The sequence below is a fragment of the Theropithecus gelada genome, chromosome 7b (assembly GCF_003255815.1).
Source record: "Theropithecus gelada isolate Dixy chromosome 7b, Tgel_1.0, whole genome shotgun sequence".
NCBI classification, from domain to species: domain Eukaryota; kingdom Metazoa; phylum Chordata; class Mammalia; order Primates; family Cercopithecidae; genus Theropithecus; species Theropithecus gelada.
In genome coordinates this window covers 55,787,284-55,859,372 of record NC_037675.1, presented here as the reverse complement: position 1 = coordinate 55,859,372, position 72,089 = coordinate 55,787,284, and the positions used below count along the sequence as shown (strand labels likewise).

At 41.0% G+C, this 72,089-nt stretch overlaps 1 protein-coding gene across 1 annotated transcript; it reads right to left on the bottom strand.

Annotated features, from left to right (window-relative positions):
- Positions 1-14,451: 14,451 nt before the first annotated feature.
- CGRRF1 (cell growth regulator with ring finger domain 1) lies at positions 14,452-43,639 on the bottom strand. Its single transcript, XM_025393056.1, has 6 exons — positions 43,406-43,639; positions 29,768-29,907; positions 23,165-23,342; positions 22,878-23,025; positions 15,920-16,027; positions 14,452-15,693 (listed from the first exon to the last, which is right to left on the bottom strand). Exons 1-6 carry the CDS (start codon positions 43,507-43,509, stop codon positions 15,373-15,375), a joined length of 999 nt encoding a protein of 332 aa, XP_025248841.1. The 5' UTR covers positions 43,510-43,639; the 3' UTR covers positions 14,452-15,372.
- Between the last annotated feature and the right edge of the window lie 28,450 nt (positions 43,640-72,089).

Genomic DNA, 72,089 nt, shown 5'->3' with positions numbered 1-72,089 from the left:
CTGACAACCACCATTCTACTTTCCGTCTCTATTAATTTGAATACTCTAGGTACCTCATGTAAATGAAAGATAATATTTGTTCTTTTGTGACTGGCTTCTTATTTCACTTCTCATAAAGTCTTCAAGGTTCATCTACGTTGTAACATGTATCAGTACCTCATTTCTTTTTCTTGTTTTTTTGAGGCAAGGTCTTGCTGTCACCCAGACTGGAGTGCAGTGGTACAATCATGGTTCACTGCAGCCTCGACCTCCCTGGCTCAAGCGATCCTCCCACCTCAGCCTCCCAAGTATCTGGGACTACAGGTGCATACTACTACACTCAGCTAATTATTTTTATTTTTATTTTTTGTAGAGACAGGGTCTCACTATGTTGCTCAGTCTGTCTCAAACTCCTGGCCTCAAGAAATCCTCCTACCTTAGCCTCCCAAAGTTCTGGGATGACAGGCGTGAGCCACTGTGCCTGGCCATCTTTTTTTCCCCCCCTTTTTTAAAGAGATGGATTCTCACTGTGTTGCCCAGACTGGACTCAACTCCTGGACTCAAGTTATTCTCCCACCTCAGCCTCCTAAGTAACTGGGATTACAGGTGTGAGCCACCACACCTGGTTCCTTTTGTTGTTGTTGTCTGTAGCACTTGGCCCAGTGAGTGGCACATAGAAGATACTCAATAAACTCAATTAAGTAAATGAAGATGTGCTCACCCCCCATGCAGTAATAAGCAGTGTCTGGCTGCAGGGAGTACTTCAGTCCTTTTTAAGGCAGAGTAATATTCCATGAAGAAAACTTTCGAGGCAGCTTTCTCTGGAATGGCCCCAGATGACAGGGGCTAACTAACTTTTTGGACTTGCTTTAGTCAGGGACACTGTATTTTTGACTGATTTTTAAATCAAAATTTAAATAATCAAAATAACTCAAACCAATTAACTGACACAGTTATTCAAATACAATGTAAATATAAAATGAACCATAATTTCAAACAGAAATGCAGATGGGTTCTCACTTTTTAAAAATAAGCAAATGTGTGAAGTATTAATTATAGGGTTTTTGTTTTTACAGTAGAATGTCTCATAAAGTATCATAGATAAATTTTCAAGTAAATACATTCAGAAAGTTAAATATAAGCATTGCAAAATCACTCCTATTTAGAGGATTTATACAGGTCAGGATTACAAAAGTGGGACTTCAGATCTTGTGCAGAGATAACCTGCTCCCAGGCTGACATGAGAGAAATGAAATAAAAGTTGCTTAGACTGGAAGTCATCAAATACCTATTCTTACCTTGGTTATTGATCCAAGAATTGCTTATATCTTTTTCAACTGAAGGTGAAATGGAAATGTATCCACAGGTTGAAATAATTTAAATGCAAACAAGTACCAATCCAACATCATGTTTTTGTAACCTAAACAAAGACCAGAATCCCCTTCCCCGAGATTTTTTTAAAAGCAACTTCTGTATGATGAGAGCATCCCACAATAGCTGGCACCATCAGGTTTCTCCTAACCAGGCACTACTATTGGACGGGACACATGAGATTTGATATTGTTTAACTCCCATTTCCACATCCTTGGGATGTTCCCAGTCAGGACATTTATAAGAAACTGAGAGCAAATTTAAATTTTATTCCAAGATTTCTCGGAGGCTTTCTTATGCTAATGTTCATTGTGACTCTTCCGAAGAGTACACCGTGTGATCATTCTTAAGCTGACTTGAGTCCAGAATCTACATTTCACAGGTCTTCTTGTAGCTATTGTCACTTGGGATATATTTTGGGAAATGCTGAGTCTGATAATAGGTTATAGAAAAGCAATAAAAATGATGAAAGAATTTGGAAATTATACCTACAGTTTGATGTTTAAAAACCATGTATTTTTCAGGCAATGTAGGAAGGTGACTAGTTTTTAGAGCACAAGCTTCAGGCAAAACAAAACTGGATTCAAATCCCAACTCTGCCACCTTGTAGCTTTGTAATATGAGCTAATTATTTAACCTAATTTGGTTTCAATTTTCTGTCTACTTTAGGAAATTGTGCCAGAATTATAGGAGATAATATCTAATTATATCAATTGAAATCCAGCCAGGAGACAAAAAACACACCAATTATTTTATCAGAGATTAACACAAAGAGTTGTTAACTGAAAAATCAAAAGGAAAACACTAAGGTATAACACTAGTAGCAATTGCAGGAAGCGGCTACCATCCACAGAGCTGGGGAAACAAAGTGAAGTTGGAATTACAAAAACGTAGAAGTTTGGAGGAGCCCAACAGATCTGAAACACTGAAACCTCTGAAGTGGGGGTGCTGCTGGGCCTGGGGCTGGGTCCTGGGAGGGGGTGAGGAGGCAGGATTGGCAAATGTTGGAAAAACTGCAACCTGGATTCAGCTGCTGCTCCTGGAATCAACCACAACTGCCAAGGTACAGAAGTGAGGCTGGGGGGTGATGCTCACAGGAATGAGAAGCAAACAGGAAGCTCGTGGGAAACAAACAGGAAAGAGCAAATCCCTCCTTCCTCCTATCTATCTTCCAATCTCCCTCCATTGCTCTGATTTGTAAAGCTTCATAGGAGCAGCTGGGAAAGCATAAATGTGGTTTGCAGAGTCCTTCTATACTAAGCAAAGTATAGAAGGGTAGGTTTGGGGCTGACAGGTGGGTTTGGAGCTGCACCACTGGCACAAACACAAAGTGCTTAGAGCAGAGAAAACATGATGGCTGTTCCCCCTCCTCCTCCTAATCTGACTCATTAACTCAGTCTTACGCCTGGTACGTATCTGCAGAATTGTAGAGGACCTAGCTATGATAAAGACAGAAGAAATTAAATGCCTGGAGGTTCAACTAGTTAAATAAACGAGGTAGGCTCAACATTGCATCTCACATTTAACATGTCTGAAACTGAACACTTGATTCCTCCAAATACATTTCTTTCTCAGTCTTTTAAAAGTGGAATTCAGAAAAGGTCACTTCCCAGCTTCAACTCTCCGATGTCTTCCCACTGTATAGAAGACAATGTCGACTCCTACCCACAGCCAGTAAGACCTGTCCTCTCTCCAACTCCATCCATATTGATCCTCCTTGTTTATTCAGTTCCAGTCACACAGGCCTCTTTTCTGTTCCTCTAACACCTCAAGCTCTTTTCCACTTTGCACCACTGTACTTTATGTTCCCTCCACCCAAAATGCTACAGACAGGCTCTTGACAAAGCTAGGTTTCTGTTAATCCTGAGGGCTGAGCTCAACTGAAGGCTTTTCAGAGATACCTTCCCTGACACTCTCCTATCTACAACTACTCCCCGACTTGTCTGTTTCCTTCATGGTGTCTTCATGATATTTTTTGCTTACTGTTTATTGCTAGTCTCCCCTCACCCTTACCCATCCATGTGAGTTGCTCGAGGTCTGGGACCTCTGGTATCTTGTTCATCCTCTCTCTAGCACCAAGGACAGCAGCTCATTCAAAGTAGACCTTCAAAGTATTTTCTGAATGAACGAATGAGTGCTTGAATGAATGAATGAAGGGTGTTCTCAGGAGAGAGGCACAAATATGACTAAGACAGTCTTGCCTCCAGAGAGCAACACTCTAATGGAAAAAGTGTACATGTGCTCCAAGGTTCACTGACTGTTATCATTCACCTTACCCAAGTCAGAAGCATAAGAATTATCCTAAGTCACTCCTCTCCATTATCAAAAATCAAGTCTTCTGGCCCTACTGTTCCTCAACTGTATTACTGTAGTGGCATCTTGATCCTAATTTTCCTACCTCTAGTGTCCCCGAATTCAAATACTAAACAATCCTCCAAATTTGTACGTTTATTGATAAATGATTGACATGTCCTAAAGCTAATTGAATATTAGTAAAATTTAATTTTCTATGTAGCTAAAAATAAATATGAGTTCCAATACTTTTCCTACACATCACTTTGTAGACTGTTACACTTCAAACCACTTCCCATACTGATATTTTAAAAATACAAATCTGATTATATTGCTGTATTTAAAATTACCGCAGTGATTCCTCAATACTTTTAAGATTCATTTATTCATTTCACAAATATTTGTTAAATGGTAAACTCTGTACAAAGCAATGGGAATACATGGAGAAACAAGTCAACTCCTAACCTAAGTAGTTTCTAGTCTACTGAGAGACAGAGAGAATTAAACAAGCAAATAACACACAATGTGATAAGTGCTAAGATGGGTTTAAGCATGTTATATTGGCCAGGCACAGTAGCTCATGCCTATAATCCCAGCACTTAGGGAGGCCAAGGCAGGAGGATCACTTGAGGCCAGGAGTCTAAGACCATCCTGAGCAACACAGTGAGATTCTGTCTCTACTAAAAAAAAAAAAAAAAAAAAAAAAAATTAAAATAGCCAGGTGACCAGGCATGGTAGCTCACACCTGTAATCCCAGCACTTTGGGAGGCCAAGGCAGGTGGATCACCTGAGGTCAGGAGTTCAAGACCAGCTTGGCCAACATGGTGAAACCCTGTCTCTACTACAAATACAAAAATTAGCCGGGCATGGTAGCACGTGCCTGTAATTCCAGCTACTCAGGAGGCTGAGGCAGGAGAATCGCTTGAACCTGGGAGGCGGAGCTTGCAGTGAACCAAGATTGCGCCATTGCACTCCAGCCTAGGCAACAAAGTGAGACTCTGTCTCAAAAAAAAAAAAAAAAAAAAAAAGCCAGGCATGGTAGCACATGCCTGTAGTCCTAGCCACTCGGGAGGCTGAGGCAGAATGATCACCTGAGCCCAGGAATTCGAGGCTGCAGTGAGCCATGACTATGACACTGCACTCCAGCCTGGGTGATAGAGCAAGACCCTGTCTCTAAAAAAAAGAAAAAAACAAATAAAAACCATGGTATGTTATGGCACATGGAAATGGTACAGACTAGCTGGAGTGTGGAGTGTGAAAGGGGAAAACAAAGGTACAGAGGCTGCAAATATAGACTGAGGCAAAATCAGAAAAGGGCTTGATAAGATTTAAACTTTTATCCTGACAGTAAATGGGAGTCACTGAAGGGTTTTAATCAGAAGTAACTTGATTAGTTTTTTTATAAAGAGCTACCTGGTTGGATGTGGAGAATGAATGGGTATGATGGGAAGACTCAAACAGGAGGCCAAGAGACTGCTAGGAGATGGCTACAAAGTCATCTAATGGTGGTAGTGAGAAGCCTAGCATGGAGGTGGGGAGAGAGGCAGGGGTGAAGATAAGACTTGAAAGATATTTAGAAGAGGGTATGAAAGAGGAGTGATAAGAAATGATGGCCATGCTTCTGGTTTGGCCAACAGGGTTGGGGATGGTATCATTCATCAAGATGAAGAACTCAGGAAGCAAAACAGAGTTATGGGGAACGTGCTGAGTTGAGCTTTGGACATGTTGAGGGTTGAGGAACCTGTAAGACAGAGTGGAGATACATGGGTCTAGGGTTCAAAAGAAAGTTCTAGCCTGAAGATAGAGAGTTTAGGAATTGCCAACATGAGAATGGATGGAATCAGCCAAAGGATGGCTGGTAAAAAGATATTGCTGAGGCCTGAGCATTGAGGTACACCTACCTTTAAAGAACCAGGCTGAGGAAGGTATGATGGAGTCTAGGAGCATGGGGTAAGTCAGGTTTAGCAGGCAGGGAAAGGGGACAGACAAAGAAACTAATAATACAGGAGTGGAATCAAGATTTGCTGACTGATCGAATATTGGGGGAGAGACGAGAGGCCAGAAGAAGGGGAATGTGGAATTTTGGGAAGATAGCAGTATCACTAACTCAGGAGGGGAAAGTGAGAGATACACAGGTTTTGTAGGAAGATGTGTTCTACTTTGGACATGGTGGAGGGGCCTGTGGGAAACATGAGTGGAAACATCCACTAGCCACTTAGCAATGAAAGTTTCAAACTCAGCAGAAAGACCAAAAATAGATAAATTGATTTGAGAAGAATCAGTCTAGAAGTAAGGGCTGATTGCAATAAATAAGAGACAGCACAGACAGTGCACTCTTTGAGAATAGCAGGTTTTTGCTTGACTCCTCAGTGTCTATTCCATGCACTGCCACTCTGTGGAAATGGTCCTTAACAAGGCATTGGTCCCATGAATGATGCATGAGGGGAGGCCTGTAGAGACCTAGGGAAAGATTCAATTCATGGCAGTGATATCTGTGGACCACCTGCTTCAGGTGGTGGCTCACACTTGTAATCCCAGCACTTTGGGAGGCCAAGGCAGGTAGATCACCTGAGGTTGGGAGTTCGAGACCAGCCTGACCAACATGGAGAAACCCTGTCTCTACTAAAAATACAAAATTAGCTGGCATGGTAGTGCACGCCTGTAATCCCAGCTACTCTACTCAGGAGGCTGAGGCAGAAGAATCGCTTGAACCTGGGAGGTGGTGGTTGCAGTGAGCCAAGATCGCGCCGTTGCACTCCAGCCTGGGCAACAAGAGTGAAACTCCATGTACAAAAAAAAAAAAAAAAAAAAAAAAAAAAATCATCTGAAGGCTTGTTAGAGGGGTGATTCCTGGGCGAGATCCTAGACCTACTAAATCAGAATTTTAAGACAGATAGATCTGGGGATCTGCACTTTTACCTCTCCCCTAAAAGCAGCTCTTAAGTACCATTGAAATGCAGTGGAACATGGTGACTCAGAAGCCAGGAAAAGTAACTTTCTAGGAGGAGAAAAATAGTTATGTGTAGAATCTTTCAAAGAGGGGCCATGAAGAATGAGGAGCAAGGAAAGGTCATGGCATGGGGTAAACAGGAGCTTACTGGGCACCCTTGGGAATCACTTTAAGTCAAATAATCAGAATATAAAAGAGGGGGCATAATTGTGAATAAGAAACAAGAAAACAAAAATGACCATAGTGTAGGATTCAGAGGGTCCCAGACTCAGTAGTATTAGAATTACCTGGGGAACTTCTGACTCAATATGTCTAAGATCTGAGTTGTGATTCTGCTAATTACCAGCACTGGGGAATCATTGTTGCAGAATTTCTCAAGATGTCTGGAACTAAGAGAAACAGTAATAGGATGGAAGCTAAATAGGAGTTATAGGGTGGAATAAGAAACAGGGTTGGGGTGGGGGAGTTCTTTAGTACTGGTAATATCTAGCATAATTTGAGGCAGAAGGAAATAAGTTAGACTGAAGATACAAGAGAAAGGAGATATGCTAGTTTCTTTTGTTCTCTCAAAGACATCACTCCTGCAATTGCTCCTAGTATCCCAGCATTATCATTTTTTCCCTCTCCACTGATTTGTTCTCATGGGCATTCAAACATGCTGCTATTTTCTCTCATCTTAAAACTAAACACTGGTAAACCCATATTGACAGTTACCACACTATTTCCGTGTTTCTCCTTATAACAAAATTCTCAAAAGAGTTGATTCTGTCTTCTGCTTCCCATTCCTCTCTGCCCACTCACTTGACTTCATTCCAAATGGGTTTTCACCACAGATATAACCAAAACTGGGCTTATCCAGGCTACACGTGACCTTTGCATTGCTGAATCCAATGGCTAATTCTCATATTTCACATAATCTAATGGTATCATTTGACATAGATCACTCTCTCCTCTCTGAAATACATTATTCACTTGGTGTCTAAGAAACTAAATAGTGCTGGTTTTAAAATATGGGTGGAGATTCATTTGTACTTCTTTGATCAAGAGGTGGAGTCTGTATCTGCTTTCCTTGAATCTGCATGGGCTTGTGACTGTTTGACTAACAGCGTGCAATAGAAATGATACTGTGTGACTTCCAAAGGTGGGTCATTAAAGGGCCATGCCCCCTTAAGATCAGGCACAAGACAAGGATGTCTACTCTGCCTATGTCTATTCAACATTGACATGTGTAAATGACATATAAGGATAATGGAGGCTAGGAGGAAAGAGTTAGACAGGAAGTTCTAGCCAGGCAAATTAGGCAAGAAAAACAAATAAAAGGTATTCATACTGGAAAGGAAAAAGTAAAATTTACTTCTGCTTGCGTATGACATGATCTTGTATATAAGCTAAGGAATCCACTAAAAAAGTATTAAAACTAATAAACAAGTTCTAAAATTTGAAGAGTACAATATCAATATCCAAAAATCAATAATCAAAAATCAAATTATTTTTATATGCCAGTAACGAATAATTCAAAAATGAAATTAAAATAATTCTATTTACAATAGCATCAAAAAGAACAAAATGCTTTGAAATAAATTTAATAAAATGAGTACAACTTATACTCTGAAAACTTTAAAACATTATTTTAAAAAATTAAAGAAGAGCTAAATAAACAAAAGATATCCCATATTCATAGATTGGAAGACTTAATATTGTTAATATGGCAATATTCCCCAAATTGATCTTAAGGTTCAATGTAATTGCTATCAAAATCCCAGTTGGCTTTTTTTTTTTTTTTTTTGCAGACATTGACAAGCTGATCCTAAAATTCATACTAAAATTCAAAGGACCCAGCATAGCCAAAACAATCTTAAAAAAGAACGAAGTTGGAGGATTTTTGTTTACCCATTTTGAAACCACAAAGCTTCTATAAGTGAGAAACTACAGTACAAGCGTAAACATAGCCATATAGATCAATAGAATAGAATTGAGAGTCCAGAAATAAACCTTCAAATTTACAGTCAATTCAACAAGGGTACCAAGACAATTCAATGAAGAAAGAGTAGTCTTTTCAACAAACAGTACTGGGATAATTAGATATCCACATGTTAAAGAATGAAGTGGAATTCACTTTCTTCCACCAAATTTAAAAATTAACTCAAAACCGATCAAAATGTAAAAGCTAAGACTATAAACCCTTATAAAAAATATAGATGTAAATTTTGTGACCTTGAGTTAGGCAAAGCCTTCTTAGATATGACACCCAAAACACAAGTAACAAAAGAAATAATAGATAAGTTGGATTTCATCAAAATTGAAAACTTTTGTGCTTCAAAGGACACTATTAAGAAAGTGAAAAGAGGCCGGGCGCGGTGCCTCAAGCCTGTAATCCCAGCACTTTGGGAGGCCGAGACTGGCGGATCACGAGGTCAGGAAATCGAGACCATCCTGGCTAACACAGTGAAACCCCGTCTCTACTAAAAAATACAAAAAACTAGCTGGGCGAGGTGGCGGGCGCCTGTAGTCCCCGCTACTCGGGAGGCTGAGGCAGGAGAATGGCGGGAACCCGGGAGGCGGAGCTTGCAGTGAGCCGAGATCCGGCCACTGCACTCCAGCCTGGGCGATAGAGCAAGACTCCGTCTCAAAAAAAAAAAAAAAAAAAAAAAAAAAAAAAAAAAAAAAAAAAAAAAAGAAAAGAAAGTGAAAAGATAGCTCACAGAATGGGAGAAAAATATTTGTAGATCATGTTCCAAAAAGGACTTGTGTCTAGAATATATAAAGAACTCTTACAGTTCAATAATAGAGAACTGTTACAACCTAATTTAAAAATGGGTTGGCTGGGCGCCGTGGCTCACGCCTGTAATCCCAGAACTTTGGGAGGCCGAGGCGGGCGGATCACAAGGTCAGGAGATCGAGACCATCCTGGCTAACACGGCGAAACCTGTCTCTACTAAAAATACAAAAAATTAGCCGGGCGTGGTGGCGGGCACCTGTAGTCCCAGCTACTCAGGAGGCTGAGGCAGGAGAATGGCGTAAACCTGGGAGGCGGAGCTTGCAGTGAGTCCAGATCACACCACCGCACTCCAGCCTGGGTGAAAGAGTGAGACTCCGTCTGAAAAACAAAAGGGTTAAAGAACTAAGTAGATCTACAAACGGTTAATAAAAACATGAAAAGATGTTCAATATCATTAACCATTAGGGAAACGCAAGTCAAACTCAATTATACCATAAAATGGTGGTTGTCAGGGGCTGGGGGAGAAATGGGGAGTTGTTTAATAGATACAGATTTTAGTTTGGCAAGATGAAAAAGTTTTGAAGATCTATTGCACGAGAATGTGAATACATACTGAACTGTATACTTAAAAGTGAGATGGTAACTTCTGTTATGTGTTTTTTCTAACCACAATTTTAAAAATACACCACAATTATACCACTTCAAGGGTATTCAAGTGTGAAGTGAGGTGGTATAGGTATCCTATCCCACTAGGATAGGATAGCTATAATTAAAAGATAATAACAAGTGTTGGGGAGGATGTGGAGAAACTGGAACCCTCATGCACTGCTAGTAAGAATGTGAAATAGTACAGCTGCTTTGGAAAACAATTGGGAATTTCCTCAAAAGCTTCGACATAGAGTTTCCATATGAGCCAGTAATTCCACTTGTAGGTATTGAATAGGTCTGGAATAAACCGCTGTGACATAAAAATTATTTTAAGCAGAAGGTATTTGAGTTCCTGAAGTCTCTTTTCTGCCTAACAGTCTTCCAAAAGAAGTCAAAATAACCGAAACGTCATAAATCCCCATCTCAGGAACAACCAGGGAAGATTAACTATTATCACTAGAGATAAGATGTCTCCATATCACACCTAAATAGACACTTGTCATGAAAACTATCATATCTTCCATGTAATCTCCCAAGGGCCCATTTATCTTTCCTGAAAGTCACTGTTTTCCCACAAGTGCCCTTCTCCCTTTTGCCTTCCCCTATTATGACTGTATATAAGCCCCAAATAATCACCCCTTTGAGTCCCATTCCATTGTGAACTCCTGTCTGTATGTGATTAAAATGTCTTTTCTTTTGCTAATCTTTCATTTGTCAATTAATTTGCAGGCCTCCAATGACTAAATCTAAAAAATAGATTAAAAATTTTTTCTTCCCCACAATATATACCCAGAGAAATGAAAACATATGTCTCTACCAAAACTTGTACCTAAATCTTCATAGCATTATTCATAATGGCCCAAAAGTGGAAAACCCCAAGACCCCATCAAATGCTGACTGGATAAACACAACATGGTACAGCTACACAATGAAGTCTCATCCAGCAATAAAAAGGAATAAAATACTGATTCACACTACAACATGGATGAACCTTGAAAACATGTTAAGTGAAAGAAATCAGTCACAAAAATCTTATATTGTGTGATTTAATTTATGATTCTACATCTGATTCCATTCCATGAACTGTCCAGAATAGACAAATCTATAAAGACAAAGTAGATTAGTGCTTGCCTAGGGCTGGGAGGATGGAGGGATTGGAGATGATTGCTAATAGGCACAGGGTTGCTTTTGGGGGTAATAAAAATGTTCAAAATTGACTGCGGTGATGATTATAAAATTCTGTGAGCACATTAAAACTACTGAATGGTACACTTTGAGTGGGGGAATTGTATGGTATGTAAATTAGATCTCCACAAAGCTGTTTTTAAAAAAGACACACAAAAATGGCCATGCAGCTTTTGTTTTGTTCACTGCAAACACTTGATCTTAGAGCCCCGAGCCTCCATTAAAGAAACCTGACTACCCTAAAGCCACCAGACTGTCACAAAACCCAAGCCACATGTAAAGGCCATGTGTTGTCCTAGCTCAGCCCAGCTTTTTCATCGTCACAGCCCAGGCACCAAATACCTGAGTAAAGAAGCCTTCAGATAATTCTAGCCTTCAGGCCTTTGGGTTACCGCACTAGCCATTCAAGTCTTCCCAAATAAGGTTCCAGACAAGCCGATCTGCACCAAAGCCTGTCCCAATACCTGACCACAGAATATCGCAGCACGATAAAATGGTGGTTGTTTTACCCATTCAATTCTGTTAAGAGGAAATACATCACTGTAAAGACCACTCTTCTAGTTTTTCTCCTATCTCACTGTCTACTCCTCAGTCTATTGGTTCTTCCCTAATCTCCCTGAATGTTGGAGTATCCCGTGTCAATCCATGGGCCACTTCTATTCCTATGCTCACTCCCTTGGCGCTCTCACGTGGTCTTTTGCCTTTAAGTACCATGCTAATGACCCTCAAATTTATATCTTCAGCCTGGACCCCTTTTCTGAACTCTATAGATTAGTATATTCACCTGCTTATTAGACATTTCTACTGGATTTCTAACTGGCATCTAAAACTTAACAAAAACACAGTTGTTCTTTTCCTCCAAACTTGCTTTTTCCAATCATCCCCATCTCAGTCAACTCCAACTCCCAGCCTTGCAGTCATTATAAGACCTCTTCACTGCAAACTGGCTTACTCCCTGGCCCCCTTCAGGTCTCCACCAAAATTCCTAAAGAGACCTTCAAATACAGAGTAACCCAGTCTGTGTCCCTCACATTCCCTACCTACCCATCCCAGCTTTGATCTCCTCCAAAGCACTCACTTCCACCTGATCCTCTTTTACTAATTGGTCTCTTTCTCTCTCACTAGAGTGTAAGCTCCATGAAGGCAAGTTTTGCCTATTTTATTCATTCCTTTATCCCCAATGACCAAAGATGTGTAGTATCTTTGGCACTCAATAATTATTTGTTTAGTCATTGACTGAGTAATCAGATGAGTTCAGGGGCAAGCAGGGATGAAATCAAGACCATAAGTAAAGTGTTAGCCTCAAAAGGAGATAAAATATATCTCTTCTCTTGGGGAAGAGAAAAAAAAATGTCTACTGATTTTGAACATCTAAGCAAAGAAATGAGAGTAGAACCAATCTTACATGGGGCTTACTATGGAGGTCACAAGTGTAAACACTTTATACATATTCATGGGTGTAATCCTCTCAACTGCCTGTAGGCAGGTTCTTTTATCATCATTTTATAGATAAGGAAACTGAGGCAGAGTGAGGTTAAGTAATTTCTCCAAGGTGACTAGCCATTAAGTGACAGAGCTGGAATAAAAATCAAGTTATCTGACTTCAGGGTCCATCATAACCTCCACACCATACTACATCTTGAAGGTCCTTTACTGAGGGTGGTGTAATAGTGGTGGGATACAGAACTTGAAAAAAGTAGAAGAGGTCTGAAATAACTATTTGGGAGTTCAGTAGGGAGTCCATTAAACTAAAGAATTGTTGAGAAGCATTGAAGACCTGGTGCAATTAAACTATATGGTTTTGCAATGGACTCCATTAAGTTGGGAAGAAAGGGCCACAGAAAGAGGAGGTGGCTACTCACCTGTCAAGTCTGCTTAGATGTTGCCCTGGTTCCAAAAGCTGCTACTTTTGAAAAATAGCATCTATATAAAGCAAATATTTTATCTAATAATCCATTGAAATAAATTTATAGTTGTTCTCACAAAATGTCACTACTCACATCGGACAAATTCTGACACAAGCCCCTAGGAATCAGTGTACTTGTTTTTACTTGACGACCTACCAAATCCTTTGTATTTACAATTACTTCAGCTGCAACAAGAACTAAAGGCAAGTTATCGTTAAGTTATGAAAACGATGGATAAATCGATAAACAAAATGTGGCATTCACATCCAGTGGAATATTATTCAGCCTTAAAAGGAATGAAATTCTGATGTAAGCTCTGACGTGGATGAATGTTTAAGAAATGCTAAGTTTAGACAGACACAAAAGGATATTGTATGATTCCACTTACATGAAGTACCTAGAATAGTCAAATTCATAGGGACAGAAAATAGAATGGTGGTTGCCAGAGGCTGGTGCGGAGGGAGAATGGGTAGTTATTGTTTAATGGGCATGGGTTTCAGTTTGGGATGATGAAAAGTTTCTGGAGATGGATACTGGTGAATGTTGTGAAACAATGTGAATGTAATTAATGTCAACTAATTTTACACTTAAAAATAGTTGAAAAGGAAAGTTTTATATACGTATATTTTACTACAAAAGTAGTTATGAAACATGCAATAAGAATACAGGCTTGGTGGAATCTACTTCTGATGAGAAACCAACTATGTGTCTAGGACAGTTAAGGTACAAAGAGATCTATAGCGAGGCAGCAGAGCTAGGATGCAGTCTGAATATTCCCCCAATTTACGTGACAAAGAGAGTTTTCAAGATTGTTATACTACTAGTTAAGAGCAGCAGGGACTGCAGCTTTGGATTACCCTGCTTCCAGTGGCAGGGTTGGAACAGTCTTAGGAACTTCTGGCTTGGGGGTGGGGGAGGCCGCAAGGCGGGGTGGAGGGGGGGTTCTAATTAGCCATCAATGCTCCTTTTATGCTCAAATACTTGACATCAGGAGTCTTGACTGATTCTTTGTAGCCCAGACTTTCAACAAGTATCTGGCTCTTACAAGGTATTTATTACATAGCTAGTGAATGTAGATGAAAGTTTGATTTGGTTTATAAAATGGAGAATAGATAACGTCATCTTCAGAGTGCTATACCTGGTTGGAATAGAACTATATAAAAATACAGATATAAAGGCAAGGCATTATTCTTAATACAAACAGGACAAAAAGAGGCTTGAAAAATCTCCCTGAAGGTCACAGTTTATTTGCCATGATCTGCTTTCTTGGTGAGTTAGGATAATTCTTACTGAAAACATGGAAGGCTCTGATTTACCTTTTTCTTTGAGTCATCTTGGAAAGAGAAGAGGGTGGGGTCTTTCTGCCTACCAAGTTTTTCAATTCTTACAAAGACAGAACAATGGATGAACAAAGTAATTTACTATTCAGAAGGATACAGGGTTTACTTGGAATAAAAATACACTGGAAAAATAGTTATTTGTTTGTTTTAGTGATTTTTCTAGCTAACCTTCCCCCTCCCACCTCAGTTCTGGATGGATTTGCTGTGCAAGCAGAAACCTAAGGCAAGGCATGAACGGTCTCGCAGGTCTTCCCTGGTAGATCACATTCTGCTAATCTAATCACACTTGACTATCAACTTAATAAATTTAATTATCCAAAAAATCTTACTATCCAAATTTTATATACCTGCCTCCTATAGATGAGTACCATTTTATAATTCACTGAGAACAGTCAAGAATTATATCTTGTATTTATGATTTAAGAACGAGTATTTAAAAACTATGACCTGTATTTATGTAACTATAAGGGACATTAGAAACCAAACAGATGGATATTTATAAAAACTGGTATTTCAGGAAAAGATTTAAAGAAGCTCATTCCAACTCCTTTGTATAAACTAGAGAACACACAATTACTTTAAGCAGAATTAAGTTTTTTCTTAATTGTTCTCCAGATTACATCAAAGGTAAAACATTTAGTGATCTTAAGACTTTAACCTCTTCAAATTTTCAATGGATTGCCTTTCAGAATGATTTTTCTAATTAACGTGAGAGGAAATCTAGCTAATAAAAGGCCAAACTCATAGATTCTTTTCAAGAGTTGAATGAATTTTTATGTATCAACACAGATGAATTTCAGTATTCATTCACTAAGCAGAAAGGAATAACCAATTTTTATCATCCATGTACCATACAAATATGAAGTTAAAATAGAATTTTCATTGATGGCCCATACTGTAGATTCCATGTTATAATGAATTCCAAGATCATCAATTTCTGCATCTTTAGTAGAAAGTGTACTTTTCAGTGTTACAATGTCTTCAAAGAGTCTTCGGTTTGTCTTTATCTTGCTCTTTTTGACTGCAAAGTGCAAAAGATTCCTGAACAAACTGCCTGCACATTGGGCACTGCTGAAAATACTTCACGCAGCCATCACACAGGCAGGTGTGTCTGCATGGTAAGAGCACCCAGTTCACAGTCCCATTCTGGCAAACAACACAGTCCTTGCTGTTCTCCTCCGATGGCTCAACTTCACTTTCAGAGAGTCCCACCTTTTCCAACAAACTTCTGTCTGTGTTTTTTTCTTCTGAAGAGGAATTGTTGGAGGGAGTGAAATTATTATTTGCAGACATGAAAAGTTGCTGAAAATCAAAGACATAAGTTTAAAGATTATTATAAATAACAATTACTCTTTAAAACTGGGGGTCATAAGATGCTGAAAATTTATGAGCTAGCAAATCCAACTGTAAAGAATAGTTATCTTCTATAATTATTAACTGAAAAATACAATCATCTTTTCATAAATGGCCATTCTTTGAAACTCTGTAAACAAAAGAGACAGAGATAAGACTACAGAGTACGACTTACCTTAAGATCATGAAATTGACCTTGAGCCAAGAGTAAATATTGATACAATATTCTGCAGGATAGTTTATAAGTCCTATCAGGAATATGAATCACTGACACCATGGAAATCTAAAATAAAAATTGAACACTGGTCAGTACTTAAAATCTTTACATTATTTCACAAATATGTGAAAAATAATTTTCAACTGCTTCTAGACACTTTGTCTTCTGCCAAAAAAAAAAAAATGCTTCTCAAAAATAAAAGGCTGATAAATTAGAAAACTTGCATCGATCTGATTAAATCATAATCACTACAGAGGAATCAGTTACTGACATATTTTTGGCAGTTATTTTAATTGTACTCAAATTTACAAATTTAATGTGATCACAATGGACAAAGGAATCTTTGAGAGGACTAAAAAAGGAAATGAAGGAGAGGAATTAAAGTCAGTATTAAACAGTCTTTTAAGAAGCTTGGACGTACGGGGACCAGAGAAAACACTTTTGTTTAGAGAGCTACATGCATTGACTCTAAAATTCTCATACAGAAAAATGAACACAAAAGAAGAGCTAGAAAAATACTGAAAAGAGAGAGAGCCATGAGGGCGACTAGCCCCGTCAGATAATAAAACAGACTACGAAGTCTTTAAAATTAAAACAGTATGGTACTGGCACATGAATAGACAGATGGATGAAACAGGATAAACAGTCCAGAAACAGACCTAGTTATGTGTAAAAATATAATAAAGGTGTCATGTCAAATCACCAGAGTTTTTTTTAATAAACAGTATTGGGACAACCGGATAGCTATGGGAAAAATATATAATTAGATGCATTCCTCATACCATACGTAAGAATAAACTCCAGACACATAAGAGATCTAAATGTAAAAAATAAAACTGTACAAGTACTAGAAGAAAATGAATAAATTCCATTTTAGTCTCAGTGTAAGGAAAGACATTAACTATGACTCAAAACCCAGAGTAAATACACTTGACTATATAAGAATTAAAAACATACATGATAAAAAGCACCATAAACAAAGTCAAAACACATGATGAACTAGAATATTCACAAGGTGTGTCACAGATTAAAGGTTAATATTCCTAATTTATGAAGAACTTTTAAAAACTGAAGAAAAATGGCCAAAATCCTATAGAAAAATGGGCAAAACACATGGACAATTCATAAAAAGATATAAACATGAACTATGACCATATTAAAAGATGTTTAAATAAAATTAATACTGCACCACTGTTCACTCATCAGAGTGACAAAAATTCAAAAGCTTGTCAATGAACTCTGTGTAAATACACTCTCATATATTGTTGGTGGAAATGTTTTTTTACAAAAAGGTACAATTCCAATGGCAACATCTAACAAAACAACATGCATTTACACTTCAACCATACAATTCCAACAATATTAAGATATGTATATACGGATTATTCAGCATAAGATTATTTGTTACTGCAGAATATTAGAAAGTACCTGAATGTCCAAGCACAGGAGACTGGCAGAATAACTATGGAATATGCACAGCATACACACAGTGAGGTGCTATGCAGCTATCAAAAAAAAAAAAAGTGAAGATAATCTCTGCAAACTGGTGTGCAGTGATTTCCAGATTTTCTGAAGTGAAAAAAAGCAAAGTACAAAACAGCATACATAGCATAGAGAATGTGCTATCTTTTGTGTAAGAAAAAAGAGAAAATAAAAAACGGCGGATAAATCGGAAAACAACAATTATCTCTAAGGACTGGGGTGTGTGGGAATGGAGAGGAAGGGATATGGAAGAAAACAACATGAATATATTTCTTTGTAAGGTTTTCTGACTTTTGAGAGAATCCAAGTAATCTATGGACACAGTTTGACTACAAACCCTCAGTTTTGGCAGGAAGCACAGGGAAATGGCAGTTTGAACACCAAAATAATTAAATTCAGTCATGAGTTATAAAACACTGGGGGAAAAATTCATGAGGCCATAGAGACAACAGATAAGCAAACAAACAAATGGGAGAGACAGGAAGTCTCTTGCTTGTTGTAGAATGCCAAGAACTGACTGGAGGGAGGGCTAGAGTTGGAAAATAATTATTTTGCAACCATCACAGTAAAGATGAAATCTGGCAAGAATCATCAATGGATGTTAAATCTAGGACAAACATTTTTTTTTAAATAAAAAGCAGGATATTTACATGATCTTACAGTGCCTCCTCACAGACCAAGGGGGAGAAAAAAACAGAAGAGTGGAGAAATCAGATAACACCTTAACTAAGAGATCAAAATTAACATGACCAATTAGAGAAAAGAACATTGCATGCTTCTAGAGGTGGCACTCTGAAAACAACACATTACCCGGGCAGCTCACTGGCTGCAGCTGCATAACTTTGATCTGATCGTAAGAAAAATCAGACAAACAAAATGAGAATCTTTTAATTTACAAAAAGGGTGTGTGTGTGTGTGTGTGACTATATCCTTAAAACATGCTCATGTCATAAAAGACAGAGTATGGAAATGTTCCAGGCTAAAGGAAGCTAAAGATCCATGACAAATACAAAGTCTGGCTCTAGACTAGAACCTGAACTGGAGAAGAAAATTGGTTGTGAATTGGATAAAATACTGTACAATGTTAAATTTATAAAGAAGATGACTATACTGTGGTTATATAAGAAAGCATCCTTATTTTTAGGAAATACGCACTGAAGTATTTAGGGGTAAAGAAGCATCATGTATGCAACTTATTCTCAAATCATTGATTTAGAATATATATACAATCATATATATGTGTATGTATAAACATATGAGCAGGCTGGGTGTGGTGGCTCACGCCTGTCATCTCAGCCCTTTGGGAGATCACGGTGGGAGGACTACTTGAGCTCAGGAGTTTGAGACCAGCCGGGGCAACACAGTAAGACCTTGTTTTTACAAAAAAAAAATTTTTTTTTTAATTTAGCCTGGCACAGTGGTGCATTCCTGTAAACCCAGTTGCTTAGAAGGCTGAGGCAGGATGATCACTTGAGCTCAAGAGGTTGAGGCTGCAGTGAGCCATGACTGTGCCACTACATTCCAGCCTGGTGATAGAGCAAGACCCTCTCTCTCTCAATCAATCAACACATACATACATACATACATACATAAATGAGTGAACAATAATGCAAAGGACAGAAATGTTAACAATAGGAGATCCAGGTACAGGGTATATGGGTGTTCTTTTATTTTTTTATTTTTGCAACTTTTTGAAATTATGTACAAATAAAAAGTTTTAAAACCCTACATTAGTTGCAAAAACACAATATTCTTTACAAGCTTATAAAGATTTATTAATTTAGTAATAGCATCAGAGGCTTTTAATATTAAATCAAAATGACAGGGTTAGTAGAAAATAGTAGTTACCACTTCATACTAACAATTTTGTTGGCTAGGAGCAGTGGCTCACACTTGTAATCCCAGCACTTTGGGAGGCCGAGTTGGGTGGATCACAAGGTCAGGGGTTCAAGACTAACCTGGCCAACATGGTGAAACCCCACCTCTACTAAATATACACAAATTAGCCGGGCATGGTGGTGTGTGCCTGTAATCCCAGCTACTTGGGGGGCTGAGGCAGGAGAATTGCTTGAACCCAGGAGGCAGAGGTTGCAGTGAGCTGAGATCGCGCCACTGCACACCAGCCTGGGCGAAAGAGCGAGATTCTGTCTCAAAACAAAAAAAAAACCAAAAAACAAACAAAAAACAAACCAATTTTGTCATTTGATTTAATATTAAAAGCCTCTGAAGCTATTATCATACTAGTTATATATGTAGCTGTGGGTAAATATTTGATATGAAAAAAATGTTCGAATATACTATTAAGTGAAAGCAGGTCACAACATAGTATAAAATGTATCATTTTAGCCTGTTTTCTTAAAATTACATATATAAAGATTTGGAAAGATACAAATATTCACAGTTATTATTTTTGGATGATAGAATACAGATTATTATACTTCTCTCCTTTTGGCTTATCTACACTTTCTAATTTTTTTTCCTGACACAAATGTATTATCTGAATAATACAGAATAAAAGCCAATGTAATTAAGTAAAAATGAAAAAATGTTAAAGTCAAAATTTTGTAGTAACAATTCCTGCTTTCCTTTTTTTAACCTAAAACAACAAACTGGTTCCTAATTGTACTACCTAAATATAATCCTTTGCTGTTAAAATAAAAATGATATTTTAGTAATAAGTTTTTAAAAAAATATATAGTCCCTGACCCACAGATAAAATACTCAAAAAACACATATGCGAAAGAAATAGGAAATGGTCCATTTGCTTTTAAAATTATAAACAGAGAACATTAATACAAAATACACTAATAAATGTATTTGAGTGCCAATATTACCCCCAATCTGAGAAATAAGAGACAAGAGAAGCAAGGATTAACAGAAAAAAAGGAGGGAGCCCACAGACGACAATAAAAGACATTCAAAAGGACCCAGACACAGAGTCATACACAAAGTACAAGAGAAGACGGCTGTTAACCCTTGGGAGACACTCAGGCTCCCCTATGGGAATAAGCCTCCCATAATTACAGCTGGGCCACACAGCCTTCATCCAGTGTGATTAGTGACCTGATAACAAACCCTTCTCTGGCCTACAAGGCCACTGAACTGAAAACACACACACACACAAATGGTTAAAATGGCAAACTTTATGTTATATATATTTTACCACACAGACACACAATCACTCCCTGTTTGGACAGGGGGAAAAAGTTAGAAAAAAAAAAGACCCTGAGCACCTAGAGTAGACAGCACTATCAGTGAAGGGACAAGGAATGCAAGGGGGAAGCTGGGAGGGAAAATGACTGCGATATGATCCTTTTGTGTTGAACCAAAGGAAAAACGAGAACAGAACCCAAGAAACTTAGAAGAGAGGGCACACACAGTGGGGGCAGAAGGGCTTCCTTACCCAAGCACACAGGGTCAAGAACAAAGAAGCTGGAAATAGGAGACACCAACTTAACATGTTTTATTTATCTCTAACTGAAACGGAGAGAAAGGAGGGAGGAAGCCAGAAGGCCTGTCATGCACACTAAGGTGCATGCAAGGTACAGCTAAGGTATTTTGCTGTCAGGCTCTGTGAGGTTCATTAACACTGCCTAGTATGACTTTTTTTTTTTTTCTTTTACTTATCAAATATTTATTGAACCCCTATTGTGTCCTAGGCACTGTACTAAGTTCTGGAAATACACTACTGCTGGTATGACTTTTGTATTTTTATTGTATATATTTAAGGTGTACAACAGGATGTTATGATATATATATACCTAGTGAAATGGTTACTATAATAATGCAAATTAATATATGCATCATCTTACATAGTTACTTCCATTTTTTTGCATGTGGCAAGAGCACCAAAAATCCCAAAAGCAATACCATATTAACTATAGTCCTTATGCTGTACATTAGATCTCTAGACCAGTTCATTTTATATATCTGCAACTTTGTCTCTAGTGACCTACATATCCCCATTTCCTTCCCCTCTGCTCCCCATGACTTGGAAAAAAATGGAAGTTCAGTTTGAAAATATTAAAAACCAAAAACCTAGATGCTTAACTGCAAACGAGTAAGGAGGGTCCAGATTTCCCAAAGAGTCTGCACCTTCCAAAGCTCAATGTACACTTGTTGCAGGAAGATATTCCTGCTAAAAAAAAAATACACTCAAAAAACAAAAACAAACAAACAAACAAAAAATGCTCAGAGTCAAGCCCTTGTTCCATATCTTACTGCCTGAATGACTGGGATTTTTCTTGACTCTGTTTCAGTCTGTAAAAGGAGAATATTTGCCTTGTCCTAAGAAACCAGGTTGTTGGAAGAAAAAAATAAGTTAATGTTTGTGAACGTACTTTGCATATTACGAAGTATCACAAAACAATGTTACCATATGTTTATTAATGAATAATCTATATTAAACACTTTAAAAAAGTAGTCAATTGTGTGTAAGGATATTTTTACCATGATACAATTTCATTAAAAGTTTATTTCATGCCGGCCGGCCGCGGTGGCTCAAGCCTGTAATCCCAGCACTTTGGGAGCCGAGATGGGCGGATCACGAGGTCAGGAGATCGAGACCATCTTGGCTAACACAGTGAAACCCCATCTTTACTAAAAAAAAAAAAACAAAAAACAAAAAACTAGCCGGGCGAGGTGGCGGGCGCCTGTAGTCCCAGCTACTCGGGAGGCTGAGGCAGGAGAATGGCGTAAACCCGGGAGGCGGAGCTTGCAGTGAGCTGAGATCCGGCCACAGCACTCCAGCCTGGGCGACAGAGCGAGACTCCGTCTCAAAAAAAAAAAAAAAAAAAAAAGCTTATTTCATGTCTAAGTTTCTATTATACTCGGATGATTGTCGAAGTTTCAGTCCTCTTAGATCTCTAAGATACTTTTAACTTCCTAATAGGAATCAACTACCAGACTGAAAAAATACTTAGCACATAATGAGAAAAGAAGATTACTATAATTACTGAAAATACAGGCACCAGATATATAAGATATACGTGCAGCAGGGACTTTGATGGAAACAAGGTGACTGCAAGCAGGCAAAAAAAAAAAAAAGAGTAGATACTATCTTAAAATTGAGCACTTTAGATCATTATTATGCTTATTTATTCAGTGCTAAACATGTTCAGAATAAACATGCTTCCCAACAGACTGCTTCTACACAGCAAATATGACAGAATACAGAATGATGAAATTAACTTAATTCAACCATTATATATCTTTTATTTTCCAAATAAAGTCATATTACTGTGATCCATAAGGCAAAAAAAAAGTCATACTCTGAAGGTACTGTTACACATATAAAAACTAAATAGGTATATAGTTTCTAAGCCAAATGCACATCCTCAGAAATTAAAACAAAACTTTTTCTATTTATCAAATAATGAAGAACCACCATTCAAATCACTTAAAGGTAATGCTTCCAAATTTTTCAGTTACTTACAATATCATAAATTTCCCGGTCATCTTCATCAGCTAAGGTCAATAGCGCTACCAATGGATAGCGAGATCTGGGCACTGTGCCAAAGTCTTCAATTTTAGTATCTCTTGGTAACTGGCAATATAGTTCTTCTTTGCTATCCTTTTTAATACTTTTTGAAAATGTAAAGGCAAATTGCCACTATAACCATAAGAACAAAAATAGACCAAAAATGATCCGTAAGTTAGCAACACTTTATCCATAAGAAGTCTAAGTTTCAGTGTTGATGGGTATATCAGATAAAAGGATACAAATACTGTTCCTGATAGAGATATTCACTATACAGAGCATCTTCTAATGCTTGGGGGGTGCTTATTCTGAAGCAATAAACATGCTTCTGCAGAGCTTCATATAATTTTTGAACACTGCACCCCCAGTAGCATGTAAGGAGACTATCTTCAAGGCAATCTGTTGTCAAGGTTACGCCAGCTGTAAAATACAAAGGAGAAAGAATGAAAGTGATTTAATGTAACTTCTAATACAATCATACAGGGTGAGTAACAAAAGCTTCCTTTTCGATGCTGGCCAGGATGATGGCAGTTAAAAGAACCTGTTAAAGGGTATGCCTCCTATAAATGTCTGAGAGTCTCAGTAGCATTGATACATGACCATTTCTAATCATACTTAAGCAAAAATTTTAATTGGTAGGAACTTTGCATAGGTAATTGGAGCAGGTTGTAATTTCAAATTATAGTAGAGTACTATATTTTATTCATTTAATCCTCATTGATGAACATTTGGGTTTATTCCAGTATTTTGCTATGACAACTAATAGTGCTACAATGAATAGCCTTATACAAACATCTTTTCACATTTTTGCTGGTAATACAATAATAAATAATCATTTTGTGTTTCTTGTTTTTTTCTTTTTCAACGTTTTAAAATATGCATTTTCTGTTTTTTCCTTTCGTGTCTACCTCCAGCTTTTTTAGTACTCTACAATAAAGTACTAAGGAGCTATTAAAAGTGAATAGGGAGGCAGAGGTTGCAGTGAGCCGAGATCGTGCCACTGCACTACAACCTGTGCGACAGGGTGAGACTCTGTCTCTTTAAAAAAAAAAAAAAAAGACCTGAGGCATATCAGAATATCTGCACATACTATTATGAAATGATCTTCAGAATATATTAGTAAATGAAAAAAAAGCAAGGTAGAGAAAATTAAATATATATGCTACTGTTTATCTCACAAGAATGGATACCCATATATGTGTTTGTTTACATTAAAAAAGAACAGGCTGGGTGTGGTGTTTCATGCCAGTAATTCCAGCACTTTGGGAGGCCAAGATGGGTGGATCGCTTGAGCCAGGAGTTTGAGACCAGCCTGGGCCAACATGGCAAAACCATGTCTCTACAAAACACACAAAAATTAGCTGGGCATGGTGGCATGCACCTGTGGTCCTAGCTTCTTGGGAGGCTGAGGTAGGAGGATCATGCCACTACACTCCCACCTGGATGACGGAGTGAGACCCTGCTTCAAAAAAAAAAAACAAAAAAAAACAATGGAAGGATAAGCCTTTTAAAACTCAACTTACAGCTTACAGAACATATAAAACTACCCTGTTTACTTGCTTTGTAAAAAGAAAAAAAAGCCAGAGTTACTTAAAAGACTTGTTTATAGACTTTGTATACTTAATTAAAGTGGGAAGAGTGTCAGAGACCTTTGACAATTGGAGACTAATCAGATTTTAAAATACCTCTGAAATTAATTTTTAAAAACTACAGAATCTATAAAATTATACTCTCCATAATCTTTTACAAACTTGTCCATTACACAAACTGAGGGGAGAATGTAATGATTTCCACTATCAGAAGATAGTGTCAGTATCCCATCAAAACTATTTTCCCTTTACTTTTTCCACTTTTTTTTTTTTGCAAAGAGTTTCCATTTTTATGTATTTTTTTGCCTTCTAAAACTCAGTACACACACAACATAATTTGAGATCAATAGATGAATAGCCTTAACAAAATTGGGACACAGCTGTAAACCAGAAAATTCAGAATCAAAATAAGTGAAGCACATGGGTGTGGCATCTCTCAAACTGTCCTCACCCAGACTATCTATAACAAGCAAATAAAGCGGGGTTTCAGAGACAGCCTTGCAAAAAAGTGAAAAAATAAGGACAGTAGAAAATGTGCTACGCCACTAAAAAGGGAGAAGCGATGGGGCGGAAAAGCCACAAACCTTCTTGAGGAAGGATCCCTGTGAGAGAAGAAGTAATAAAAACAAGGAGACCATTCATGAGGATAACAAAGCCAGAGTATTGGGAGATGAAAGTGTTAGGTTGGTGGCCGGGCGCGGTGGCTCAAGCCAGTAATCCCAGCACTTTGGGAGGCCGAGACGGGCAGATCACGAGGTCAGGAGATCGAGACCATCCTGGCTAACACGGTGAAATCCCGTCTCTACTAAAAAATACAAAAAAAATAAACTAGCCAGGCGAGGTGGTGGACGCCTGTAGTCCCAGCTACTCGGGAGGCTGAGGCAGGAGAATGGCGTGAACCCGGGAGGCGGAGCTTGCAGTGAGCCGAGATCGTGCCACTGCACTCCAGCCTGGGCGACAGCGCGAGACTCCGTCTCAAAAAAAAAAAAAAAAAGTGTTAGGTTGTAGGGAATGGAGGTTCACAAACGCCTCCAAACATGCCATGTACATTGTGTTTTTTTCCTAACCCTTTTGCTTTAATGTTAGCTCTTACCAGGGTGAATAAGCTAAAATATAAGGAAGCTATTTACAAAAAGATAGCAGAATTTCTGAATCAAATTAATTCAACTCAACTAATAAATATTGAGTACCTAATTTACGATTTCATTAAAGACTCTATATGGCAGACATGGAAACACAAATCCAAATATATCATTACATAACAACAACAACAAAATCCCAACAACCCACCCCTAGGTAAACAGAACTAAATGACTAAGATTAAAATGGATTCTCTGGTTTTCTTTTTTTTTAAATTATAAATTTTAAAGTATAGCTAGGGCACAGTGGCTCATGCCTGTAATCGCAGCACTTTGGGAGGCCGAGGCGGGTGGATCATGAGGTCAAGAGATTGAGACCATCCTGGGTAACACAGTGAAATGCTATCTCTACTAAAAATACAAAAAATTAGCCGGGCATGGTGGCATGCACCTGTAGTCCCAGCTACTCAGGAGGCTGAAGCAGGAGAATTGCTTGAACCTGGGAGGCAGACGTTGCAGTGAGCCAAGATTGCACCACTGCACTCCAGCCTGGGCAACAGAGCGAGACTCCGTCTCAAAAACAAATAAATAAATACAAACAAAAATCTTAAATATAAATAAAAAGCACATGTGGTTTTTTTTGTTTTTTGAGACAAGGTCTCACTCTGTTGCCCAGGCTGGAGTATAGTGGCGTTAGCTCACTGCAGCCTCAACCTCCCAGACTTAAGCAATCCCCCAGCCTAAGCCTCCTGAGTAGCTGGCACTAACAGCATGTGCCACCATGCCCAGCTAACTTTTGTATTTTTAGTAGAGATGAGGTTTTGTCATGTTGGCCAGGCTGGTCTTGAACTCCTGGACTCGAGGATCCACCTGTCTCAGCCTCCCAGAGTACTAGGATTACAAGCATGAGCCACCACGTGCCGCCTCTGGTTTATTTTCAAGTTAAATCAGGTCTCTAGATTATTCAGTCTTCTCTGCTATATGTCAGGCAGTTTGGGTACAGTGGTGAAAAAAAGATTTTTAAACTATCTATACACCAAATGAAATAACTTTTTTAAATGTCACAAATATTGTTACAATATTATTTTAATGTTCTGTGTGGACATCTTTAATGATACCCACTTTTCCACAGTTTAAACAAATGAATTTTACTCTGCTAAGTATAATTCCTATCAAAATCCTTCTCTTTATTTCCCCATACGAGAAAGATAATAAATGATATGCATTGGTATTTTAAAAATTAAAATATTTCAGTATTCATGCTGTACGTCCGCATATTTAAAGAATTTTTCATGACTTCAGTAATACTACTGTTGGTTAGCACCTAGTGTGCAGGCATAGCTAAGAAGGCTACTTACTGGCTAACTTTTTATTTGCCTCAAACATTTGCAGGGCTGGCTCTATTTGTGACTATTTCTGCCTGAAAAGCAGATTGATGGATTTCCTCACACTTTCTGCCTCACAAGTGCCCTGTGTTTTGCTCATAATGTATCAGCTCTTCTTAGTTTTTCAGTGTAGTTTCAGACCTGTGGAACTGTACTGCAGGAAGGAAGGCCTTGCAGCGGGTAGGTGTTTCATTGTGGGTCCTGCTCAAGAGCCAGATGTGACACTGTAGCAGTTTCTAGCCTATGGCCACAGAGGTGGGAGGTTATCCAACCGCCACTATTCTGTACACTTTATTTTTTATTTTATTTTTTGAGACAGAGTCTCACTCTGTCACCCAGGCTGAAGTGAAGTGGTGTGATCACGGCTTACTGCAACCTCGACCTTGTGGATTCAAGCGATCCTCCCACCTCATCCTCTTGAGTAGCTGGTAGCTGGGTGTACACTTTAATCAGTAATCAGGCATGCACAACCAACTATCTTTTAAATAAATTAGTTTTCTCTGTGTCATATCTTAAAATTTGGTTTTCCCACGTGAAAAATGTCAGAATGAACTGTTATCTATTACAGGGATGGAGTGGGGAGAGGAGTGGCCAAGATCCTAGTTTCCATCAATTCACAGGGTAATAGTATTTACAGCTAAAGAGGATGAATAAGAAATTCTGTAATTTTTGAGGCCAAGAACGGTGGGTCACGCCTGTAATCCCAGCACTTTGTGAGCCTGGGGCAGAAGGACTGCTTGAGGCCAGGAGTTTGAGACCAGCCTGGGTAACACAGCAAGACCCCATTCCCCCTCAAAAAAAAATTTTTTTTTTTAATTTAGCCAGGTATGGTCATGCACACCTGTAGTCCCAGCTACTCGGGAGGCTAAGGCAGGAGGACCACTTGAGCCCAGGGTGTTGGGGCTGCAGTGAACTATGATCAGACTACTGCATTCCAGCCTGAGTGGAAGAGCAAGATCCTGTCTCAAAAAACAAACAAACAAAAAAACCAACATATATTTTTCCTTATAAATCAAGATTTACTTAAGCCTGATGATCTATATTGACTAAGTAAACTGACTTCTGACCAGTTATTAGATTCTGAGAGTTAGAGGCAGGAAGGATGAATAGACAAGAATGGTCCATAGACGCAAGGGAGCAGGATATTGCAAAGGAAGGTCAACTCTGTAAAATACTAGGGAGAGACCATTAACTCAGCCCTGAAAGACTCTCACTGGATTTTATGACTGCTGGGGGTCGAAAGTGCAGGGCAGAAGTCGTAGAAAGCCATTTCAGTAAAGGGATACAGGGAAAAGTCAGACTGCACTGCACTGCACTGAAGGGTAAGAAAGAAGCAGGCTAAGAGAAGGCAAATGCAAACAGCTTCTAAGAAGCTGGCTGTGAGGGGAAGAAGAGAAATACGGCAGTAGCTAGAATAGGACGAAAAGCAGAGAAAGATCTGGTTTATTTGTTTTCAAGAAACCTGAAATGTAAGCAAGTATAGAAGGGACAGGGTCTCGGTCCAGAAAAAAAGCTACAGAACTGTATCTAGAACTGCCTACTCTTTATTTCTATTGAACTGTCACAAAAGAATTTCAAAGTCCAAAAGTTCAAAACTGAATTCATTGCCTTTCTTCTGAAACTAGCTATTCTTTCTGTACTCTTCATTTTGTAAAAGGATCTGGCTATGGAGTACCCACAGGAAGAACCTGAGTCTTCTTAGACTCCTCTCTTACCTGTCCCATCCTATGCTTTAGCCATAACTACTGACTGTTTCTTTAATGTATCACTCCACTTCTCACCCAAGAGGTAAACACTTATCTTTCAAGATTCTACTCAAAAAAAAAAAAAAAAAAAAAAGGAGGAATGAAGAAAAAAAAATAAGACAGACCCAGCATATTCTTTTTTATGAAGGCCTTCCTGAATATGCCTCTTCACCTTAACAAATTTAACCATCTCTTTCTTTACAATTCTAATGGTTCCTATATGGTCCTGCAGACAACTTATTTTTCTAAGCAAGTACAAAAGCAAACAACTGCCATCTATTACCTACCATCTACAAAATAACATGTTGTATCAAAATAATTTATACCAAAACACCATAGTTTCAGATTAAATGACAATCATTCTGGCCACACGCGGTGGCTTACACCTGTAAACCCAGCACTTTGGGAGGCTGAGGTGGGTGGATCATCTGAGGTCAGCAGTTTGAAACCAGCCTGGTCAACATGGTAAAACCCAGTCTTTACTAAAAAAACAAAAATTAGCCAGGCATGGTGGCACACGCCTGTAATCTCAGCGACTTGGGAGGCTGAGGCAGGAGAAACGCTTGAACCTGGGAGGCGGAAGCTATAGTGAGCTGAGATTGTGCCATTGCACTCCAGCCTGGATGACAGAGTAAGACTGTCTCAAAAAAAAAAAAAAAAAAAAAGGCAATTGTTCTTCAAAAGGTTAGCAACCTTACATTAGCTGTATTTAGACATAACACATCATTTCTCACTTTACTACACACCAATAAAAACGGCATAGTGTCCTAACAGACTTCACTATTAACACCTGTAATACTTCATTCTGCTCCTTTGTATACACCTCTACCTCTGTTTAGTAGGTGATAAATTCTTCAGGAGTAAAGTTTGTAACTTCCTAATCTTATCTTTAATCTGTCATATACAGTACAGCACCTGAAACAAAATAGTTGCCCAACAAATGTTTGTTAAAAGTCTAATGAAGGGAAAGAAATAGAGAAAGAAAATAAAAGGGCTAAAAAAAGAGGGCAAACAATGAGAGAAAATCTTTGGAAAATGGCCACCAACTTGTAATTGAAGCTGAAGATGGATTAGTGATCTCTAAGCCAAAAGGATTCTTGACTTGTCTCATTTGCTTTTTGAAAACTCTTGTGCTGAACTGGGTCTCTTCTGAATTTCTCAGAATTACTGGAACATCCCAACCAAACCTAAAAAAAGGTAAAAAATAAAATTATTTTAACAAATGTTGAAACTTTGTTATGTGTAAAATCTGTTGTTCTTCATTGAAAAAAAGGTTAAATTTCTCAATTTATGTTATTTTAGAGATCCCACAGAACTGCAAAACAGTTGGCCCTCTGTATCAACCAACTGCACATCAAAAATATTTGGGGACGGGGGAAGAATAAAAAATAACAATAAAAAATAATACAAATTCAAAAGCAATACAGTATAACCACTATTTACACAGCATTACATTTTATTAGGTATAAGTAATCTAGAGATAATTTAAAGTATACAGAAGGATGTGTGTAGGTTATATGTAAATACTATGTAATGTTATATAAGGGACTTAGGCATCCTAGAATATGGGGGTGGGGACCCTAGAATCAATCCCCCTTGGATATCAAGGACGGACTATGTATTGTTCAGCTGGCTGAATCAACATATTCTTGAAAACAAAGAGTTCTATTGTTAATACTGTTGATAACAACAAAGAAGAATGGAGATTATAGATAAATTATACTTAATATAACAGCAAACACATGAACTTACTGAATTTTTTTAAATGTTTAAAAGAAATATATACTCAAGAGGCAGACTATTGGCCGGGTGTGGTGGCTCATGCCTGTAATCCCAGCACTTTGGGAGGCCAAGGCAGGAGGATCACTTGAGGTCAGGAGTTCGAGACCAGCCTGGCCAAAACATAGTGAAACTCCATCATTAATAAAAATACAAAAATTAGCTGGGCATGGTGGCGTGGACCTGTAGACCCAGCTACTTGGGAAGCTGAGGCAGGAGACTCGCTTGAACCTGGGAGGCAGAGGTTGCAGTGAGCCAAGATCGTGCTACTGGACTCCAGCCTGGGCAACAGAGCAAGATTCCGTCTGTTAAAAAATAAAAATAAAAAAAAACGCAGACTAATATGACTTATGGGACAACAGAACTTTTTTTTTTTTTTTTGAGATGGAGTTTGACTCTTATTGCCTAGGCTGGAGTACAATGGCGCGATCTTGGCTCACTACAACCTCTGTCTCCCGGATTCAAATGATTCTCCTGCCTCAGCCTCTCAAGTAACTGGGATTACAGGCGCCCATCATCAAGCCTGGCTAATTTTTGTATTTTTAGTAGAGACGGGGTTTCGCCATATTGACCAGGCTGGTCTTGAACTTCTGACCTCAGGTGATCTGCCCGCCTCAGCCTCCCAAAGTGCTGGGATTACAGGTATGAGCCACCACGCCCAGCCAGGATAATGGAACTTTAAAAACACCAACTATAGCTCTTCATTTATATATCTTCTACTTTTAAATTTCATGTAAAAATGTAAGCTCTGACAATGCATATGGAACAGAATTCAAAGGAAAATGAAAGGGGCTGAATTCAATTCCTAAAAAAATTAAAAAACAGCTAGTTTACTCAATTTACATAAAATAATCTAAAATTAATATACACCAGTTAAACTAGGAAACTTTAGTTTAAGACAGCACAGTTAGGGGCCTATTTGATGCACTCCCTTCTCTCCAAACACATATCAGTGATAGATAAAAAATAAAAAGAAAAACTAAAGAGACCCCACAGATACCTAAGTCTCATACGCTTTAAGAAAAAAAAGACCCCGCTGAAATGAGTAAACAAACTGTGGTATATTTAAACAAAAGAATAGAAGTATTCAGCACTGAAAAGGAACCACTTATTGCTACAACCAAATGGATAAATTTCAGAAACATCGTGCTATGCATAAAGAAGCCTTACACAAAAGAATAAATGCTGTATGCTTCTCTAATATAAAATTCTAGATCAGGCACAACAAATTTATGGTAGAAATAAAAATAAGAACAATGGCTGCTTCTGGAAGTACAGGAGTAGGACTGACTGGGAAAGAGTATAAGAAAATTGATGGTAATGTTCACTATCTTGACAGAGGCTTAAGTTGTACAGATGATGTGTTTGGTAACACTTGGTAAATGGTACACTTAAGATTTGTACATCTTGGCCAGGTGCGGTGGCTCACGCCTGTAATTCCAGCACTTTGGGAGGCCGAGGCAGACAGATCACAAGGTCAGGAGATCGAGACTATCCTGGCTAACATGCTGAAACCCCACCTCTAAAATACACATACATACAAAAATTAGCCGGATGTGGTGGCGAGTGCCTGCAGTCCCAGCTACTTGGGAGGCTGAGGCAGGAGAATGGCGTGAACCTGGGAGGCAGAGCTTGCAGTGAGCCGAGATCACACTATTGCACTCCAGCCTGAGCGACAGAGTGAGACTCCATCTCAAAAAATAAATAAATAAATAATAAGATTTGTATATCTTATATGTAAATGTTACTTCAAGAAACTATAAACAAAAACAAACACTGAACTCTAGTCAGTAATATGTAATGTTTTAGAACTTACAGGTGAAGAGTACAACTTACTTTGAAGGGCATCATGAAAGAAGATAGACCAATATGTGGATACACAAGTGGATTAATGTGGATAGACATGTAATGGAGAAATTACAATAAAATGCTGATGGTAGAATCTGAGTGATGGGCACATGTGTGTTCACTGTATAATTCTTTCTAGTATTCTGTATGTTTGAAAATTTTTATAATAAAATGCTGGGAACAAATACCTTTATGGATCCAAAAAAAGCAAAGAAACAAAGTAATGAGTAAGGCTATGCCATGGTTTCATGGTTCTCAGTCTGGCAGCAGACAGTGGCAACAAAGCCTTCATGTATTAAGGAGACCAGCATAGGCTGTCTACTCCAGACAAGGGCTAGAGCCAGGTTTATAACTTGGAACCAGGAGCTGGATTAGGTCGATACCAATATAGGCAGAACTGTCGTTATAAGACTTGGTCCTAGGCTGGGTGCACTGGCTCCTGCCTATAATCCCAGAATTTTCGGAGGCTGAGGAGGGAAGAATGCTTGAGCCCAGGAGTTTGACACCAGCCTGGGCAACAATAGTGAGACCCCATCTCTACAAAAAAAAAAAAAAAAGAAAATTAACCAGGCATGGTGGTATACACCTGTGGTCCCAGCTACGTAAGAGGCTGAGGTGGAAGGATTGCTTGAGCCTGGGAGGTCAAGACTGCAGTAAGCAGAGATTGTGCCACTGCACTCCAGCCTGGGCCACACAGAGAGATTCTGTCTCAAAAAAAGAAAAAAGGCCAGGCACAATAGCTCACGCCTGTAATCCCAACACTTTGGGAGGCCGAGGTGGGCCGATCACCTGAGGTCGGGAGTTCAAGACCAGCTTGAACAACATGGAGAAACCCCATCTCTACTAAAAATACAAAAAAATTAGCCGGGCATGGTGGTGCATGCCTGTAATCCCAGCTACTTGGAAGGCTGAGGCAGGAGAATCGCTTGAACCCAGGAGGCAGAGGTTGCAGTGAGCCAAGATCACGCCATTGTACTCCAGCCTGGGCAACAAGAGTGAAACTCTGTCTCAAAAACAAAACAAAACAAGACAAAAAACAAAAACCTAGTCCTGGTCTGGAGGTCTAGAAATCTGGGTATAAATAACTATAAAATGTTTGTGCAATCTATCCATCTGACAAAGGTCTAATATCCAGAGTCTATAAGGAACTTAAACAAATTTACAAGAAAAAAAAAACCAATTAAAAAGTGGGCAAAGGACATGAACAGACACTTCTCAAAAGAAGACATTCATGCAGTCAACAAACATATGAAAAACAGCTCAACATCACTCTGATCATTAGAGAAATGCAAATCAAAACCACAATGAGATACCATTTCATGCCAGTCAGAATGACGATTATTTTTCAAAAATCCAGAAACAACAGATCCTGGCAAAGTTGTGGAGAAAAATAAACACTTTTTTTGTTTGTTTGTTTTTTGAGACTGAGTTTCACTCTTGTTGCCCAGGATGGAGTGCAATGGCACGATCTCAGCTCACCGCAAGCTCCACCTCTCAGATTCAAGCGATTCTCCTGCCTCAGCCTCCCAAGTAGCTGGGATTCCAGGCATGCACCACCACGCCTGGCTAATTTTTTTTTTGTATTTTTAGTAGAGACTGGGTTTCTCCATGTTGGTCAGGCTGGTCTCAAACTCCCGACCTCAGGTGATCTGCCTGCCTTGGCCTCCCAAAGTGCTGGGATTACAGGCGTGAGCCACTGCACCTGGCCTAAAAGAAACACTTTTGCACTGTTGGTGGGAATATAAATTAGTTCAACTATTGTGGAAGACAGTATGGCGATTCCTCAAAGATCTAGAGGCAGAAATACCATTTGACCCAGCAATCCCATTACTGAGTATATACCCAAAGGAATATGAATCATTCTATTATAAAGATACATGCATGCATATATTTATTGCAGCACTATTCACAATAGCAAAGACATGGAATCAATCCAAATGCCCATCAGTGATAGACTGGATAAAGAAAATGTGGTACATAATCACCACAGAATACTATGCAGCCATAAAAAGGAACAAGGTCATGTCCTTTGCAGGAGAATGGATGAAGCTGGAAGTCGTTATCCTCAGCAAACTAACGCAAGAACAGAAAACCAAACATTGCATGTTCTCACTTATAAGTGGGAGCTAAACAGTGAGAACACGTGGACACATGGAGGGGAAACAACACAGACTGGGGCCCATCAGGGTGGGAGTTGGGGGAGGGAGAGCATCAAGAATAGCTAATGGATGCTGGGCTTAATATCAAGGTGGCTGTTTGATCTGTGCAGCAAACCACGATGGCACACATTTACCTATGTAACAAACCTGCACACCCTGCACATGTACCCCAGAACTTAAAAGTTGAAGGAAAAAATAAAATAAAATAAAATGCTCAACTAAAAAAAATAATAATAATTGTAAAGTGGATAAACAGTGAGGGTGATAACAAAGGGAGAAAAATAACAAAACAAAACAAATCTTCCACTAAAATTTAGGTTGAAAACTAAAGTTTCAAAACACACAAGTCTAACACTGAGAGACAACCAATAAAATTAACAAATGGAATAAAAATTCACTTTTGATGACTCTGATTTTATAAAAGAGTTGGTTAAGACTGCTCTGTCCTGCCTAACAAAGCTGAAAAGCAAGCCTCTAACAGACTAAACTATTTCTGAGTAACTTAACAGTGACCCAGAATAAAGCTCAAGAATATTTAGAGGAATACAAAAATATCCAGCACCTAGTAAGGTAAAATTCACAATGTATAGCATCTGATAAAAAAAAATTACCAGGCATGCAAAGAAGCAGGAAAATATTACCCACAATGAGGAGCAAAACTCTATAGAAATAGATCCAGAAATCATACAGATACTTGAATTAGTAGACAAGGATATAAAAATAGCTCCTAGAACTATATTCCATATGTTTCAGAAGAAAAGTAATGACTGCACATATGATATAGAGGCATGGAAGATATTTAAAAGGCATAAATCAGTATTTAGAGATGAAAAAGATAATGTTTTAGATTAAAAATATAGTGGATGAGATTAACAGCAGATTAGATAATGCACAATAAAATATTAGTAATCTTGAAGACAACATAATAAAAAGTACTGAAATTGAAACACAGAAAGGAAAAAGACTGAACAACAACAACAAAAAGCATCAGTAAGCCAACTTTTAGGCAGCCATGTAACTGAAGTCTTAACATATCACTGAAGTTTGCAGAGGACAGATAAAGTATTTGAACACATTATGGCCAAAACCTTCCCCAACATGTTGAAAACTATGAAAACCTACAGACCCAAGAATCTCAATGAGCTCCAAGCACAAGAAACAAAGAAAATTACCTAAGGCACATAATAATCAAATTGCTTAAAACCAGTAATAAAGAGAAAATCCTAAGAAAAAGAAAGAAGATACACTACAGTAGCCAAAGAAAAGGAAAAAAGATATACTACACATAGAGGAACAAAGATAAGAATGACAGCTTTTTAATATTAATAAGAAGTAATGGAAGGCAGAATATCTTTAAAGAACTAAAAGGAAAAAAATCTTGTCAATCTAGAATTCTATACCTATATTTTTCCAAAGCAAAATAAAGACTTTGTCAAACATAACAAAAGCTAAAAGAATTCATCACCAACAGACCTGGACAACAAGAAAAATGAAAGTATGCCTTGGGAAGAAAAATGATACCAAATAAAAATCTGGATTGACACAAAGAAATAAATAGCAGTGAAATGGTAACTACGTGAGGAATTATAACACTTTTCGTATATCTCTTTAAAATATGACCTGAAGGCAGATGTTGATAAGTTAGAGACACATAATAAACTTTAAAGCAACCACTAAAAAAAGTTATTGCTAATAAACCAACAAAGGAGATAAAAATGGAATCACATAAATTATTTAACTCATGCAAATGAGGGCTGAACAAAGGGGAAAAAGAAACAAAAAACAGACTAGCAAAATAAAAGGGGGGAAAAGAAACAAAGAACAGACAAAACAAAAAACGAATAGCAAGATGGTGGAATCAAATCTAACAATATCAATAATCACATTAAATGTAAATGTTTTAAACTCCCTAGTTAAAAGACAAAGATTATCAGATTGGATAAAAACATAAGACCTAGCTATATGGTGCATACAAGAAACCCACTTTAAATAAAAAGACAAAAAGTGTTTACAAGTAAAAGGATGAAAAAAAGATGTATCTGCTAACACTAATCAAAAGAAAGCTGAAGTGGCTACATTAATACAAAACTAGATCTCAGCAAAGACTATTACCAGGATTAAAGAGGTCCATTTCAGAGTGATATAAGGGTCAATTCATCATGCACACAAAATAATCCTAAATGTTTATGAACCTATTAACAGAACTTCAAAATATGAAGCAAAAACTGATATAACTGCCAAGAGAAGTAGATAAATCCACAATTATAGTCAGAAATTCTAATACTCCCCACCGCTTCAATAATTGATAGCTCCAATATATAGAAAATCATTAAGGACATCAAAAACTTGAATAACACTACCAACCAATTTGACTTGACACTTATAAAACATCTCACCCAGCCGGGCGCGTCGACTCACACCTGTAATCCCAGCACTTCGGGAGGCCATGGGCGGATCATGAGGTCAAGTGATCGAGACCATGCTGGCCAACATGATGAAACCTTATCTCTACTAAAAATTAAAAAAAAAAAATAGTTGGGCGTGGTGGTGCGCACCTGTAGTCCCAGCTACTCTGGAGGCTGAGGCAGAAGAATTGCTGGAATCCAGGAGGCGGAGGTTGCAGTGAGCCGAGATCATGCCACTGCACTCTAGCCTGGTGACAGAGCGAGACTCCATCTCAAAAAAAAAAAAAAACAAAACCTCACCTAACAATAGCAGAACATATATTATTTTTAAGTGCACTAGGACATTTACAAAAGAGAGAATATATTTGGATTATAAAACAACCCTCAATAAATCTACAAGATGTCAAATCATAAAAAGTATGCTAACCACAATGGAATCAAATTATAAATCAATAAGAGATATTTTTAAAATTTCCAAATATTTGGAAACTAAATAACAAACTTCTAAATAACTTAGAGGTCAAGAAAAAAATCAAAAGGGAAATTATTTCAAATCATGGCCCGAATAAAAATGAAGACATGTGTCAAAATGTGGGGAATGCTGATAAAGCAGTACTCACAGGGAAATTGGAAGGCACTAAACATTTCTGTTCCATCTCCTAGAAGAGATGGCCAAATACGGCATGTTCTCATTTTTAAGTGGGAGCTAAATGATGAGAACTCATGAGCCCAAAGAAGGGAACAACAGATACTGGGATCTACTTGAGGGTGGAAGTTGGGAGGAGGAAGAGGAGCAGAAAAGATAACTATTGGGTACTGGGATTAATACCTGGGTGATGAAATAATCTGTACAACAAACCCATGACACGAGTTTACCTATATAACAAACCTTCACATGTACCTCTGAACCTAAATGTTTAAAAACAACAACAACAGAAATCTCAACATTACAAAATACAGATCACCAATGAGTCCAAGTTTCAATCAACCAAACAAGCATGAGTTAACGCTTTAGATGCAGAATTTCTTGAGAATATACCCAGATCAATAAATATGATCTGATCTAGAGTTACATTCTATTCTCTGGCTTACAATCCATCCTCACATATATTCCCCAGGATACCACAGATATAAGTTAGCAAAATTTTGCAATTCTTTTCAAGGACAGACTATTTCCAGTCAGATCAGATTTTGTCCCTATACTAGGCAGCATGCAGAGATCTGGGCCTCATGACAAGAAAAGAGAGGCAGGTCTTAAGTGTGGATAGCCCTTTGCAAAGCAACTGCCCTAGGTGAGGTTATTACAGGGATCTTCAAGCAAGAGAAGGCTAATTTTCTCACACATGGAAAGTAAGCAGCTTCTGTCAACAATGGAGGCTCAGAGTGACTGGAGTTTTTTTCAAGATTCTCAGCTCTGTCCACATCTACCTAGATGTCCCCATTCCAAGTCTCAGGGTTCTACTTCTTTCCAATCAATATTCTAAATAAGACACTGACAAAGGTCAGGTAATTTTATTACTAGTGCAGTTAAAACTGTGTTGAGGCACCTGTCACCATGCCTAGCTAATTTTTGTATTTTTTGTAGAGACCGAGTTTTGCCATATTTCCCAGGCTGGTCTCGAACTTCTGGGCTCAAGCAGTCCTCCCGCCTCAGCCTCCCAAAGTGCTGGGATTATAGGCAGTGAGCCAAGATCATGCCACTGCACTCCAGCTCAGATGACAGAGCAAGACTGTCTCAAAAATAAAATAAAATAAAACTGTGTTCAATTTTTAGCAAGTCTTTCTGTGGCTACACAAAATAAAGTGCTTTAGAACCACAGAAACTTTATGATTCTCTAAGATTTGACCGATCTAATGCTTTGAAGATCTGAGTTTGACATTTTCTGTTAGTGCTCCAGTGAACACAGAGGCACCCATCTCACTTCTTCCTCAGTCCCTGTAGTCATCATTACTGCCATAACAGTCAAGCACTTTAGCCACTTGGTCCTCCAGCACACAGCTTCAGAAATAATTTTGTCACAGTCAACCAAATGTATTAATTTGATTGTGATGCCACTACATGTTGTGGGTTACTTAGATTATTTCCCATTGGCAAAGAGCTAAAGAAATTACCAAACCAACCCCCAAATTCTATCTTTGAAAGTTTTCTCACCAGGATCCCATTCTTAGTGATAATTTCTTTATCAGTCAGGGTCCAGGCAAGAATCTGAAAATGCATCCATTATTTTAACAGGGAGATTTGATTTGATTTTTAAAGTTGCCAGCATCAACATCAAGGGAAATTTTCATATGAAAAATGTTAACCATATGTTGAAGAACTGAAAAGGCAAAAACAGGACGCTGAGTTACTACTTATGTAATAAGAAGTAGTAACAGCAGGAAGCAGCTATCACTCCTAGGACAAGGGAACAGAGAAAAAGAGAATAAAGAGAATTTACTATAGTTTAGAAATGTGGAGGAGAGACTCTGTGGAGCTCAGGACTCAGATCTGAGGAAAGGATACTGGTATCTTTAAGGGAGTGCATAAGGCTGATTCTAGCAGAGTAGGAAAGCATAAACTGGAACAAGTGGGACCAAGTATTAATGCCAGAGTGAGGCACTACTGTGGCAAGTGACAGACAAGAAAAGGAATCAACAGGAAGCAGCAAGTCCCTTCATCCTCTTCCAGCCTTCCAGCCCCCTTCCCTTGTTGGCAAAGCCCCATAGGCAGTCAGCTTGCAAAGAAGAAATGTAGTTTAGAGTTCTGCCCTAGATTCACAAAGCAGAGGGTGGTATGAAGTTGAGGTCAACAGCTTAATAAACTGTAGTCAAGAGCATGCCAAGAGTAGCTACTGGAGTCATGGTCCCTGATTATTTGAAACTGTTAAAGGATGTAAATGGACTTTTGGGCTTCTTTGTGCTCAGTGCCTGGCAGAAGCTATCAGAGATCACAGAAACCACTACACGGTGAAAGAAAAATACTGTATTTCTAGTTGCATGCTTCTTTGCTATTGCTATTGGGATTTCAATAATCATATGCTCCTGTTCTTTCTCCACTCCCACACAGTGCAGGTGGACATGGCAAACAGTGGAAGGAAGCAAACAGTGAAAAACTCAAGAGCAGTACTAAGGAAAAAAAGATGACAGAAAACACATGAACAGTAGGAATGGTATTATGGGAGGTTAAAACAAAATAAAACAATGACAAGGGTGAAAAACATGCATATTAACTAGTTTACCCTTCTGATGGGGTACTATTAGAAAGACGTTTTTAAGAGATTTAGATGGTGTCCAAGTTTTCATCATTTCTAGTCAATGTGGCCTTGGCTTAAGTTCACAAAAAAAAAAAAAAAACACAGTAAAAAGTTTATCTACATGGGCAAAGCTAACTCAGATGGAGAAAAGGGTTGTGTTAGGCACAAGATGACTGGTTAGGCCTAAATGAGGATGGAAGTGACTGGTATTTACATGGTCTTGTGGCCTTAGCAGTGCTTAGCTCAGACTTCCAAACGATCTATGATTACATGGGCTTCCACTCTTGTAAAAGTCTTACCTACATGGGGTGATTTGGCAATTATTAAATGTTCAAACCAAGTCTTAAAGCTGGCTGAGCCAGGATTTAAACCTATGTCTGTCTGACTCCAAAATCTGTCTGTTAACCACTACAAACATGAGGCTCCTGACTATCCTCTTCCCAATACTAAAGACTGATAGCTAAGATATCTAACTAGTTGGCCTATTTAAAATAAAAATTAAAGCACATAAGGCAATTATCAACTAGTTACTATTTTCCTTAGTGGAGGAAAATTATGCTTCATTAAGAGAATAACACTAACATTATAGTCATTTAAAAATCTTGTGTTGGCCGGGCGCGGTGGCTCAAGCCTGTAATCCCAGCACTTTGGGAGGCCGAGACGGGCGGATCACGAGGTCAGGAGATCGAGACCATCCTGGCTAACACGGTGAAACCCCGTCTCCACTAAAAAATACAAAAAACTAGCTGGGCGAGGTGGCGGGCGCCTGTAGTCCCAGCTACTTGGGAGGCTGAGGCAGGAGAATGGCGTAAACCCAGGAGGCGGAGCTTGCAGTGAGCTGAGATCCGGCCACTGCACTCCAGCCTGGGCGGCAGAGCGAGACTCTGTCTCAAAAAAAAAAAATAAATAAAAATAAAAAATAAAAATAAAAATAAAAATAAAAATCTTGTGTTAAGACTGCTTTTTCCACATGGGCAACACCTTCCTAATTCCAATTACAAACTTTTGTGTAATGAACATTAGCAATGAAATCTGATGGATCAAGATAACCAACTGTGTTAAGATTGGTCTTTGTTTTCCAATCTTAACGCCACATGTAAGGAACTGGTATTTCCCATCCTCACCCACATACAAGGCAAGGAATTCTATGCTGTATTGCTGGTAGGGTGAGGAGCAGTGTGGACCTGTTAAAACTTTGATCACTTCCTAAAGATGGCATATATTTTCAGAAACTGACACGGGCCCGTGTTCTTTAAGGCAATCACGTATATGTGATCAAAGGCTATTTTAAAACTCGTTTTACATAGCCTTCTTTATTCACTAACATGTTCTCTGCCCCTCTGTTGATGCTGTCTTCTCTGAAATGCCTTTTATTCCCTACTATACACATTTGACTCCATTTATTTTTCTTTTCTTTTTTTTTTTTTTTTTGAGACTGGAGTCTTGCTCTGTAGCCCGGGCTGGAGTGCAGTGGCCGGATCTCAGCTCACTGCAAGCTCCGCCTCCCGGGTTTGCGCCATTCTCCTGCCTCAGCCTCCGGAGTAGCTCGGACTACAGGCGCCCGCCACCTTGCCCGGCTAGTTTTTTGTATTTTTAGTAGAGACGGGGTTTCACTGTGTTAGCCAGGATGGTCTCGATCTCCTGACCTCGTGATCCGCCCGTCTCGGCCTCCCAAAGTGCTGGGATTACAGGCTTGAGCCACCGCGCCCGGCCGACTCCATTTATTTTTCAAGATGATCATTCTCTAAAATCCAGCTCATGTCTCTCTTCAACGGAGTCCTCTCTGACCTCAGACCATGGCTGTTATCCACTTAGAACTGCTGTTTGATCTTTTTGTAACTTTTTTTTTTTTTTTTTTTTGAGACGGAGTCTCGCTCTGTCGCCCAGGCTGGAGTGCAGTGGCGCGATCTCGGCTCACTGCAAGCTCCGCCTTCCGGGTTTACGCCATTCTCCTGCCTCAGCCTCCCGAGTAGCTGGGACTACAGGCGCCCGCCACCTTGCCCAGCTCATTTTTTTTTTCTTTTTTTTTTTTTTTTTTGAGACGGAGTCCCGCTGTGTCGCCCAGGGTGGAGTGTAGTGGCCAGATCTCAGCTCACTGCAAGCTCCGCCTCCCGGGTTTTTACGCCATTCTCCTGCCTCAGCCTCCCGAGTAGCCGGGACTACAGGCGCCCGCCACCTCGCCCGGCTAGTTTTTTGTATTTTTTAGTAGAGACGGGGTTTCACCGTGTTAGCCAGGATGGTCTCGAACTCCTGACCTCGTGATCCGCCCGTCTCGGCGTCCCAAAGTGCTGGGATTACAGGCTTGAGCCACCGCGCCCGGCCTCATTTTTTTATTTTTAGTAGAGACGGGGTTTCACCGTGTTAGCCAGGATGGTCTCGATCTCCTGACCTCGTGATCCGCCCATCTCGGCCTTCCAAAGTGCTGGGATTACTAACTATTATCTTCTCAAAGGGACTTTGGAGGCTGCGGCCTAGGAAAACTGTTGTGGGCTAGTTACACGGTTTCGACTCGCTGTTATTTACAAGGCTTGTCTAAACATGATACAATAGCAACTCCTCAAGACAGAAATTGAACCTCTAGGCTAGAAGAATCGCTCAGCGGTTATCTAACAGACCATTCTCCTTGTCTCCAATAGGCAACTGTCCACCTTCGGTGTAACTTATTTCTAAGGTCTCTTCCAGCTCTAAAATTATGATTTTACAATTCTATCGACAAAATATTACTTCAAAAGGTGTGGAATGTATATAGAAACCATTAAATTCTCAAACGGTAACAGTTCAGTTACAAGTTACTCTGAAGGATCTGAGACTAAGGGCTCCATTCAGGTCAGAATCACAACTATTAACCTCGCTTACTATCCAGTCTGTGCACTGTAGCACAGGTGACTGACTCATCCTGGACACACAGTAGGCCCGAATCCAGGACAGAAGCCTACTAGAGAAGCACTTTCTCTCAACACCAGGCCCAAGCCCTTCCTGGCTGCTTTATCGCCTAGAAACAAAGCTGAGTAAAACACCCCAATGCGGTACCACCCCAAGATGCCCCAGCGACGCGGACCACACGGTGATGCAGGGCAGTGACGCAGGTGCAGAGTCCACTTTGTTTTCCTTCCAGAGAAAGTCGGAGTCCTAGGCACCCGGGGACACTGAATCCCCGACGTCCTCCGGCCCGTGGCCTCCGGCTCCTGTGCCCCCTGCAGGTCGTCGCGACCCCACTCCCGGGGTGTTCGCCCCTTCGTCTCTCACCCCTGGGACACTTACCATCCCAATACCAGACCGGTGGTCACGACGAAGCAGGTAAAGACCACCGCGATGTAGAAAAGCGGCGAGTATTCATAAAGCGTTACCAGAAACACCGCAGCCATCAGGGTCTCGCTCTGGACAGAGCCAGGCTCAGGCCGCGTAGCCCAGCCCAGCCCAGCCCGGCTGAGCCCAGCCCGCCCGGCCAGGGTAAAAGCCACTACGGTGCGCCGAAGCGGACAAACTTTGTAGGTCCGCACTCGCCTGGGGTTCTCGCAAGCTAGACTTTAGGGCACCCTCGCCGGCAGCGGGAGCCGGCGTGCCAATCACGGCACCGCCTGCATGACACGCCACGCCCCTCCCGCTCCCGTCCCGAGCTATTGGCTACGCAGACCGGGGGTGGGGGTCCCGACTCGCACCGCTCCTGACTCCCAGGATTGGTACCCAGCGGGCATCCTAGGGCCCAGTGGTCATTGCTGTTCCGCCGGCAAATTCTAAGTAGACTTTGGGGCCAACTCTGTCCCAGCCTTAGGCAATGTAGGTTTTCTGATGTCAGAGAGAGGCGCAGTCTGAAATCTACCTGCGCCGTTTCTAAATCCTGAAACCCTGCCTATTATATAGTAGGCAAATTTGGGAGGAAGTGGAGGAGGAAGAGGAGGAGAAGGAGAAGGGAGGGCATCTTGGGTTGCACAAAATGAAATAACCATAGGTACAGTGAAAACACAAAAGAAGGAGTCTCTACCACAAGCAATTTATACGAGACTTGTCAGCCTTTTCAGATTGGACTTAATCTTAAGAGGAAAATCAGCACTGCTTATCCAAAATTCTCTTAGAAATAAAGCATCCGCTTCCTCCCATATCCCCCTCTTTTTCTCCTTTTCTTGTACTCCTCAAATTAGAATTAGCCAAACATTTCAACCTATATTTGTTTCCACTTTAAGAATAATTTTTTAAAAACTTTTTTAACCGCACAGAAGCTTTTTAAAAAGTACAGAAAGTAGCTTAAAGGTCATTCCCTTGTCTCAACCCTGTGAGTCAGCTCCATCAAGGTGGCCTCCCTGAAAGTCTTTCATAACACTTCATTGACACCTCATTGGTTTGCATTTAATCCTAAAGCCACATCTAGCTACATTGGAGAATGGGGATATGTAGTCTTATTATTCGTGAGCAGCAACACACCCTGCTACAAATAAAGAGTTTTGTTACTGAGGAAGAAAGAGAATGGACATTGGGACAGGTAACTAGTAGCCTCTGTCACACTCCCAAATCACCAATAAAATTTGTGCTTGAGAAAGATGAACTAAGTTTGTCCTATGGCCTCACATATTCCTTGGCAAATGACCACGTATTCTCTGGAGCAGCACTGTTTGAGAAGTTTGCTTCTACAATGCAATTTTTAATTACTACATATCGGATTTGTGAAAGTGTATAGTTTAATCAGCCATCAATTGTTGGACAATTTTTTCATTGCTATAAGTAACACTGCAGTGAACATCCTTACAGCTAAAGTATTTCCTTAGGATAAATTACCAGAGGTGGAACTGAGAGGTGAAGCAGGGTGGGCCTCTAGGTCAGGTGGGGACTTGGAGAACTTTTCTGTCTAGCTAGAGAATTTAAACGCACCAATCAGCGCTCTTTGTCTAGCTAAAGGTTTGTAAATGCACCAATCAGCACTCTGTAAAAATGCACCAATCAGCACTCTGTAAAATGGACCAATCAGCAGGATGTGGGCGGGGCCAAATAAGGGACTAAAAGCTAGCCACAGGCGCCAGCAGTGGCAACCCATTTAGGTTCTCCTCTGTGCTGTGGGAGCTGTGTTCTTTCGTTCTTCACAATGAATCTTGCTGCTCCTCAGTCTTTGGGTCTGCATTATCTTTATGAGCTGTAACACTCACCGCAAGGGTCTGCAGCTTCAGTTATTGAGACCATGAACCCACCAGGAGGAAAAAACAACTCTGGATGTGCCACCTTTAAGAGCTGTAACACTTACTGGGAAGATCTGCCACTTCATTCCTGAAGTCAGCGAGACCACGAACCCACCGGAAGGAAGAAACTCTGGACACGTCTGAACATCTGAAGGAACAAACGCCGGACACACCATCTTTAAGAGCTGTAATACGACAAGGTCTGCGGCTTCATTCTTGAATTCAGTGAGACCAAGAACCCACCGGAAGGAACCAATTATGGACACATTTTGGCGACCACAAAAGGACTATCGACCATCACCAAGTCGTGAGCACCATTGGACCGCTTTCGCTTGCTGTTCTGTCCTATTTTTCCTTAGAATTCGGGGGCTAAATACCGGGCACCTGTCAGCCAGTTAAAAGCGACTAGTGCCGCCGTGGGACTAAAGACATGGGTATCAGGCTTTATGGGAAAGGGCTCTCTAACTACCCCTGTGACCATGAGCAGAACTCTGAAAGTCATGTTGCCCAAGCCAGACTGGCCCATCTATCGTATCTATCCTGACCCTTGCCTCGTGGGTCCTAATGCCTGTCAGACAAACTTCGCATTGCCTCTTCTCCAAGGCTAGTCCTGCTTCTAAAAACCATTCCCTGTCTCTGGTGATTTTCTAGTTTCTCCTATAAGAATGATTTCTAGTATAAACTTCAGGACTCTGTTACCTTCTTTAGGCACCCAGGCTTGCCAATCAGAAAGACATAATTTTTGCCCAAAGCCCCATTGTAGGTGGGACTATCTGGAATTTTAGGATCCCTCCTCAGACAAGCAGGCCTAACAAAAGCTATTCCTAAAGCTAGGATATGGGGAGCCTCAAAAATTGTATACTTCGTATTCATATAAGTGAGGACAAAAGGCATCACTCTTCCAACATCAGAGATTCCTTCCCTCCCTCAGGGTATGGCCCTCCACTTCATTTTTGGGGCATAACATCTTTATAGGACACGGGTAAAGTCTCAATACTAACAGGAGAATGCTTAGGACTCTTAACAGGTTTTCGAGAATGCGTTGGTAAGGGCCACTAAATGCGATTTTTCTTGGTCCTCCTTGTGGTCTAGGGTTCTTGGGCAGGGGAAGAAATAAACAAAGCAAAACCACAGGTGGTTTTGTCTTTCAGATGGGAAACACTCAGGCATCAACAGGTGCACCCTTGAAATGCATCCTAAGCCACTGGGACCAATATGACCCGAAAACCCCGAAAAAAAGGCGGCTCGTTTTTTTTTCTGCACTACGGCTTGGCCCCAATATTCTTTCTCTGATGGGGAAAAATGGCCATATGAGGGAAGTATAAATTACAATACTATCCTGCAGCTTGACCTTTTCTGTAAGAAGGAAGGCAAATGGAGTGAAATACCTTATGTCCAAACTTTCTTTTCATTGAAGGAGAACACAGCTATGCACAGCTTGCAATTTACATCCCACAGGTGGACCTCTCAGCTTACCCCCATATCCTAGCATCTCTATAGCTCTCATTCCTGTTAATGATAAGCCTCCTCTAGTCTCCCCCACCCACAAGGAAATAAGCAAAAAAATCTCCAAAGGACCACAAAAATCCCCCCGCTATCGGTTCTGTCCCCTTCAAGCTGTAGGGGCAGGGGAATTTGGCCCAACCCGGTACGTGTCCCTTTCTCCCTCTCTGATTTAAAGCAGATCAAGGCAGACCTGGGGAAGTTTTCAGATGATCCTGATAGGTACATAGATGTCCTACAGGGTCTAGGGCAAACCTTCGATCTCACTTGGAGAGATGTCATGCTATTGTTAAGTCAAACCCTGGCCTTTAATGAAAAGAATGTGGTGTTAGCTGCAGCCCGAGAGTTTGGAGATACCTGGTGTCTTAAGTAAATGATAGAATGACAGCTGAAGAAAGGGACAAATTCCCTACCAGTCAGCAAGCCGTCCCTAGTATGGATACCCACTGGGACCTCAACTCAGATCATGGGGACTGGAGTCGTAAATGTCTGTTAACCTGTGTTCTAGAAGGACTAAGGAGAATTAGGAAAAAGCCCATGAATTATTCAATGATATCTGTCATAACTCAGGGAAAGGAAGAAAATCCTTCTGCCTTCCTTGAGCGGCTATGGGAGGCCTTAAGAAAACATACTCCCCTGTCACCCAACTCACTAGAGGGTCAATTGATCCTAAAAGATAAGTTTATTACCCAAGCAGCCGCAGATATCAGGAGAAAGCTCCAAAAGCAAGCCCTGGGCCCTGAACAAAATCTGGAGGCATTATTAAACCTGGCAACTTCGGTGTTCTATAATAGGGTCCAAGAGGAACAGGCCCAAAAGGAAAGGCAAGATCAGAAAAGGCCGCAGCCTTAGTCATGGCGCTCAGACGAACAAATCTTGGTGGTTCAGAGAGGACAGAAAATGGAGCAGGCCAATCACCGGGTCGGGCTTGTTATCAGTGTGGTTTGCAAGGACACTTTTAAAAAGACAAGATACAAGCTGCCCCCTTGTCCATGTCTGCTATGCCGAGGCAATCACTGGAAGGTGCACTGCCCTACAGTTCTCTGGGTCAGAAACCCCCAACCAGATGATCCAACAACAGGACTGAGGGTGCCCGGGGCAAGCGCCAGCTCATGTCATCACCCTCACTGAGCCCCGAGTACGTTTAACCATTGAAGGCCAGGAAATTGACTTCCTCCTGGACACTGGTGCGGCCTTCTCAGTGTTAATCTCCTGTCCCAGACAACTGTCCTCAAGGTCTGTTACCATCTGAGGAATCCTGGGACAGCCTGTAACCAGGTATTTCTCCCACCTCCTCGGTTGTAATTGGGAGACTTTGCTCTTTCCACATGCCTTTCTTGTTATGCCTGAAAGTCCCACACCCTTATTAGGGAGGGACATATTAGCCAAAGCTTGAGCTATTATCTACATGAATATGGGGAACAAGTTACCCATTTGTTGTCCCCTACTGGAAGAGGGAGTCAACCCTGAAGTCTGGGCACTGGAGGGAACAAACTCAAGCTCTGGCCTTAAGCCTTCCCATAGGATGAAACTTTTCTTTGTATGTCACAGAGAGAGCAGGGATAGCTCTTGGAGTCCTTACTCAGACTCGCAGGACAACCCCACAACCAGTTGTTTTAATTTAAATTAATTTAGCACTAACTGTTTTGATTTAATTTAATGTAACTTAATTTGGGAGAGCTAAGTAATTAAACATGAGGCCAAAGTACATAAGAAAGTGGCAGTCTTTTATTGCAAATATGCATACACTCTCGGACGAGGTTCTCTGGTCCTTAGGTGTGGGGGGCCAGGGAAGTCGCACCGGCGCTCTCGGGTGATGTTCTCCGGTCCACAAATGCGGGGGCCGAAGAAGTCACGCTGGCTCCTGCCAGTGGCAGACTTTTATGCATTGGTACTGGAAGGGGGAGGGCAGTGGGCAGGATAAGGGCGTGATAGGGGCGTCTCCATAGGCGTGGCCGGGTAAGTTTTGATCTCTTCGGATTGACATCACCTGGAGCATGCTCGGTTGATCTGCATCTTCCCGCGCGCGGGAAAGTTGGTGAGGAAGAACCCGGAAGCAACATGGATTATGCCTTCTTGTTCACCTTCCTCCATCTTGTCCTTTCTCCTTCACCCAAACACCAGTGGCATACATAAGCAAGGAAACTGATGTGGTAGCAAAAGGCTGGCCTCACTGTTTAAGGGTAGTTGCGACAGTGTCCGTCTTACTGTCAGAGGCAATCAAAATAGTACAAGGAAATGATCTCGATCTCTGGACTACTCATGATGTAAATGGCATACTAGGTGCCAAAGGAAGTTTAGGGGACTGGTGCTTCAAATACGCATGTGCATGGCCCTCAACCCTGCCACTTTTCTCCCAGAGGATGGGGAACCAATCAAGCATGTCTGCCAACAAATTATAGCAGACTTATGCCGCTTGAGATGATCTCTTAGAAGTCCCCTTAGCTAATCCTGACCTTGACCTATCTACCGATGGAAGTTGATTTGCGGAGAATGGGATACAAAGGGCAGGTTATGCCGTAGTTAGTGATGTAACCGTACTTGAAAGTAAGCTTCTTTCCCCAGGGCCAAGTGCCCAGTTACCAGAACTAGTGGTGCTTACCCAAGCCTTAGAACTGGGAAAAGGAAAAAGAATAAATGTGTGTACAGATAGCAAGTATGCTTATCTTGTCCTACATGCCCATGCTGCAGTATGGAAAGAAAGGGAGTTCCTAACCTCTGGGGGAACCCCCACTAAATACCACAAGGAAATCACGGAGTTACTGCACTCGGTGCAAAAACCCAAGGAGGTGGCAGTCTTACACTGCCAAAGCCATCAGAAAGGGGAAGGAGAGGGGAGAACAGCAGCATAAGCGGCTAGCAGAGGCAGGGAAAGACCAGCAGAAAGGAAAGACACAGAGACAAAGAGGGAGTCAGAAAGAGGGAGGCAAAGAATGGGTCAGAGAAAGAGATGGAAGTAGTAAAGAAAAAAGTATACCCTATTCCCTTAAAAGTCAGGGTAAATTTAAAACCTATAATTGATAATTGAAGATCTTCTACGTGACCCTATAACACTCCAATACCCCCTTGTCAGTGTGAACAAGGGCATAGCCCAGAAGCACTGAGGCCACTGACAACCCATAGCCTTCTTACCAAAAGTCCTTAACCCAGCATGTTTCCTAACAGGGGATCTAAATCTTAATTACCATATAAAGGTTTGACCACTTCTAGGAGGAACTCCCTTCAGGACAGGACGATAGATGGTTCCTCCTAGGCAATTAAGGAGAAAAAAAAACAAGACACAATGGGTATTTAGTAAGTGATAAGGGAACACTTGTAGAAGCAGTTAGGAAAATTGCCTAATAATTGGTCTGCTCAAACGTGGGAGTTGTTTGCACTCAGCCAAATCTTAAAGTACTTACAGAATCAGGAAGGAGCCATCTATACCAATTCTAAGTTAATATGTACTGAATGAGGTTTTATTAATAGCAAAGAAAAATTAAAATCCCAAACTTACAAGGTTTTCAACTAAAGTAAAGTTTGCTAAAAGTTAACAGTGTAACATATATTATCCCACTACCACACACTCTCAAAAGGGTTTCTCAGTTTGCAAGAAATAACAAAATGTATCCAGTAAGGATAGTAACATAGACTCTTTGGCAGGAGTGACTCTCCAAAACCACCTAGGCCTAGACCTCCTCACCGCTGAGAAAGGAGGATTTTGCACCTTCTTAGGGGAAGAAGGTTGCTTTTACACTAACCAGTCAGGGATAGTACGAGATGCCGCCCAGCATTTACAGGAAAAGCCTTCTGAAATCAGACAACGCCTTTCAAACTCTTAAACAAACCTCTGGAGTTGGGCAACATGGCTTCTCCCCTTTCTAAGTCCCGTAACAGCCATTTTGCTATTACTCACCTTCGGGCCCTGTATTTTTAACCTCCTTGTCAAATTTGTTTATTCTAGAATCGAGGCCATCAAGCTACAGATGGTCTTACAAATGGAACCCCAAATGAGCTCAACTAACAACTTCTACCGAGGACCCCTGGACCCACCCGCTGGCCCTTTCACTGGCCTAAAGAGTTCCCCTCTGGAGGACACTATAACAGCAGTGGCCCTTTTTCACCCCATCCAGCAGGATGTAGCTAGAGCAGTCATTGCCCAATTCCTAACAGCAATTGGGTTGTCCTGTTTAGAGGGGGGATTGAGAGGTGAAGCAGGCTGGACTTCTGGGTCGGGTGGGGACTTGGAGAACTTTGCTGTCTAGCTAGAGGATTGTAAACGTACCAATCAGCACTCTGTGTCTAGCTAAAGGTTTGTAAACATACCAATCGGCACTCTGTAAAATGGACCAATCGGCAGGATGTGGGCGGGGCCAAATAAGGGAATAAAAGCTGGCCACCCAAGCCAGCAGCAAAAACCCGCTCTTGTCCCCTTCCACACTGTGGAGGCTTTATTCTTTTGCTCTTCACAGTAAATCTTGCAGCTGCTCACTTTTTGTGTCTGTACTACCTTTATGAGCTGTAACATTCACAGTGAGGGTCTGCAGATTCATTCCTGAAGTCAGTGAGACCATGAACCCACCGGGAGGAACAAACAACTCCAGACACGCCACCTTTAAGAGCTGTAACACTAACTGCGAAGGTCTGTGGCTTCACTTCTGAAGTCAGCAAGACCATGAACCCCCATCAGAATGAAGAAACTCTGGATGCATCTGAACATCTGAAGGAACAAACGCCAGACACACCATCTTTTAGAACTGTAACACCACAAGGGTCCGCGGCTTCATTCTTGAAGTCAGTGAGACCAAGAACCCACTGGAAAGAACCAATTCTGGACACAGAACTATGGTTTAAAAAAAAAAAGTGTGTTTTAAAGACTTTGTAGAGATACTGCTCTCCAGAAATGTACCAATTTGTATTCCACTCTTTCATCCACAGTTTTGCCATCATTTGATATTGTCACTTAACAAAAATATTGGCCAATCTGAAAGGCAGTTTTATGATAACAATGAAGGAAAAAACCCAAAGTTTTTATAATGAAATGAAAATGTAGGAATTTCCAAGTTAAAGTGGCATTAAACACATACATTTAATTTTTCTTCCTCCTCAAGTCCACTAAAACTACAGTAAAGAGATTAAAAACATAAATCTACAAAAACAAGAACAGGAAATATAGCAACATATTGGGATGATGAATAGGGATAATTCACTAACCAATACATGAAAGCCAAATCCCAAACCCTCTGTGGAGAAAACTGAGACCCAAACTGATTTACTTTGAAAAATTCTCAAAAAGAACAAGACCTAATACAAACTTAACTAGAGTCTTTATCATTTCCCACTGGGATATCTGCTATGGCCACTGAAATTTGTCTCTCTAGTTCCAGCATAGATTTTCCAATGTATTCTTCACAGTGATACACAAAAATGATTTTTCCACAGCATGTACTTTACTCCATTCCCAAAACCCCTGATTGTCATGTTTTATTTCCTTGAGGACAAAGTTCCCAAGGTCCTTGTTTGGTATACTTGCTTCTTCATGACTCAACTTCTAATTTTCCCTCATTTACTCAGAAAATGTTTGAGTGTCAGATATGTGCCAGACACTCTAGAATACAATTAGGGATACAATAATAATCAGAAAATGACATATCCCTGTTTTTATGGAGCTTAGTATCTGAGGGAAGAGATAAATGTTAATCAAAGAATCGTGAACAAAATATAAAGACAGAATTATGACAAGTGTTTTTTAAAAGAGAAACATGGGCAGCCAGGCATGATGGCTCACGCCAGTAATCCCAGCACTTTGCGACACTGAGGCAGGCTGATCACTTGAAGCCGGAATTCGAGACCAGCCTGGGGAACATGGCAAAACCCTGTCTCTACTAAAAATACAAAAATTAGCTGGGTGTGGTGGTGCACACCTGTAGTTACAACTACTTGGGTGGCTGAGGCTCGAGAACTGCTTGAACCTGGGAGGTGGAGGTTGGAGTGAGCTGAGACTCGCTACACCACTGCACTCCAGCCTGGGCGACAGAGTGAGACTCTGTCTCAGAGAGAGAGAGAGAGAAATATGAAGCTCTGAGAGCATATAATGGGGAGAATGAGGAGGATGTAATGTAGAACAAGGAAACCTTCCCTGAAGAACAGATAGTTGAGATGAGGTCTGATGGAGAGAGGCAAAGGAACAGGAGGGGAGGAAGAGCATTTAGGGCAAAAGCTGCAGCACATGCAAAGGTCCTGAGGTGAGAAACTGAAAGACTAGTATGGCTAAAGCATAGTGAGTGAGAAGGAACAGGGTATGTGATGAAGATGGAGAGATAGGTAGGGCCCAGACCATACAGGAGTCATGCCATTTTAACTACATAAATTTATACTAAGAACAATGAGAATCCAGTGACAAGATTGAAGGGTTCATGTGTGGCAATTTATTTGCATTTTGTAGCAATCACTTTGGCTATTGTATAAAAAACTAATTGGAAAGAGGCTGAGGCAGATATGAGTGAATATAGGGACATCAATTAATAGATTCTTTCAAAAGGTCAGGCAAGAAATATTACTAACTCTGATTGGCAAAGTCATCAGGACTTGCAGCAAAGTGAATTATTAATTAGAAATGGTTTCATTTGTGAGTTACAGAAAACAATAATAGTATCTTAATGAAGATAAAAGTGTGTTTCTCTCTCAAGTGAAAGTCCACAAGTAGGCAATACAGGGCCGGTATAGTGCTCCACAGTGCAAGGGACCCAGGCTTCTATTTTGCTCTACCACGCGCAGCTCCCATTCCTAAGATCACCTCATGATCCAAGATGGCTGCTCCAGCTCCAGCCATCAGGTTCATATTCCTGTTAGCAGGGAGGTGGAAGGGGAGGGAAAATAAGACACCATTTCCTTTTAAGGATGATACTCTAGGGACACACCGTATATCCGAACTCCACATCTTGCCCGCATTTAACTGCAAGAGAGGCTGGAAAACACAGTCTTTGTTCAAGATGGTCATGTGCGTGGCTACACTAGAGAGTCCTATTACTGATAGATGAAGGAAAAAATTTAAAAGGGAAATAGGAGTCTCTGTCATAGAAGTATATAAGATTTCATGCTTGATTGGACATGGCATATGGGATAGAGGCAGGTGTTGAGGTTTCTGGCTTCTTTCCCAAGATGTCCCAATGGATGTCTATCTTTCACTAAAACTGGATTCTAAATCTCCAGTCTCTCACCATTCATCCTTGTTCCCCTTCCTGCATCCTCTCCTCCTTATTACAAACACTAACTTTAGCCCAACTGAATTACCAGTCTTCTAAAACACTAGAGATATTGCAGATGTAGATTTTCAAGGCCTGAAACTCATACCATTTGGGGGACCCATTCCAAGAAGGTGAACATAAAATTACAATTACAAAATTAAGCATAAGGCCTTGGAAAGGCCCCAGGCAAATGAGGGGCCCCCAAACTTAAATAAACTTCATTCACACTAGGATATTTTAAGCTACATCTTTACTTTATCACCAAGATTAAACATTTTAAGATGGATTTTTAGGTGCATCCTGACTTCAGAGAAGTTAAAATTTGGGGGTTGGGGATGAGAAGAGGACACCAATCTTTAACTTAGTGAATTAAGCCATTTGTGGATCCCAGAATTGGCCATGCATATTTCTTCCCATGTCTGGAAAGCCCTTCTTCTTTCCTCCCCTTCCTTCTCCTGGCTACCTTTTAGTTACCTTTAAGGACTCAGTTCTGAAGCTCCCTTCTCCAGCAAGCCTTCCTGGATGCTTCCAAACCCTTGGGGAGATGCCTCTCCCAAAGGACCCAGTATGTAACTGTATGGGAGCCCTCTTATTTCTGGGTGAGCATCTGCTCATTAGTGTATTTAGCCTGCTAGGTACCCAGCTCTATGAGCACAGGAATGACACCTAATTGATGTTTGTGCCACTGGTACCTAGCATATGTTGGGTAGTCACATTACCGAATTAATAAATGAAATAAGCTTTTCTCCATGAGATTACTTGGAAGCACAAAGTATCTATATTAGGTTTGTGGTTTTTTTTTTTTTTTTTAAAGTTTGACTCAGATGAACAGGAAGAATGGCTGTTCTTTGTTATCTATAACTGATCTAATTTAGCTTGAAACCCCACTCTAGACCCAGCATGGTGGCTCATGCCTGTAATGCCAGCACTTTGGGAGATCAAGGCAGGGAGATGGCTTGAGCCCAGGAATTGAGATCAGCGTGAGCAACATAGTGGGACCCTGTCTCTACAAAAAATTAAAAAGCCTGTAGTCCCAGTTACTTGGGAGGCTGAGGCAGGAGAATGGCGTAAACCCGGGAGGCGGAGCTTGCAGTGAGCTGAGATCCGGCCACTGCACTCCAGCCCGGGCGACAGAGCGAGACTCCGTCTCAAAAAAAAAAAAAAAAAAAAAAAAAAAAATTAAAAAGTTAACTGGGTGAGGCAGGAGGATTGCTTGAGCAAGGGAGGTTGAGGCTGCAGTGAGCCATGATTGTGCTGCTACACTCCAGCCTGAGTGACACAGCAAGATGCTGTCTCAAAAAGAAAAAAAAAAAAAGCAAAGCAAGACCCTGTCTCAAAAAAGAAGTAAAAGAAAGAAGCCCCACCCTACTATTAGATGGGGTAAAAAGAGAAGACAATGTGAGCTTAAATTTATCAATAAAAAGTATCTTATGCCTGGCATGGTGGCTCACATCTGTAATCCCAGCACTTTGGGAGGCCGAGGCGGGCAGAGAACTGAGGTCAGGAGTTCGAGACCAGCCTGGCCAACATGGCAAAACCCTGTCTCTACTAAAAATACAAAAATTAGCCCAGCGTGATGGCGGGCGCCTGTAATCCTAGCTATTTGGGAGGCTGAGGCAGAAGAATTGCTTGAACCTGGGAGGTGGAGATTGCAGTGGGCTGAAATTATGTAACTGCTCTCCAGCCTGGCCAATAGAGTGAGATTCCGGCTCAAAAAAAAAAAAAAAAACTATCTTAGACTCTTCAAGTTTAATTGTGCCTTTTAGGAAGCTGGTCTCCTTTAGGAAAATGTTTAGTCTCTTCTCTCTCTTATGATTCTTCCCAAGACAATATCTGATTGTACAAGGTGTTCATATGACCTGATGGTGGAGGTCAGGAAAATGAGACCTCAGCTCTGCATGACACCTGTAGGTTCTCACTAAGGTGAAGCGGGTTTCATCTGGCTTTTTGTGGTACCAGGCCAGCCCTCGCTGCAGAGATCCAGGGTTCCAGCCATTTACCTCTTGTTGTAAAACCCTCATAAGCTATGGCTCCTTAGCTCTACTAGTTCACCAGACTGCTCACCATCTCCAGTGTTACTTACAGGGGCAATATGTAAACATGTAGATTCTCACATACGTCACATGAAGGCTACTGAGAAGCAGTGATCTCAGGATGCCCAATCAGGCTACCTCTTCTACTAAAGGCCATTGCTCTAGCACCATGGTGAAGGTGGTGCGAAGCCAAATGCAAGGCCTTTCCTCCTTTCCTAGAGGGAAAGTGGACTACCAGCTCCAATCTCTTCAGTTTCTCCAGTACCCTACCTATTTCTTTTTTTCTTTTTTTCTTTTTTTGGAGATGGAGGCTCGTTCTGTCACCCAGGCTGGTGTGCAGTAGGGCAATCTTGGCTCACTGCAACCTCCACCTCCTGGGTTCAAGTGATTCTCCTGCCTCAGCCTCCCAAGTAGCTGGGACTACAGGCACCCACCATCATGCCCGGCTAATTTTTGTATTTTTAGTAGAAACGGGGTTTCACCACGTTGGCCAGGCTAGTCTCAAACTCCTGACCTCAAGTAATCTGCCTGCCTTGGCCTCCCAAAGTGCTGGGATTACAGGTGTGAGCCACTGCACGTGGCCCCAATACCCCACCTATTTGGATGCTTCCACTACAACCACCTGCTTCCCTGAGATTCTAGCTTGGAGGGATGTGGGGACAAAACTGTCTTTATTTTATTTTAATTTTTGAGACAGGGTCTCACTCTTTCACCCAGGCTGGATACAGTGGCGTGATCATGGCTCACTGCAGCCTCAACCTTCTGGGCTCAAGTGATTCTCCTGCCACTGCCTCTCAAAGTGCTGGGATTACAGAGGTGATTACCACGCCCAGCCAAGTGACTTTCTTTTAAATGCTAATCTGCCATGTAACTTCTGACTAACCCTGAGTCGGGAAGGCCTTCCAAATGGGTCTCATTGATGTATTACTCTTTATGTAGAAACATTGCTGGAAAATCCAGACCCCAAGAACGAGTTCTTGGATCTCGTGTAGGAAAGATTTTGAGGTGAGTCAGAGAGAACAGTGAAATAAGCAAGTTTATTGGAAACTACTCTGTTACAAAGTAGGAGTCTTCAGCAGAAGGAACATTCCATCCTTTGTTAGTGCCTCCATACTTATACCAAACTACAAGGATTAATAATAAACTTGAAACATGCAGATATGCTCACTAAAGTAGGGGCTATTGGTGTTACAGATGACCATTAATCCTTCAACCTAAGGCTCCTAGTTAATGGTATCTTTAAATAAAGTGGGCTGCACTCTTAGGACATCTGGACATTTGGAAGGTTTGGTGGGAGATGTATGGTTATAAATACTCCGCATTTATAAGTGGTGGTCGCTTGGGATGTGACTATTTTCAGACCAGAAGTATTAACCTTATAGGTGCCTTTTGAGTGCTTAGTTACTCACTCAAGATGGAGCCCCTCTGTTCATGCTTTATTAAACCAGAGGCCTGAAAAGCAGGGGTTTCTCTAACAGGAACACCTATTCATTGTAAGTTTGCTCCAAAACAATCCGCGTTGTTGCAGAAATCACAGGCTCTGCTCTGACACCCATAGCCACCTATACATTCCTTCAAGAACACATATGCTCTTTTCCCAAGATATAAGCCCTGGGTCTGGGGTGTTGTAGTGCAGAGATCTAATTGTCTTGCGGCTGCCCAAGACAACATTTCTATCTGTAAGTTTCCCTAATAAATCACACAAAACAAACAAACTCGATTTGTCTGCCTCCTTTGGTTTCTCTGCTCCTTCGGCTTTTGGGAGCTGCTTTACCTATACGGCCATTTCACGGAACAAGGCAGAAACCAGAATGGGTGGATATGATGCAGCACCTGCTCTAGCCCTTTCTCCTCCCCACACTCAGCAGATCACAAGCAGAAGACTTTCCTTCCCTCCCACCCAGCGGGTACTTTCCTTATGTCATAGCCTCACTTTCCCTGCCGTATGGCATACATTAAATACCACTCTTACTGTTGCCAAGGTCTTGATTTTGAAATGTTAACTGAACTTTAAAAGTTTATAAAGCCTTTCCTTCTTGGTAGTGTCGGGCTTTTTCAAGATGACTGTGTTTCTCGAGATCCAAACATCTTATTTTAGAAGTCAAAAGCCGCTTTTTTTTTTTTTTTTTTTTTTTTTTTGAGACAGTCTTACTCTGTCACCCAGGCTGGAGTACAGTGGCATGCTCTCAGCTCACTGCAATCTCTGCCTCCTGGGTTCAAGAGATTCTCCTCCCTCAGCCTCCCAAGTAGCTGGGACTACAGGCGCCCGCCACCATGTCCAGCTAATTTTTGTATTTTTAGTAGAGACGGGGTTTCACCATATTGACCAGGCTGGTCTGGAACTCCTAACCTTGTGATCCGCCCACCTCAGCCTCCCAAAGTGCTGGGATTACAGTCATGAACCACCGCGCCCAGCCTAGCTTTTTCTTTTTAATTTCTGACATCACAGTTCTATTTATCCTTTGATGCTGATAGATACTTCTGACTGACCAAGGAGAAGGTCTCATAAGAGAAATACAAATATATATATATATATATTTTGAGACGGAGTCTCTCTCTGTCACCCAGGCTGGAGTGCAGTGGTACGATCTCGGCTCACCACAACTTCTGCCTCCCAGGTTCAAGCGATTCTCCTGCCCCAGCTTCCCAAGTAGCTGGGGCTACAGGTGCGAGCCACCATGCCCGGCTAATTTTTGTATTTTTTGTAGAGGTGGGGTTTTACCATGTTGGCCAGGCTGGTGTCAAACTCCTGACCTCAGGTGATCCACCCGCCTTGGCCTTCCAAAATGCTGGGATTACAGGTGTGAGTCACCAGGCCCAGCTAAGAAATGCAAAAATATTAACATGTTTTTGAAAGTTATAATCCGCCTTACATATTTGTCTTGGAGCTGCCAACTCTTTCATTCATATTGTCTTTCTATAGTCCACATGCTTTCCTGGAAGGTCAGATTTATCTCAATTTGGAAATATAAATAGGTAGGAATATAAATAATAAGTGTCCTAACTTTGAGTTTCAAACTTGAGAAACTGGCAAACGGAACTGAACGTGCAATTTTGATATGAGGTCATAGATAACAGGAATTGTGAAAAATCTTATAGTACTTTGGCAGAACCTAACAGCTTAACTCTTTATAGCCCATTGAACTTCCAAGTTCCTGAAACTCTCATGGTTTCAGATGTTGGGCTTCTATTGTGTATACATACTAAGTGGTAGGAGGCTACCTGAAGCCTGCTCCAACTGAGCTGACACTGATGATTAATGTGGTATTTAGTCTATGGCCCAAAGCTTAGGACATTCATCTAGAACAGTGGTTCTCAACTGGAAGTGTTCCTCCCTATCACTTCAACATTTGGCAATGTCTGGAGACATTTTTGTTTGTCACAACCAAGAAGTTGCTACTGGCCTCTAGTGGGTAGAGGCCAGGAATGCTGCTAAACATTCTACAATGCACAGTGCCGCCTACTCACAACAAAAAATTATCCAATTATCCAACGTCAATGTTGCTGAGGTTGAGAAACCCTGGTACAGAAAATTCTATTGACCCTGGGCACTTCTCACCAAATCACTGTTTCCACCTTGGTCCAGGCCATGTCTTTTCCTGGGTTACCACAGTAGCCTCCTGAATAGTGTCCCTCTTTCGCCTCTGCTCTCCACAGTCTATTCTTTTTCTTTCTAAAAAGTACTTATTTAAGGCCAGGCATGGTGGCTCATGCCTGTAATCACAGCACTTTGGGAGGCCGAGGTGGGTGGATCATGAGGTCAGGAGTTCGAGACCAGCCGGGACAATATGGTGAAACCCCGTCTCTACTAAAAATACAAAAATTAGCTGGTCGTGGTGGTGCGTGCCTGTAATCCCAGCTACTCAGGAGGCTGAAGCCAGAGGATCGCTTGAACCTGGGAGGCGGAGCTCGCAGTGAGCTGAGATCACGCCACTGCACTCCAGCCTGGGTGACAGAGCAAGACTCCGTCTCAAAAAAACACACAAAAAAAACTTATCTAAAATTTAATTTTTCATTTATATACAGTAATGTTCACCATGTTTGGTGTACAGATCTATGAGTTTTCACAGATGTATAGAGGTCGTGTAACTGTAATCACAATCAAGATACAGAAGGGCAGCTCAGTTTTCAGTCTCTACTCTGCTGAGTCAGCTTCTCTGATTCAGCCTGCTTAGGTCAGAATCAGACAGTAAAGGAGAAAAAAATAACTAGAAAATTTGGGTGTCATTCTAGTCATTCTGCAAGTTTTTACTTCCTGTGGTGCAAGTCCTGAAGTTAAGATCTAATATTATGTGCTATCTTCATATCTGGTAAAATTGGGAAAGGCTTAACCTCAAGTTCCTTTCCCTACTCTGCTCCCATGGATAAAGTCCCTAGCCAAACAGCCATCCTTATCAGGAGGACCAGGCACAGTGCCTGTTTATCCCTGAGTAGTGGGTTTCAGTTCCCTGCCAGCCCACAGGATTATTCAAAGAAGCCCATCACATCCTACTGCAGGAACCAAAGAGCTGCAGGGGAGGGAAAAATAGCTTCCCTTTACCTTCTAGGTTCTTTGGCTGGCCTCAAATTAAATTGACATGCAACAGATTAACAGGAGAAAAGCCATATTTAATAATGGATGTATGCATGGAATCCCACAAAATATAAGACTCGAAGAAGAGTCAGATGATTGAAGCTTATATGGCGTCCTGAGCTACAGAAAGGAATAGTGGGTTGGGGCTTCTGAGGGGTAATGTTGATATAAGTTATGGAAAAGTGAGGGGAGGAAATTTTGCTGAATAAAAGTTGTCTTGTTATACAGATAAAAAGTCCTTTGGGCAATAAAAGTTGTCTTAAAGCAGCCTTCAAAAAAATAGGTGATAATCTGTCTGAGCATGGGTCAACCTCTAGTCTCTTCCCCTGTAATCCAAGTTCATCTTCCCTGGTTGATATGGTTAATAAGATTCCCAGAAAGGGGATTCATGACAATCAAATTCCTTTTGGAGGATTCATCTTCAGGCAGATTGGGGGATGCTCAGAGAAAGCCTCTGCCTGCAACGCTTGTTCCCCACGTGTCCTCAGTTCAAAGTAATTAGCATACCAGGGCATCATATTTGGGGGTGGCATTCCCTGAACTCCTTTGGAGTATCCCGCCCTCTTGAGTATCCCACACACTTCAAAGCCTGCCTTCCACAGCTCCTGATTGTTCATTCTGTTCCCAAGTGCAGCACTCTTGGACCATGCTGTGTCCTCTTCCCCTGTGCTGGAAGTACATAAGACCAATAAACTGCTGTTGATCTCACCTGTCCAGTGTCAGGTAGGGTGTGTTCAGTCATCCCCATAACCACAGGATGGGCAAAGTCCTTGTGATCACTTAAGGGGGCCCTACATGATCCAGCCCTCCAATCCCAATATGACCTCATGTCCTACAGCTCATCTCCAGCTCATTCTGCTCCAGTCATTTGACTACCTTCTTATTCCCTAAAACGTACATGCTTCTGCCTCATGGCCTTTGCAGTGTAGTTCCCTCTGCATAGGACATTCCTCCAGATATCCACATGGCTAATTACCCCAGTTTCAAAATCTCTCTCTTTTTTTAAATTTTTTTTTTAATTTTTGAGACAGGATCTTTCTCTGTCACTCAGGCTGGAGTGCAGTGGCACAGTCTTGGCTCACTGCAAGCAGCCTCGACCTCCTGGGGTCAAGCAGTTCTCCTACCTCAGCCTTCTGAGTAGCTGGAACTACAGCCACACACCACCATGCTCAGATAATTTTGTTCTTTTTTTGTAGGGACAGAGTCTAACAATGTTGCCCAGGCTGATCTCAAACACCTGGACTCAAGGGATCCTGCTGCCTTGGCCTCCCTAAGTGCTGGGATTACAGGTATGAACCATTGCACCCAGTCCCCCGTTTTTGATTCTCAGTTTCAAATATTTGCTCAGACATAACCTTCCTGGTGAGGACTACAACTATCCTATTTAAAATCGCAAATCCCTCCTTCTTTGCACTCCCAACCTCCCTTTTCCTATTTTTTCTCCCATAGCACTAATCACCTTCTAACATACAATATTGTTTACTGTGCTCTTGTCTGTCACTTCCTCATTTCCACTACAATGTTACTTCCAGGAGAAAAGGACTTTGCACCTTAGCATCCAGGAAGGATACATAATGGGCCCTCAAAAACTATTTGTTGGCCAGGCGCGGTGGCTCATGCCTGCAATCCCAGCACTTTGGGAGGCCAAGGCAAGTTGATCACTTGAGCTCACGAGTTAGAGACCAGCCTGAGCAACATGGTGAAACCCTGTCTCTACTAAAAATACAAAAATATTAGCTGGGAGTGGTGGCACACGCCTATAATCTCAGCTACTCAGGAGGTTGAGGTGGGAGGATCACTTGAGTCCAGGAGGCGAAGGTTGCAGTGAGCTGAGATCACGGCACTGCACTCCAGCCTATGCAACAAAGCCAGACCTTGTCTCAAAACAAAACAAAATCAAAAACAAAACAAAACAAAACAAAAAAACTATTTGTTGAACTAATGAATGTGTGGGAATATGTAAAGAAAACTGTGAAAAGAAAAGAAAATTTCAGGACTTTCCAAATTTATTATGCCAAAGGGAAAAACTTAGCCCTGGAAACTGAGTCACATAACATGCTGTTTTTCTTCTTTAGTGCATGACTGTTGCTTCCTAACCTTTGTGTTGGATTGTTATATATTAACCAGAATCCCTGTTCTGCATTCAAACCTAGACTAAATGACGTTGGAGATAGACACCTTTGTGATTGTTACCTCTTTCCAATAGAATGTTAAGGAACCCCTTTAGAGAGTAATCAGTAGTAGCCAATCAAATCTTACATCTGTATGCTAACCTTTTTATGGAACATGTTATAATTCTGTTCAGCACGTCCTTTTTTGCCTAAGCAAACAATCTTTACTTTCCCCCACATAGGAGCACTAATCACCATTCTTCGGTGTCTGTGTGCGCCCATGGCCAGCCTGCTACCCTCATACCTTGCGCTTGAATAAACTCTTAACCGGATCCTGATCTTTTAAATTATTTTAGGTTGACAATACAAACATACAAGCAAGGCTGCTGATTCAGAGAATGAAGAACTTAGAAAAATCCAAGCCAGAAATGATTAATCTAATTCTGATCTTTCCCCAGTTTTAAATAAGAATACTCCTTTCTTTCTATCCTGATCTTGTCTTACATCTAATCTTTTTGTAGATAAAGCACATTTCGGTGACCTCGACATAGCTTAATACTGTTGGATTCTTGAGTTTGTTACAGAGGTGACCTAGGGCTATTTCCATGGCAGAAAAGTGCTGGAAAACATTCTGGAACTTGCTCCTTACCCTACAATAACCCAAGCCAGAATGACATTCTCTAACCTCATTGTAAATAGAAATATTGTTTTTCTGATTAAATATATTCTATAGACTGAGTTCAAATAGTCTATATTCATTTCACACCTCTCATACACTAAATCACATTTTCATCAGTTTGGCCTCCTTGTTAGTATATCAGTCTCTGCAGCCTGTTTCAGGTCTATATGAGACCAGACATTTTATAGCTTATACTGTCAGGAAAACTTTTTTTGTTTTTTGAGATGGAGTCTTGCTCTGTCGCCCAGGCTGGGGTGCAGTGGTGCGATCTCGGCTCTCTGCAAGCTCCACCTCCTGGGTTCATGCCATTCTCCTACTTCAGCCTCCCGAGTAGCTGGGACTACAGGCGCCCGCTACTGCGCCTGGCTAATTTTTTGTATTTTTAGTAGAGATGGGGTTTCACTGTATTAGCCAGGATGGTCTTGATCTCCTGACCTCATGATCTGCTCGCCTCAGCCTCCCAAAGTATTGGGATTACAGGCATGAGCCACGGCACCTGGCCTGGAAAACATTAACAAAAAAAAAAAAAACCAAAAAACTGAAGGAAAAGGGTGTTTGAGCCAAGGGGAAACTTCCCCTTTGTCCTCTGAAGTTTTGCTGAAAAATCAACTGACAAAAGGCAAATTAATTGGAGATAGGCTATATAAATGTATTTAGTATTGCCTAGTAAAAAAACTCTACCAGCTCTTTTCAGAGGTTGAGTCAGGGAATTCTCTGTCTTGTGCTGCCTCTATTATGCCTGGGCATAAATTCCAATGAAGCCTTGTCTGAGGAAACTATTTTGGCCTCATGTCAATTCCTATTGCATTGAGAGCCCCAAAACTCGTGGTCAGTAACATATTCTTTGGGGGCTCATCCAAGATCACAGGATGTGGAGAGCCTTTCTCTATCTGAGAGGGTGACTCTTGAGGTGACAGGACTGCTGGAAAAGATCCCCTTATGGCTGACAAGCGGCTGCCTGAAGTTTTGATTCAGTGTCACCACGATGGGTGAGTCTTTCTCCTGCCTCCTGGAACTCCTCGCCTTCCCCACACAGACAATGCCTTTCTCCCTTACCTTTTCTCCCTCTGTCTTCTTTCCTCTTCCTGTCTTTTCTGTCACTCAGGGTGCTTTGCCTCTCCTCTCCTAATCCTTAGTGGTTTGGGTTGCTTGAATAAACATCTGTGAGGGACAGGTTGAAACGGCCTCCCTATTTTACTGGTCTGGGTCACCTGAATAGACATCCATGCAGGAAGGATGAAAACAGTTGACTATCCAGGTCTGATCAACTCAGCAGGCACTGGGACAGGTCACACCTCTCCCCGGCCTAAGTTGTTGTGAGTTCAAATCCCAAGAAAAAAATTCTCTTTCTCTGTTTTCCTCTCTCCCTCTCTAGCATCCTGAACTTTGATCTTGTAACTATTTGAAACCCCTCATTATGTCACTTCCCTAGGCCTGTTATCTTTTAGAATGTCTGCCTGTACAAATGTATAGTCCTACTGGTTTGGGGACACTGCCTGTAACAGTGCTGGGGACACCTATCTAGCCTTCAGGAAGGCACCAGGGATGCCTGGGTGCAACTGCCAGTATTGATTCTCTGCATAATAGGAAAAGTTCAGAGCTCAAATGGTTAACCTGCAACTATAGAGATAAGTAAAATTAACTCCATAAATTTAAATTCAAGAGGCTTTTGCCTATGGTTCCATAAAACAGAAAAGATGATTTTCTTTCATAGGCACCTTGGCCCCCACAGGTATGGCACAGAGAGCAGGGTCACCTGAGTCATTCAGAGAAAGATAACCCAAACCTCTGGCATGCCAGTAAAAGGGTAAGGATTCCTGACTAGCCAGGCCTCTGGCCTCCCTCTCTCTGTGCAAACCAGTTAAGTGAATAGTGAAAATCACCGTTTGTCTTCTCTGCAAGGTTTTAATTAATGGGAACAGGGATTTGTGTGACAAGTTTTAGATTGTAGTGAATCTGGTGTTCTTTGTGCTATGAATTTGTCTTTCTATGTCATTCTGTCAAGGAGAAGGATACCGCAGGATAGAACGCAGGCTTAGAACTTAGAAAAGCCCGCTGCTTTCAGCACCCTGGCAAACTGGTTAGTTACAAACTTTGGTGTGGATCCCTGAACCAAAAAGTGGATGAAGTTTCTCTCTCATCTCGTTTTATGTCCTTGGGAGCATGACCTTGTGACCATGTGGGGGTACTCTCTTGTGGTCTCTTCCATCCAGAGGGCAGGAATTTTCGGGTTCATGTCAGGAGGCCAGTCTGAAAGGACCGGGAGTTTGAGATGAGTCAGCACACTCTTGGTCCAAAAGTGTCAAGCCCTGGGGTGAGTTTTGTCTTAAAATGTCCCATCCATATGGGACTTTTGTCATCTTTTGCTATCTTAAGCTCATTTCTGAGAGTGAATTGTTGGGGACCATGAAGATGCCTCCTTTACCGTCTCTCTAGAAATACCTTTTGCTTATATGATTTAAACAAAAAAACAAACTGAAAGATTACCATCTGGGCTCTAGAAGGCTTTTGGATTGAGTCTCTATCGGAACTAAGTACACCATTCAGAGAAAAAGGACTTCAGAGATCGCGTATTCTTAACAATTTTTCAAAAAGATTTAAATTAAAAGAAGAATACATAATAATGTCATGATTAGCCTTAAAAATCATGTCAAGCAGTGGCCGGGCACGGTGACTCACGCCTGTAATCCCAGCCCTTTGGGAGGCTGAGGGGGACGGATCACGAGGTCAGGAGATCGAGACCATCCTGGCTAATATGGTGAAACCCCGTCTCTACTAAAAAATACAAAAATATTAGCTGGGCATGGTGGCGGGTGCCTGTAGTCCCAGCTACTAGGGAGGCTGAGGCAGGAGAATGGCGTGAACCAGGGAGGCGGAGCTTGCCGTAAGCCGAGATCGTGCCACTGCACTCCAGCCTGGGGGACAGAGCAAGACTGTGTTCAAAAACAACAACAACAAAAAATCCTGTCAAGCAGTTAAAATCCTATGTAGGCTTGAAAATGATTGCTCTAGGTTCCTTCAGAGAAGAGCATGGTAACTACCCCATGCGTTAGCTCAGTAGCTAAGGCTTTCCCCCTTCACAGGGGCTGCTTGGGCTCAATTCCCAGGGAATGAGTCCTTTCTGGTTTGTTATTTGTCTGATCTTTGCTATTTATTGATTCTTTTCCCCTCCATAAACAACTTCTGACTTTGTGTCTTGAATTTTCCTTTCTCTAAGCTACCTTTGGGGTGATTCTAGATAATGTAAAAAACCACTTGACATCTCTTTGAAGACACCTCATACACTCATGGTTAAGTCATAGCTTTAGTTAAGGCTTATTGGTTTCACTAGGGAAAATACCTTTGCAGGGACTGGAGAAGGGGGAGTAGGGGCTGGGAGACATATACATATATATAAAAGGTTTAAAAGACAGAGGTGACCAGGCACAGTGGCTCACACCTGTAATCCCAGCACTTTGGGAGGCCAAGGCGGGTGGATCACTTGAGGCCAGGAGTTCCAGACCAGCCTGACCAACATGGCAAAACCCCATCTCTACAAAAATACAGAAACTTAGCCGGGTGTGGTGATGTGCACCTGTAATCTCAGCTACTCAGGAGGCTGAGGCAGGAGAATCGCTTGAACCCAGGCGGCAGAGATTGCAGTGAGCCAAGATCACGCCACTGTACTCCAGCCTGGGCGACAGAGTGAGACTCCTTCTCAAAAAATATAAGTATATTTTTAAATCTTTTGTTATCTAGGACAAACAGCTGATACCTCTGGCATTTTTTGTTTTGTTTTGTTTTTTAAGACAGAGTCTCACTCTGTCACCCAGTCTGGAAGGCAATAGCATGATCTCTGCTCACTGCAATCTAAGTCTCCTGGGTTCAAGTAATTCTTCTGCCTCATTTTCCTGAGTAGCTGGGACTAAAGGTGCACGCCACCATGTCCAGGTAATTTTTGTATTTTTAGTAGAGACAGGGTGTTGCCACGTTGGCCAGGGTGGTCTCCAACTCCTGGGCTCAAGTGATCTGCCTGTCTGGGCTTCCCAAAGTGCTGGGATTACAGTCATCAGCCACCACACCTGGCCAAGTTTTTTGTTTTGTTTTGTTCTTAAGAGTTCTATGGTTAAAAGTCAGCTTAATTTTATAAGGCTTTTAGGCTTTTTTCTCTTCTTGGGTCTTGTTTTTTGGAAAAAACAATGTATTTTTTCTTCTCAGTTGACTGAATCGTTTCTCCATTTACTTCTGTCTTCTTGCCACCCTGTATATCCACATGAGAGGACCTAAGGTAATTTCTGACAGCCTGGGACTCCTTGGGAAAAACATGAGAGGTGCCACAGACCCTGTTTTGGGAGAAAATTTTTTGTCTTCGTGGAACCTCAAGAATTGTAAACAGACAGGTTCCTCTTAAAATCGAAGGCTTTGCTCTGTTTTGCATTGTGTTACCTGATCTGTTTTACCGTTGGGGGCATCAAAAATTATTTTGCTTTATGAGAAAACTTTTGTATGTAATAGGTAGGAAATACACTTTTAGGGATGGCTAATGACAGTTGCTTACAGTGAACAGTTATTATTACAGGGTAATACTCCTTTCTTTGCACATTTCGATGAGAAAAACAGGCTCTTGTGCACCTGGAAGGTATGGAATGTGACATGGGCTGATTGCAGAGCTGGCTGATAGGTATTTGGTTGTCCAGCAGCTTCAGAAAATGTCCTTACAATGAAATACACTGTGGGCTGGGTATGGTGGCTTACGCCTGTAATCCCAGCACTTTGGGAGGCTGAGGTGGGTGGATCACTTGAGGTCAGGAGTTGACGAGCCTAGCCTACATGGTGAAACCTCACCTCTACTAAAAATACAAAAAAGTTAGCCGAGCATGGTGGTATGTGCCTGTAATCCCAGTTACTAGGGAGGTTGAGGCAGGAGAATTGCTTGAACCTGGGAAGTGGAGGTTGCAGTGATCCAAGATTGTGCCACTGCACTCCAGCCTGGGAACAGAGGGAGACTCCATCTCAAAACAAACAAACAAAACAAAACAAAAACAATCAAATACGCTGTGAAAGCATTACACTATCGCATCCTGCAGTGGTTTCTTCTTTTTGAGAACCCAAAATTTGGTATAAAAATGAGCTCCTTGGTTTCTGAGGTTCTGTTCTGCCTTTCAGCTGTGCTCACCTATTAGTCTTAGAAACTGCATGCTTTCTTGGCCCTGTTCCTTAAAAGGCTCCACTCTAAATCCAGTAATCCAACTTTCAAAATTTACATCTTTAAGGAAATCTCGATGTGTAAGAATGTCTGCTTTTCTTGGCCATCTTAACTTTTACTCACGCCATTTTTTCTTGGTTTGAGTAAAAGGTGAATTCTGTATCTTGTTTCACCTAAGAGTTGTCTTTTGAAAAATGCAAATTTAGGGTTGCCTAGCTGACAATTGTTTAAGGCAGAAAACAGGTAATCAAGAGACTGATAGTCTAAAATGGGAAAGAAAAACTTAAACTGGCAAATGAAAAATGTATAACACTACTAGACCTGCTTCTGTCTGTGTCTGTGCTTATATGTGGTGTGTGTAATGTTTATATAAAAGAGCTCTAATCAATTGGCTTAAAGAAAATTTAGTGCTTAAATAAAATATTTGGTCAAAAAAAAAAAGCTTTAATGCATTTTAGTCCACATTATTTTAGTAATCGATGGTAAATACAGTTTTACAAATTATTAATAAAATAAAAACATCTTCAAATTTAGGCATTTGGTCTAAATTAGGCAGATCAGACACTGTCTTTACTAGACGCTTTAAAGTCATGAACTCCTTCTATTGTTACAGGTAGTTAGGCATGGGTGGGGCAGGAGAGGGCTCTCCCCCACCCACTAGGAACTTGGAGTGATGGTTTGACAATTATCACATTGCCTCTTAAAAGTGATAAATTGGGCGCTGATGCCAGGGAGAGACTATTTCCTAATGGTCCACACTGTTCCACTAAAGTGTTAATTGAATGCAAGCGCCAGGGAGAAACAACTTCTTAGGCATGCCCGTTACAAGACAAAATGGCGGCCAGGCGGGGGCAGCTCACGCCTGTAATCCCAGCACTTTGGGAGGCCAAGGCAGGCTGATCACGAGGTCAGGAGATTGAGACCATCCTCGCCAACATGGTGGAACCCTGTCTCTACTAAAAGTACAAAAATTAACTGGGTGTGGTGGTGCATGCCGTAATCACAACTACTCCAGAGGCTGAGGCAGGAGAACTGCTTGAACCAGGCAGTTGGAGGTTGCAGTGAGCTGAGATGGCGCCACTGCACTTCTGCCTGGCAACAGAGCCAGACTCCATCTCAAAAAAAAAAAAAAAGAAAAACGAGACAAAATGTTAGAGTATTACTTTGTATTACTTTGGGAGGAGGGGGGACTCCACCGGAAAAAAGAAGAAAGCCTCAGATGGGCATGCATACAACATCCTAAACACACCATGTGTGTGCACTTCCCGGGGTAAGGGGAACACTGCGGGTGTAGACAGCCCACCCTAAAGGAAGAATCGTGGGAAAGGAGCCAGCCTATAAAGGCCCTAGGATCAAGGTTAGATGCTGCTCTTGGTTTCTCAAGGTGCCTGCTTGGCCCTCTTCCAAGTTGTACGTGCCTTCTTTTCTTTCCTTTTCTCAGTGTTCTAAAGGTTTTTAATAAAATTTCACTCCTGCTCTGAAACTTGCCTTGGTCTCTACTTCTGCCTCTGCCCCTCACTTGAATTCTTTCTTCTGGTCTTGGCCTCCCAAAGTGCTGGAAGTACAGGCTTGAGCCACCTCACTTGGCCTGTTATCTTGTTTTGATCCTTTTCAAAAGGCAGTTTATAATCAGCTATAAGACTGACGGATACTCTTAAATATGGTTCTCCAATAACTTTGGAGACTGGGTCATTAGAATAGAGGGAAAATCTTCCAAGGCTCTCATGGAGAGCTAAGGTGTCAAATATCAAGAACAGAAGTTAATTACGTGGACGGAACTAATAAAAGATTAAAACAATCATTTGATGAGTTTTTGCTTGAACTGTTGCTGATCCTTTTTGTTTTGTGGAGTCAAGAAAACTTTTTTTTTCTTTTGAGCTTTTTACAGCTTTTAACAATTGAGTAAGGTATAATCCTGTGAACAAAAATTGGAGCACTTTTTTTTTTTTTTTTTTTTTGGAGATGGAGTCTCACTCTGTCACCCAGGCTGGAGTGCAATGGCACAATCTTGGCTCACTGCAAGCTCCGCCTCCCAGGTTCACGCCATTCTCCTGCCTCAGCCTCCCCAGTAGCTGGGACTACAGGCACCTGCCACCACGCCCAAGCATATTTCTTTCTATCTGACTTCTCCAGAATTTGGAAACTATTCCTGAGTATTCTTAACTTATGGCAATATAGTTATTTGCATAATTGCAATAAGAATCTGTTTCTTTGATAACAGAACACAATTGGAAACACTGGTTGTTTTACCAAGGTTTTCACTGAAATGACATGCTTTCAAATATAAATAGACTAGGGAATCAAAGTTGACGTATAGAGCCCATAGGAGTCCGTTAGGAAAACTGGCCTCATAGTCTATGCAGTCCCTATACAGAGTTCCCAATCTGTGGTATGTACAGAATGTCACCTTCTTTTTATTTTTTATTATATTTATTTTGAGACAGGGGATCTTACTCTGTCACCCAGTTACTGCAACCTCTGCATCCCAGGCTCATGCAGTTCTCCCACTTCAGTCTCCTGAGTAGCTGGGACCACAGGTGCACACCACCATGCCCCACTATTTTTTTTTGTAATTTTTGTAGAGACAGGGTTTCACCATGTTGCCCATGCTGGTCCCGAATTCCTGGGCTCAAGTGATCTGTCTGCCTCGGCCTCCCAAAGTGCTGGGATTACAAGTGTGAGCCACTGCACCCATCCAATAATGTCACTTTCTAACAGGCCCAGAAGCTCCAAGTAATCTTAGGATGTCCAGAGGAGAGGAATTCACCCAGTTTATACAGGTATTTGCAGCCCAGCCTGCTCAAGGCTTTAAAAAGTCTCATCTGAGATTCCTCATGGAAAAAGTTCCAACAAAGTCAATTTAAAAGAGAGCCTGTATGGCAAATAATTATTCTTGCTGCACTTTATACAAATAATAAGGCCAAGTATAATACAACTAAAACTTATTTTACAAATTGGTCCTACCTTGATTTGTCTCTGATAAAAATGAGAGACTGAAGAGAGAAATATTATAATACACCTGCCGGTAGACTCTAGTCTTGTCTGTTGTTTTTGAGTATTTTTAAAATACTATTTTCTGCTGGGTGTGTGTAGGGAAAGAAAGAGAGATTAGACTGTTACTGTGTCTATGTAGAAAGGGAAGACATAAGAAACTCCATTTTGACCTGTACCTTGAACAATTGCTTTGCTGAGATGCTGTTAATTTGTAACTTTGCCCCAGCCACTTTGCCCCAAATTTGAGTTCACAAAAACATGTGTTGTATAGAATCAAGGTTTAAGGGGATCTAGGGCTGTGCAGGATGTGCCTTGTTAACAAAATGTTTACAAGCAGTATGCTTGGTAAAAGTCATCGCCATTCTCTAGTCTCAATAAACCAGGGGCACAATGCACTGCAAAAAGCCACAGGGACCTCTGCCTTGGAAAGCCGGTTATTGTCCAAGGTTTCCCCCCATGTGATAGCCTGAAATATG

What these genes read in the sequence shown, in the direction of transcription:
- CGRRF1 (XM_025393056.1), bottom strand. Translation starts at nt 43,509, where the DNA reads ATGGCTGCGGTGTTTCTGGTAACGCTTTATGAATACTCGCCGCTTTTC. An exon ending in CTCTATCAGGAACAGTATTT is followed by an intron (nt 23,026 to 23,164) that starts GTATCCTTTTAT and finishes ATTTTCAAAAAG; the next exon opens with TATTAAAAAGGATAGCAAAG. An exon ending in ACCGGGAAATTTATGATATT is followed by an intron (nt 16,028 to 22,877) that starts GTAAGTAACTGA and finishes TTTTTATTTTAG; the next exon opens with ATTTCCATGGTGTCAGTGAT.